Source organism: Mustela erminea, chromosome 2 (genome assembly GCF_009829155.1).
Source record: "Mustela erminea isolate mMusErm1 chromosome 2, mMusErm1.Pri, whole genome shotgun sequence".
In the NCBI taxonomy this organism is placed as follows: Eukaryota; Metazoa; Chordata; class Mammalia; order Carnivora; family Mustelidae; genus Mustela; species Mustela erminea.
This window is the reverse complement of record NC_045615.1, coordinates 40,482,710-40,554,798: the sequence shown is the minus strand read 5'-3', so window position 1 is coordinate 40,554,798 and position 72,089 is coordinate 40,482,710. Positions and strand designations below refer to the sequence as shown.

At 37.9% G+C, this 72,089-nt stretch overlaps 1 protein-coding gene and 1 long non-coding RNA gene across 3 annotated transcripts in view; both read left to right on the top strand.

Moving 5' to 3' along the window:
- Window positions 1-8,930, top strand: part of LOC116583132 — a 13,493-nt gene extending 4,563 nt beyond the window's left edge. The window contains exons 2-3 of the long non-coding RNA XR_004282627.1: window positions 2,785-2,787; window positions 8,919-8,930. This is a non-coding gene — a long non-coding RNA (uncharacterized LOC116583132). The remainder of the gene's footprint in view (window positions 1-2,784; window positions 2,788-8,918) is intronic.
- A 6,779-nt stretch (window positions 8,931-15,709) lies between these two features.
- On the top strand, window positions 15,710-63,229 carry GUCY1B1 (guanylate cyclase 1 soluble subunit beta 1). 2 transcript variants are annotated; one of them, XM_032332703.1, is made up of 14 exons: window positions 15,710-15,853; window positions 16,533-16,606; window positions 33,413-33,513; window positions 34,977-35,095; window positions 46,185-46,382; window positions 49,739-49,969; window positions 51,189-51,305; window positions 52,513-52,646; window positions 55,171-55,368; window positions 58,266-58,503; window positions 59,541-59,681; window positions 60,197-60,351; window positions 60,703-60,829; window positions 62,036-63,229. In XM_032332703.1, the coding sequence occupies exons 1-14, from the start codon at window positions 15,851-15,853 to the stop codon at window positions 62,057-62,059; spliced, it is 1,860 nt and encodes a 619-aa protein (XP_032188594.1). In that variant the 5' UTR covers window positions 15,710-15,850; the 3' UTR covers window positions 62,060-63,229. The 2 variants fall into 2 exon arrangements, with proteins under 2 accessions (XP_032188594.1, XP_032188595.1); XM_032332704.1 differs by lacking the exon at window positions 15,710-15,853 and adding an exon at window positions 25,094-25,242 and having other exon boundaries at window positions 16,535-16,606.
- The last annotated feature ends 8,860 nt before the right edge of the window (window positions 63,230-72,089 follow it).

The following is a 72,089-nucleotide window of genomic DNA, read 5'->3' as shown; positions in this document are numbered from 1 at the left end:
TGTAAGGCACCTACCAGCACAATGAGCAAAGATAATTTTTTAGTTCCCCAAGTCAAAAACTATTAAATAATGCTATCTATTTTATAAGAAGGAAACATCCCTATATATACATACTTATGTAATATATACAGTTGATTCAAATCAATATCTTTTGGATCACTTTTCATGCAGGAAATGAATAGAATTACATGTAATTGATGTTTTTCCCCACTATTTTTCCAGTCTTTGTGATTCTGTGAATTGCTCAGTATTCATGTTTCTTTTTGTGTTTATGTTAGCCACAGCTAGTTTCTGTTGCTTACAGTGTAGAACTTTGAGGAACAGATCAGCAATTTCTGTATCAGTTAATTCTGGGGAAGATAATTCTTTAGAAGAAGGCTGTGGCTAACCATGAAGGGAGGGGGTTGCACATGATACTCTATTATATATGAACTATATCTGTATGATCCTTTTCTCAGTGATACACAACATAGCCAACAGGTGAAGGAGAGACCAATATATATAGTAGTAGGATATACGTGGATAGAGAATGGGAGATTTGCTACTATTACTAATATCTCTGAAAGATTAGTATAGAAATATAATTTATAAAAATGGGGGGGAACAAGAGTCTCATAAGAGACTCTTAACAATAGAGAGCAACCTGAGGGTTGATGGAGGTGAGTGAGGGATGAGCTAGATGGGTGATGGGTATTAAGGAGGGGATTTGTTATGCTGAGCACTGGGTGTTATATGTAAGTGATGAATCACTTAATTCTACCACTGCAACCAATATTGCACTCTATGTTAACTACCTAGAATTTAAATAAAATTTTAAAAAATAAAAATAAAAGAAATACAACTTAAAATTCTATCTAAGTCAGCTTGGGCTGTTATAATAAAATACCATAGACTGGCGGCTTAAATATCAGACAGTAAGTTCTCACATTTATGGAGGCTAGGAAGTCTAAAATTAAGCTCCTGACAAATTAATTTCCTGAAAAGGGCCCTTTTTGTTTGTAAATGTTTTTTTGTTGTGTCTTCACATGGCTGGCCTTTTCCTCTTCTTATAAAGACACTAATTCCCTCTTAGGGACACCACCTGTATGACTTCATGTAAACCTAATCACCTACCAAGGGCTCTAATACCATCCCATTGGGAACTGAAAAAGTTTCAACATATGGATTGCAGGGGACATAAATATTCAGTCCTTAATAAGGTCTTCAAGAGATCTCAAAATTTGACCCAGAAGATACAGAGAAAATTGTATTAGTATCTTATTGCTGCTCTAACAAATTATCAAAAAGTTAGTGGCTTAAAACAAAAGGTTATTACATTATAATTTTGAAGATCAGAAGTCCTACAATCAAGGTGTCCACAGGGCTGCCTTCTAGTGGTTCTAGAGAAGAATAATTTTCTTGTCTATTCCAGTATCTAAAAGCCACATGCATTCCTAGGTTCATGGCTCCTTCCTTGAATCACTCCCACCTCTTCCTGTATCATCACATCTTCTCTGACTTTGATATTTTTGTCTCTCTCTTATAAGAACCTTTGTGATTATATTAAGCCCATTCAGGAAATCCAAGATACTCTCCACGTACCAGTATCCTCAACTTAATCATGTGTACAAAGTCCATTTTGCCATATAAGGCTCTGGGGATAAGGACATGAACATCTTAAGGTGAGGAAGAGGATGGGGAAGGGAGGGTGTGATTCTGCCCACCACAGCATATCAAATGTTGCATATGTGTGAAGAGCCACATCACAGCTCAGGACTCCCTATTCAGTTCACTGTACCACTTTTTTTTTTTTTTTTCATATGGGTTAACTTTTGGCTTCATTAACATCATCTATACCTAAGATACACTGGAGAAACCACAGATTTCCATAGCCGGTCAAGAAAGTTGGCCTGAGTGGTCTTGAAAATTATAGCCATTTACTTGTGGCCTTTTTTAATGGGTCTCTTGGCAGAGATGAAAGGAAAGGAAAGGGGAAGGGAGGGGAAAAGAAGTGGAGGGAGTAAGAAAGAAAGATCAGTGCAATAAAATGAATGCACATTATTTTTGCTGATAATAGCCATGGGTGGTTTGATTTCCCTTCCCTTAGGGTAATAGAATGTAGAGCAGCTTTATTCTGCTGACTTCAGCTCCTATTGGTTGGGCTGGAGTGATACAGGAAGGGATCAGGAAACCATGGCTTCTATTCTCTATTGTGTCATTTAAGATTCAAGTGTTACCTCCTGTTAAAATGGACTATTTATATTTTTATGAATACATTTCTTAAATGGATTGTAAACTCACATGTGATGAGTATTTACTGTGTGCCAGACACTGTAATGTGTCATTTACATACACTATCATATTTCTTCTTCACAATTGCCTTACTTTCACAGGTTTAGACAATTCAGCAGCTTGTCCTAGTAGGGCCAAAGGCCAGAAGTCTTATTGAGCCCATTCTCATATCTCCTTTGTGGTATTTTCTCACAAGAATGTTCACAATTCATGCAATTCAGACAGAAAACCATATAATAAAAATAGCAAATCCAATGTGCATTAAGTTGTACTGTACATAAAATGCATTATATGTATCTACTCATTTGGTCCTTACCAAAACTCTACAGAAGGTATAAAAGTTACTGCCTATAATGTCTTTGTTTTAAAGACAAGAAAGGTGAGGTTTATGTCAATTCTTCCCAACCTACATAGCTCATTGCAGATAACTTCTCCTTTGATTTCTTTTTATTCCATCATCTATTATAACAAACACCAACTGTTGATTTCTCTAGACACATAAAGGAGAAGAAGGATGTCATAAGGAAAGAGCTCTAGGTTTGGAATCTAACGATCTGCCTTGGGGTCAATGTCTAGAGCCGCGGGCCTTATCATTGTATGACTCTGGGCTTTGGGTCTCCAGATCTAAAATGAGAAAAACCATCTCCCTCATAGACAAGAGGATAATGTGTATGAAAGTATTTGGTAAACTGCAAAGGTTACTTAAGGCAAGATTTTTTTTAACTAAACAGCTTAAAATCATTTTAGTAGAACAAGTGTTGTTTCACACTTTAATTTTTCAATAAGGTTTTGATGCTTCTCAAGTGAAACCTCATTGCCAGCTTTTGAATCTGGTTAAAACACTTCAGGAATTTTTGTGTCTGCATTCCGGTTTGACATTCTTTGCTATATAGGGAGCTATCATACAGAAACACCAGAAATCATAAAGATTCTTCAAAATGCATTCTAAATGACATTTTATTAAACACTTCTGTTTTGTAAACATACTCATGATTACATTTAATGAAATTGTTTTGTTGCAAATGTCAATGGAAATGAATATTGTCATATTGGCATAGGCTAATTTTAACTTTTTATGTTGCTGATAAAGTTCTAATTCAGAAAAAAAAGCTCAAGCTCTATGAAAATGGATCAATGGACAATTTACTTCCTTTTCATTATTTTTACTCAGATTGCATTTGTTAGAAAATGCATAACATTGTTGTACTGATAGAGAAAAACTGTACTCTAAGATGGCTGACCAAACCAGCAAAGGAATTCCAGTCCCTGTCTCAAAGCCCTTCCGGGTTCTTCTTTTCTACCGTTTCCTGTGCGAGCCAAAAGTACCAAGTATGCAGAAATAGGAGGGTATAAATTCCCCTCCCTGCTTGTGCTCAGGGCTCAGACCTTTGGAGAACAACCTCTCCTGAGTCCACTGGTGTTAAATAAACCTCTGATCCTCCAAAGTCTCCCTAGTGCTGCTTGATTCTTCTGCCAGGATCCAGTCCACGTTCTATAACAGTACCATTTAGTTAGGTTTGGATTTCATCTTCAACAAAAAAGAAAACAATATGAATGTCAGAGGTAGATGCAGAGGTTGGGAAGAAAGAAATTTCCTATGCCCTCAATATCCCAGCTGGATCAAGAATCAAATCAACATGAGAGATCACATTAACAGGAAGAAACCAAGTTGAGTTTCTACACACAGGGAAGTCACATAGACATGAAATTCCAAAGACAGTGAGGCAACATGAGGTCTATATGAACTAAGGAGAGCGGTAAGACTCTGAGGATACAGAGGAAAAAGACCATTAAAAGGAAGGTGAAAGGGGCGCCTGGGTGGCTCAGTGGGTTAAGCTGGGACATTCAGCTCAGGTCATGATCTCAGGGTCTTGGGATAGAGCCCTACATCAGGCTCTCTGCTCAGCAGGGAGCCTGCTTCTCCCTTTCTCTCTGCCTGCCTCTCTGTCTACTTGTGATCTCTCTGTCAAATAATTAAATAAAAAATCTTTAAACAAAAAAAAAAAAAAAAAGAGGAAGGTGAAAGAAGATGTTTGGAAGACAAAACAAAGAGTTTGCCTACTATTATACAAATAAGTATCTTAAAGAGGAATCTCTGTTAATAGGTCTCCTCCTGGTACCTGCAGGCAGTTGAGTGGGAACTTAAAAAGCTTTTCCTGAATATGCTGGGTTTTGTTTTATTTTAACTCAAAACAATGTTTACACCGAAGTGGCCCATCTTGGGGCAGTCAGCCCTTGACCCCTATACAGCCAAGAGATTGTCTAATTGTCACTTGTCACTCAGTGCTTCTTATGTGAGTGTTTGATTTATTCAACTGCTAATTTCCTACACTCAGTAACAGGGTAGGGTAGCTCTTTAAGATTTATGAGAAGCCTTCAAACATGTCTTATTTGATTCTCCTACTACCTTACTTTAGGAAAGCGGGCCAAACAATGTTATCATCATTATAAAATGGGGAATTTGGGACTCAGGTTAACTTGCCAAGCAGTAACTGACAAAGCTGATCTAGATCTTCTAATTGCCATGTTTTGGTTCTTTTCACTATGTGTTCATTGCCAGTGGATGCCAGTTAACTTTAGGGCTGGCTAAGCCTACATTTCTGTAGGGGGGACCCAAGGGGTTTAGTCACATTAATCGTTGATTATAAAAACAGCAATAATAGAAAAAACATTAAAAATAATATTAGCTGATAGTTTCTCAGTGCCTATGGGTGCCACTCTTATTTTAAGCATCACATTTGTATTACCAATTTCTATTCACAATGAACCTGTGAGGTAGATACTATTTTTAATCTTCTCAAGACAGGAGTGTATTGACCTAGTATTTTTCCCATTATATAACTGATGAAACTGTAGTCAAGAACTCAAGTGACTTGTTCAATGTTTACACCACTACCAAATCATGGGGGGATGGGGAAAACCAGTCTGACTGAAGAATCTATGCAATTAATTACTTTATCATATTGTTCTCAGAGCTGACTTTGTTTGTTGTTGTTTTTTTTTCAATATAAAGAAGATAAAAAGAAGTATTCAAACAAATGAATTAGTGGCTCATTCTCTCCTATTTCCTTTTGTATCAGTAATAGCTGCATAGCAGGACATAGACTAGAAATATCTAGAAGCTTTTATGAATTGTGAACTGTTTTGGAATAGATACAGGTAGCTCAAATAATGGAGGTTCCATGGAGAAATGATAATTGGGCTTGGAACCATGCAGATTAAGAAGCATACAAATATAAATAAAATCAGAATTGTTGAAATTAAAGGACATGCTGCTCCATGAAATGATCCAAAACTAGAAGCCCTGATTCCATGGTAGGAAAAACTGGCAAAACAGCCAAACCTTGAAAAACGCAGACACAGACCTGAGAAAACCCTCCCAAAAATGCGTTCCTTTTTATTACCAACCTAAGGCTTATTATTTTCATATTTCAGGAAAAACCTTGAAAACAGTAGTTACAATACATTTAATATTTAACTTACTCAACTAACTTATGGTGAGTATTTTCAGGTGATATTTCTGAAGGTCACATACTGCCTTTTTATTTATTTATTTATTTATTTATTTATTTATTTTATTTTTGCTAACTTTAGGGCTGGCTAAGCAATTCCTTAAGCTCTTCCTATTCCTACATAACTAATTCTTCTCAGGGTACACAGAGAAGAGAGTATCGGGGAGTAAGAACTCCTTTCCCTTTCAAGGATCCTTCTAGCTGGACCAAGAGTCAAATTGACATGAGGTTAACAGGAGATAATCAATTTTAATAACTTACATACAGGGAATCCACACAGACATAAGAATTCCAATGACAGTCAGGAAAGTGAGGCATATTTGTCATCCTGAACTAAGGAGAGGGGGTCATTGGTCTAGAACTTGAAGAGAATGCAATTCACGGGGTAATAAGAAGAGTAGATGTTTCACAATTAGGTGTTTTTCCCTGCCATACAGATGGGTCACTCGGATAACATTTATGTCTGCTATTAACCCTTAATCTGGAAAAATCCCCAGCTTAGATTTCTCTATGTAGTTAAGGGAAGGGCAAAAATTTCTCAGGAAACTGCCCCCAGCTCCAATAGTCTGTCTGCATGCCAAGTGGCTCATGTGGGGGCAGCCTGCCTTTGGCCCCTACAGATCTCTCCTCTGAAACTTCCCAGAAGGTGAGCTGGTATACTGTTCCATGTCCTTGAACTGACCTATTACTGTTGACAATAGGTCAGTTCTGTTGGGTTCATTTCAGGAGGCAGTGATGCAGTAGTGTTCTCAAACTTGGGCCTATGGTTCCAGTAGTCAGGTATTAAATGAAAGGTATTTCTACGGAAATAAAAGAAAAACAACAGTTAATGATTGGATCATATTATAAACGGTTTCTGAGTTCTCAAAGGTAGCTGGTCAAGATTTCTAGATGTCAGGCTCCAAGCATCTTCAGAGAGAGAGAGAGATTGAGAGAGAGAGAGAGAGAGAGAGAGAGAGAGGGCAGGCAGTGGCAATCTGACCTATTGTCCTAGTGTGTAGTTGAAATGTCTGGGGATCTTTTTGAGTGGCCCACAGAACAATAGACACAAAGATTGTGGATACATCAACTACTATGGAAATTTCTCTGAAGTTTTACATCAAGTTGTTTATATTCAGTTTGCAGGGCTCTGGGGAAAAGGCTAGTGTTAACTCTCAAAGGATTCCAAGTCAAAAAGATGGGGGGAAAAATAAGATGTTAGTTTAAAGAATTGTAGGCAGGCATTGGAGGGCACTAGAATAAATCAAGATTTAGTCCAGTTTATAATGAAAAGTATTCAAATCGAATATCTACAAAAATGCTCTATTGAAACAAATTTTCTCTCTAAAATCGTTCTCGTTTCTACTAAAGATAGCCAAATTAACACTAACCAGCCAACTAAGTCTAGTTTCAAGAAACAAAAACAAAACTTGGCCTGATTATCTCCATAAGTTCTGCAAGAACTATGTAGACTCTTTAAAAATGGCTTTACTGGCAATTTTCATTAGGAATCTCTAGATTGAACCTTTAACAGCCTCTGAAGGCTAGAACCCAAGCCAAATACTTGTCATCAGACTATGCCTGCAGAACCTTTAGATCTGAGTGAATGCCTTTCTTCTCGAGGTCTTCAAAGTATTATTTCCTGTACCTGCCAGGAATGACCTTCTTTACTCACCTGGCAAGGCTCTGGCAATTCTGTAAGCAAGGTACCAGGCTTTTATTTCCAAGAGGCTTTATTGGCTCTATAAAGCCAACCTGAGTTCCTCAAAGCTCAATCTGAGTTTGAGGAAGTATGAGTTCCTCATACTCAATCTGAGTATGCATGTCTCTCTCAAATATGACATTCCAGTCAAAGCTTTGGTAATATAACCAATGTGTTTAGTTGTGTCCTATTATGAGCAATGCAGATTCTTATTGAACTTATGCAAATAAATAAATATTTTGCCGTAAAAATATAAGAATACTACCTGAGAGTTTTTGAGTTCTGGAGGGTTCAGGTAGGGAGCAAGATAAATGTTTCAATTTACTCACAAAGGTATATTTTATCAAATCACTATCAGTTTGCCTAAAAGAAAAATTTTTCTTAAATTGATAAAAACAAAGCATTTTTAAAAAGTCAGCAGTGTTACAAACAAAAAGTTATATAAAATTTATAATTATTTCCTTAGTTTATTCAAGTCCCATGATACTATTTCTTGTCCTGCTTGAATTCAGTTTTTCTAGTCAAACCAGAATTTTTTTACCTAGTTCAGTTTTATGATCTTAAGGCTATCAGGAACCTGTACTCAGAGTTCTTTCTATGAATCTCATTAAAGTTGAAACACATCTGCAGGAAGATTTTACAAGAGTGTCTAAGTAACAGTGTAACTCTCTATAAATGAGAAAAGACGTAAAAACGGCCATGCTTAAAGAGCTGATTCGATGGGGGCGCCTGGGTGGCTCAGTGGGTTAAGCCGCTGCCTTCGGCTCAGGTCATGATCTCAGGGTCCTGGGATCGAGTCCCGCATCCGGCTCTCTGCTCAGCGGGGAGCCTGCTTCCTCCTCTCTCTCTCTGCCTGCCTCTCTGCCTGCTTGTGATCTCTCTCTGTCAAATAAATAAATAAAAATAAAATCTTTAAAAAAAAAAAAAAAAAAGAGCTGATTCGTGTTCATTATAATGCAAATGGTAAGAAAATCTGGTTATTTTGAACACACAACTCTTCAAGATAATAACATACCTGGTTAGTATCATCAGCTTTCTAGTTTTGTACAATGTTTAGAAAACTTATTTTAATAACATATCTCTAGAAATAGAATCTTAGAGGGTTTACTATCACTTACTCTTTCCATGTAATTTGACATACAAAATTAGCCTAATTGGTTTAATTTCTCACAATGTTATTGTTTGGATAGGTTTCAGGGGCCCACTTGAAAATTTCAGTTAGACTGTGGTCCAAAGGCCTCATTTTAGAGTTTGATTTTAGGAAGTATCTCGATAAATATTAAAAGGTTTGAATATTTGATTAAATACAAACAGAAATCATTATGAAATGATATTGAATTATACATTTAATCAAAGTGACAATAAAAGGTATCAAAGGCAAATACAGAAGATTACACAGTTCTGAGCAAAACTGCCTTTGGCTCAGGTCATGAACCCCAGATCCTGGGATCAAGTGAGCCCCACATCAGGCTCTCTGCTCAACCAGGAGCCCAATTCTCCCTCTCTCTAAACCCTCCCCTCTGCTCTTGTGTTGTTTCTTTCTCAAACAAATAAATAAATAAATAAAATCTTTAAAACAAAAGAGAGAAATGTTACATCACAAAGGCACAAAGAGATTATTTGAGATTTTTCCAAGGTGGATATTTGGAACATACTTGCCTGTCAGAGGAGCTAGACTTTGTATTTTAAAAAAGCCTCTGTCTTGGGGCTCCTGGGCAGCTCAGTGGGTTAAGCCTCTGCCTTAGGCTTAGCTCATGTTCTCAGGTCCTGGGATAGAACCCATTCTTGGGCTCTCTGCTCAGCAGGGATCCTGCTTGCCCCTCTCTCTGCCTGCCTCTCTGTCTCCTTGTGATTTCTTCTGTCAAATAAGTAAATAAAATATTTAGAAAAAAATAAAAAGGCCTCTCCCCTCTTTTTTTTTTTTCTTTTTTCTTTCTTTCTTCAGTCTCAGGCAACTGTGAGCTGTGTTTACATTTCAAAGATATAATAATTATAATTTGAAGGGACAGAAAAAGAACATAATAAAAAAAATTCCCTAGAGTTTCAGGGTAACTGCTATTTAAAATTTACCTTTTTTTAAAGTACAAAAAGATTTGTACCAATATCCTGATCTTTTATAATATGCACAAGCATTTTGATAAAAATAGGTGAGCTTTATTTTATTTTATTTATTTGACAGAGAGAAACACAGAGAGGGAACACAAGCAGGGAGAGTGGCAGAGGGAGAAGCAGGCCTCCTGCTGAGCAGGGAGCCCTATGCAGGGCTCTCTTCCAGGATGCTCAAGGACTGAGCCGGCCTGGCGTCCCAGTAGGTGTACTTCAGTGATTGTTAAAGATAGATGGGTTTTTGACTTGCTTCTAGAGTTACATTTCTGTTTTGCAAAAATCTGTAAAACAAAAACAGTTATTTCTAATTCCACAAAGAACCGGATTACAGCCACTTCTTGTTATCAAAGGACAAGCTAGTCTTTTTAACTAAATTTGCTTCTTTATATCAGAGAGAATTTTTAAATAAAATAGGAAACAAAAGATCTAAGCCTTTGTAAAGTCTGTGCAATGCATTTTAACAAAAGCCTTTTTTTCTAGATCAACTCAACTCAATAATAATTTGAAGGGACAGAAAAAGAACGTAATACAATGCAATTCAGTTCAATTCAATTCAATTCAATTCGATTCGATTCAATATGCAATATCAGCTCCTGAATATTGGCCTTCCACTGTCCATTTGTAGGAGGACCTATCAAAAATTTTGGTCATCTTGTTTCCTCTTTGAAAGGATGGTTGTGAATATAGCCAAAAAATTATAATCTTTTGAAAGTAGAGGTAAAAGGCCTTTATAATTTGAAAGATCTGCTGCTGTCCTGGGAACACAAATTCTTTTGCAGTGGGGGTCTAAGATACCCCTAGAAAGGATATTGCATAGTAGTAAGGTCTGAAATTGGCAAAGCCTGATTACAAGAGCCCTGGAAAGTAGGCACAAAGCAAGCCCTATGGCCAGTCTGGGTGCTTTTGTTAAATTCATTACTGGCTTTCAGCATTTACATGAACAACCTGTATACTTTCCACCTAGAGATGAGACCAGAGTGGTCTCTATAAATCTTCTAGGGAAATGAGGCTGGATTTTAAGAAGGGGACTTTACATTGGATGAGGACATTTATCTTTGTCCTAAGTCTAATTTTTGCTCTTTTATCTTGTCAAGGGAATCCCTAAGGCTATCCATTATACTAATAAGACAACAAGAATGGTTTATCTCTGGTCTCCCGTGAAAACAGGAGACATCTCCAGTCCCAGGCCTGCTAATCTGGGACACCAGGTGGGTGCTAGTGAGATGAAACTTTCCAGCACCAACAAACAGGTAAGGTTGAGACGACAAAGGTTTTTATTGATGAAGTTTTGGATATAGGTGAGGTCCAGGCCGACAACCAAGAAAGTATTCTTCACATGTCTCTGGTGCAAAAAGGTGATCTTATTAAAGCACAGGGTCAGGACCCATGGGCAGGAAGAGTCGCTGCTCCAGGGTTGTGAGGAGTGGTCCATTATATACCTGCAAGTTGGGAGGGGGTCAGGAATAGCTTGTCAATAAGGAATTTTGGAGGCAAGGTTTCCAGGACCTTGAGGGGCTAGCTATTGTTGGGAAAAGGTCATTTATTACCGTCTAAAAAAACCTTAGTCATGAGACCCTTCAGATGTATATTGGTGGGCCATATGCTTGGGGACGATTGTCAAAACATATCTCGGGGGGATTCAGAGATAAAGGAAGTTTCCAAAGGAATTTTTATATGTTAAAGTAGACCCACAGGATCCTGGTTGGGGTGGGGGGAGCAGTCAGGTGAGGATTGCCTTTTGCCCTTTGCAAAGGATTGAGGTGGAGGTAGTTTAGTCCCTACAGGAATGTCACTCTGACTGTTACAAGGACTTTTCAGTGGGCTCTAGATAGTAAGGAAATTTAATAACTTTTCTTTTGCCTCTGTTTTCCACATCACTATGGGCTCATACCTCCATGAAAAACTCCCCTAAGAGCTGGCAGAGCAGGACAGAGAGACTCAAAACCCCAGTGTACTGGACCAGCCATCAAAGTGCACCCTAGTAAGTGGACTCCCAGAATGGTGGAAACCAAAGAGAATATTCTCACTGCTTTGAGGACACAGAACAAGATGAGAGAAAAACTCCTATGTGCAATATGTACCTTAACAGCTTTATCTAAGCATTGAGTCTCTTGGAGCCACACTCATACCTAGGAGGGATGTATCATGGGCTTGGGGACCACTTAATGTTTTATAGTGTACCTGGTTGCATGGAAGTTTTCTAGAAAGTGGTGAACATTCTAGTGTCAACCCATGTCTGACCAACTTATCCTATCACAGGAGTCTTTGAGTTTGGTGGCAAGCGCTCTAACAGCTAAAGGCTTGACTCCTGCTCACCAGGTTTGCAGCTTTGGCTTCCATGGTTGTCCATGGGAGACAGCCTTTACCTCATGCTCACACATTCCAAATCCCTTTGACGAACCACGTGAAAGACACAGACAAAAGAAAACAAAGACCATCTCTGGGAGGAAAGGGATCAGTAACCAAAGAGTAGCTAAGCCTGAGGAACTATTTTGTCCAGTTAATCTAAATTTAGGAAGAGAGAAAAATGACTCTCTCCACTCTTGCTCCACTGGACTCCCCAGATGGATTCCAGGGGGCTGACATGGTGTGCCTAGGGCACGCAGTGTTCGGCGAGTGAAAGGATACTGTCCACTATGCCAACAGTCCTGGAGCAAGAATTCCTGTTGTCATCAAGTGTTTTCCTACCTGGATTAATGGAGAGACTCACAGAGGATAATAAAATGTAATTGTGTATGAACTGGCAATCCACACAGCACGGGAATCATAAAGATGGTCAGGCAAAATGAAGTATCTATGTCATTCTGAACTAAGGAGAAGGGGGTAGGGGTCTGGGACTTCAGAAGAAAGTATTAAAAAACAAAGACTGGCCCCAAATTGTGTCACTTCATCAGAGTTCTCAAGTCAGTGCCCAATAACTAATCTTATAGCAATTCAATATTCCCCCAGAAATGTAGAAAATTTCCATCTGTGCTACTGAATCTGCCACCTGAGTCCTCTCCATCCCCCAAAGAAAGATGAGATAATCTGCATGAGGCATCTTGCTTTCTCCTCTAGAAACCACCCTCACCTGGCACAATCCTATTCTTTTGCTAATAAGCTTACCCCCCCCCATTCTTCTATAAAATCCTTCCATTTTGAACAACTCTTGGAGTGCCTGTCTACTTAATGGAGGGGGTGCTGCCTAATTCATGATTTCTTTAATAAAGACAGTTAGATCTTCACACTTACTTGGTTTAATTTTTTTTTAAATAATTTATTTATTTATTTGACAGACAGAGATCACAAGTAGGCAGCGAGGCAGGCAGAGAGAGAGGAGGAAGCAGGCTCCCCGCTGAGCAGAGAGCTTGACTCAGGGCTGGATCCCAGGACCCTGGGATCATAACCTGAGCTGAAGGCAGAGGCTTTAACCCACTGAGCCACCCAGGCCCCCCTTAATTTTGTTTTTTAACAGAAGAAAAGCAATTTACAGGGCAATAAGAGGAGCAGCCATTTCATAACTAGATGTTTGTCGTTCCATACAGATGTGTCACTCAGATAAAATTTGTCTCTACTGGTCACCTTTATTCTGGAAAAAACAAAAACAAAAAAACCCTCAATTTAAATCCTTCTAAGCAGTTAAGGGAGGGGTAAAATTTCTTTAGAGCTTACAGGATCTTAGACTGCTTTTGGTTCAAAATAGTCTCCTTACCAGGGGCACTCCGCTGGCTCAGTAAAGCATTTGACCGTTAATCTCAGAGTTGTGAGATCAAGCTCCACGTAAGGGTAGAGTTCACTTTAAAAATAAATAAAATTAAAATTGTTAAAAAAGAAACAGTCTTTAAAAAAAATAGTCTGTACACCGAAGTGGCCCATCTTGGAGTAGCTTGCCCTTGGTGCCTTCAAAGGTAGTACATTGTTTCTGAGAATACAACATAGACTATTTGTGACTGTATCCCTATGCTCCTTTGTCATGGGAGTGATGGTGGCAATAATCGGTAGGTGTTGTAGAAACAGAGTGACCTTCTTTAGGATCACCCACAGCTGATGGGCACCCCCATTTCATAGACCATCATACCCTTTGTAGTCTCATCTGAGCCAAACAAAAGCAGACAAAGATTTGGTGGACAGAATTTCTTTTGGATTCAGAGTGAATATGAGACAATTAGAAAACAAAACTGTAAAATATGTTTACAAATGCAAATAGGTGTTGGACAGAAGGGCAATCAGTACAAAAAGTTACCAGACAGAAGAGCAATGATAGAGAAATGTTTGAACTTCAGGGAGAGAGAACAAGAGTTGACAGGGACGCTCATTCTTCATTTCCTCTCATATCTCTCTCCAGATGGACTTTTCTTATTTTTTCATAACTAGAGAGCAGTTTCCTTTCTATCTTTTGCCTAGGAAAAGTCTAGAGAACACCAAAGCACACTCCAGACTGAGATGCAACAGGGGTCTACTGCTGGTTGAAAGAAGATAGGTCAAGATAAGATAAAAATTCTTTTCAACAAGATAAAAAACTATTACATCTTTATAGATAAATATCAAAAGGTACAGATGGTCATAATACAAAATGTAAAAGCCTTGGTCTGTCCAACCACTAGTTTGAATTAGAGACAATAGGCATATAGAAGTTTTCCTATGCATTTCCCAAGGTTATGCTCAAGACAATGTGTGTGTGTGTATGTGTGGTCTTACTACCCAAATAGCATTTTATCCTATATAACCATGAAAAAAAATCTAGGGTCATTACATTCATGTATCATTTGTTTATTTAATAGTATGTTTTTTTCTGTATTGTTATGTATCTATCTTTTTCATGGTTACAGAGAGTAATAGGCCATTTTAATGGTTAAAAATTAATAGTTAATAATAAATTATGGTTTAATATTTTATTTATTGTGTAAAGTATCCCATTGTATGACTCTAACTTATTTGATCATCATTGATAAAGTTAGTTTTTCTAATAAGTTATTTGTTGTTGTTTTATTTTTTATATATTATTTCTTTATCAGTCACACTTCAGTATAGGTCTCTGGGTACCAATGCCAGCACAGTTTTCTTGCTTTGACATTTTTTCTACCATATTGAAATTTTTCTCACAGTAAACTCTTCACATTACAGAATACTATCCTGGCTTCTCAGGTCCACTTGAGGCTGGCAACCTAGTAGCAATGCTTCTTTCTCTTCCTCACTTTGGACCTAATACTATTTAACCATATCCATGCACCTCAGGCAGAGTTTTAATCAACAGAAAACTCCTGTTCTCTCATCTTTTCCCTGTGGTGGGGCTCAGAGCGGTAAGGAACCTAAGTGCCTGGTAGAATGTAGACTGGGAGATAGATTAATGAAAAGATTATTGCTCACTTTGTTTTGTTTTGTTTTCCAGCTCATCTGTTAATCTCTGGGAAGGGGGAAAGAAAATCTGTTCTGGGCAGTTAAAAACTCCCATGGCTCTTCTCTATGGTACAGGGTCAGACGTCTCACCAGGAAAAAGCACAGATCACGGAATCTTATAGGGAAGGACAAAGTTAGGTTTGACAGGCTGCTCACCAAACTGTATTATTACACTTATCAAGCTGAATACTTAGCTGGCTCATTCAACTAGTCTCATTAAGTACAAGTAATATGTGTTAAGCTGAGTACTACTAGCTTTCAGTTTGCCAAAAGCTGTTGAGGAATCAAGCCACAAAGGAAATGTTTATCTGCAAGAGGACGATGAACATGAGGATGCTGACCATGAGGGCCTAGTCCTTTTTAGGGCTTGTCTGTTGCAATACACACAGACACAGACTCATCCTTGCAACACACACACACACACACACACACACACACACACACACACACACACTCATCCTTAGTTTTTGCTACCCATGAAGGCAGATCTTTGGGTAAGAATGCATTTGATGAGACACCAACAGCTGCATTCTTCCTCCCCCAGAATTCATGCAAGAAGCAAGACTGGGGCTTCTCCGTCGTCATGTAATGGCCTCAAATGAAAGCCTTGTCACTGGGGCGGGGGCTGGAAGGCACTGGAGCGCAGCAGCGCAGAGAGCATCCGAATTCCCTCCTCTGTTGCTGACTGGTTGAAAACTGGGAGGCAACGACCGGCCTCCAGCGGCTCGACTCCCCATTGGCTGCGAAGAGGTGGCAATCAGGGCGGGCCTAGGCGGCTGCGCGGCTTCCAGCTCTATGCTGCCGCCGCGGTCCTGTTGCGCTGTCGCTGCTGCAGCCGCCACCCGGGTCCCTTCGGCCGTGCGTCTGCGTGGGAGCTGCCTCCTCGGCTCGGGTCGCAGACACCATGGTGAGTGTCTCCAGTCGGGTTAGGCTGGGAACCTCACGCTGTGCCCGGCCTGGTTGCCCTAAGGAACCGGCCGAGCCGCCGGAGCTTGGCGCGGGGGCAGGAGGATCGCACCGCGGGTCGCGGGAGCAGTCTCGCGGTCTTGCCTATGTCCTGGGAAGGGATTTGGGATCGCTGGGGGTCGCGACGGGGGCGGTCATTGCCTTTGCTCCTCAGCGGAGGGTCCACCGCTCGGCACCGTGCCGCGACTTCCCAGGCTCGGGAAGGGGTCTTGCGGCTGAGGCGCGGGGCATTTTCGGCTCAGGCGGACCCCACCGGTGTGGGTGGCTGAGAGCCAATGGCGGGGGGAGCGCCGGGTTCGCGTCCCCTTTGCCACACTTGCCCGGATACCCCCTCCCACCCCCAACCCCGCACCCTCCCGCCTCGGAGCGGTGACAGGTGAGCGGAGGGGTAAGAAGGTGGCACGGCGATGGGGCGGACGGTGGCGGAGAGGATCTGCCTTTTATTGGGGTGGAGGTGTGGCGTCTCTGATGCCTCTCTTCGGCACCGAGCACCCCGAACAGAGCGGAGCCAGGGGACAAGGTTAAACCAGAGTTGTGGCGGCTGGTGCTGCTGCCTCGCCCCCGAGCCCCTTCCCACCTACCGCTGGTCCCTAACACTCAGGTCTCTCCTGTCCCTGCAGTACGGATTTGTGAATCACGCGCTGGAGCTGCTGGTGATCCGCAATTACGGGCCGGAGGTGTGGGAAGACATCAAGTAAGTGACGGGCCCCTCTAGCTTGGGCCCCGCTCTGGCGACGCGCGCTGCGTGTGCGTGCGTGTGTGTGTGCGCGCGTGTGCGCGCGCGAGGTGGGGTGGGGTGGGGGACATCCCGGGGCGGCCCCCGCGATGTCCCCAGCACCTCACTGCATCCTCCACTTCCTGCCTGGGTCTCAGGCGCGCATCCTTGGAGATGCCTCCGCCTGCCGCTCCCGGCTGCAGCTGCGCTCCCACGCTCCGGAGCCGGGACCTGGGGAGGAGGGGCGGCCGGGGCGGGGCCCTGAGGGCGAACCAGGGGAAGGAGCCCCTGGGGTCACCGCGGCCTCCGACCCGGCCTGAGCGTGGGAAAGCTCTGCCAGCGCCCGGGCGGCGGCTCCGAGCCTCTGCAAGCCGGGAGACTCCCACGCGGAAAGGGGCCCCGGGGACCACTAAGGCCTCCGCGACGTGCATAGAGCCCGAGGCCTTAGAAACAAACAGGAAACCTTGGGTCGTTTAGAATTTACACACCTCGCAGACACATAAAATAGTTAAGCCTTTTTAGTGCGCTAAACGTCGCTTCTCTTGAGATGATTTCTTGAGCTACTGAATCAAGTACATTTACTCACTTGAAATAAAGTAAAATTGGAATTTTTTTTCTTTCATTTTCTCAAAATCTACCCCTCCCCTTTTTTTTTTTGGCTTCTACAAGGCTTCTTTGCAGGAGAGCATCTTAGTTTTAGTCTAGCACTGGCAGGACTTTGGACGTGGACGGAAATACAACAGACATCTGAGACTTAAAGCCTGTTGGAATGATGATGGGTCCTCTCCGTGGGCAGGTTGAACATTTCGTTCTAAGGAAATTCTCTCTCTTTTTCTTCTCTTACTCTGGCGAAATTTGCATTGAACTTGTATAGCTAGCACAACCAACTAGTTATACCAAAACCATATATATGGGTTTTCATAGGGGAACGACAATCTGTCACATTGAAATGGAGGGAGAGGAAGTGATTACCTGGGTGGACTGAGGAGAGCACGTTGTTATTCTTTACTTTCATTTCCTGACCTCACTGATTTCATTTGTTTTATCAAGTAGGTGGTGTTTCAGGCAATTTTTTTTTTTTTTTTTTTTTTTTTTTTTTTTTTTGCTAAATACATTGCAATTGTTGGCAATCAATTCTAAAAAGTCTTATTATGCAGTTACATGACAGTGTTTTCTTTTAAATGTCTGTTTCCATGGAGATGGCCGGGATTAAATATTAAGCACTAGAATGCGACTTTCCCTTCCTTGGGTCTGTACGGTTGAGCCTGGTTTCATGTTCCATGAGCCATTTATCTTACCCACAGGACATATCTACATATAATAAAAAGAAGTGGGGATTTGGAAATTATGGATTGAATCAAATGAGCATTCAGGCACTAAAGCTTACTTTGGGATTTGAATCTGTTTGCTTTATTAATGCCTTCATAATTTTTATTTTGCTCCTTAGAGTTAAAGAGAAGGCAGATGTCAAAAGCAAGATTTTGGGCAGTGTAATTTAAGTATGGGATTATCTTTAAGCCACTTTGTGAATTTATGAAAACATTCTGTGTATCTCCCACATGTTATCTCATCTGTAATGTAGAAATCCCCAAATTTCTGGATGAATATGCTATGACAATATATCTGAAATTTTGAGAGCACAATAAAAGATAGTTATTATGGCTAAATAGTTATTATGTGCTTTAACCAAATTTAGAGTGTATGTGCCACCCATTATCAACTTAAATCATGGTTAAATACTAAGATGAAAAATTATACTTTATAGAGAAATGTATCAGAAATTTTCAAAAATTAAATTATCAAGTGGTTTGTTTGTATTGGCTAGATTTTCCCCAGAGAAGGTCAAAATACCAAAAAATACTCAAATTCCAGTGGTGTGAGAACTTAACTCTGTCAGAGTAGGCTAAGAATGTTTTACATTCTACTTTTTAAAAAGCATATTAATTTTTAATTAAACATCAATCTGGTTTAACTTATTAATTTATCTCTAAGTATTTTTGAATAGTAGTCTTAATCTGTTCAAGTCTTAATAACTTGAATCATTCAAAATCTTTTTTTCTGGTAAAATGAAACAAATCATATGAGTCTTTTTTATATGTAACCCTGCAACAATTATGTACCCCAGCAAGGGGAATACTATTATAGTTAAACCAGTGTTGGAATGCAGGTGTTAACTTTGATCCTTTTTTGCCTGAGTGTCCCTTCTGTTGGAGCCCTTATTTTCTTGGGTACCATGGACGATCTGGGATAGAGAACATTGCTCATTTTTCTGTGTTGAGAGGGATTAAAGCAGCTCATTGGTTCCCAACCCCTCAGTACCCCTGACGGGTTACTTTGCACTCTTTGGAAAAGCATTCCCTTAGCACAGCAAAGACATGTTCATTGCATAGGGGCAGGAGAGGAAAATTTGGAGGAGCTAATTTGAAAATGCTCCTTGGAAGATTCTGATGCCTCCTTTCAATTTCTTCCTCTGCTCCAGGAAGGAAGGATCATGCCCTTCATGACCAATGGTTCAATATGCAGTATACTTTCTGTTTTAATCTTTTATGAAAAACTAAATGTGTAATATTTTTCTTTTCTTTTTGGTCTCGGTAAGCACCAAATGTCTCTATCTTCCTTTTTTGGTCTGTGAGAAACTATGTAAATTGATATTTATAAAACTTAATATAACACTTTTTTTTTTTTTTTTTGGTTTAGTAGGAAATGGCCATCCATTCTTCATGAGAAAGGATGCCAAACATTTAATGACAAATAAAATCCTAAGTAACAGATTCCAGGCAACAAATGCTAAGTGGTAGGAGCCAAAAATGCTTCATTGTAAACTCTGTATCCACTTACACTCTTACCAATAATATAACCATTTCACAGAGGTTTTAAATTCCTCCTTTTAAGAAAAAAAAATGTCTAGACTAAGCATCAGCAAACATTCTCTTAAAAGTCCAGATAGTAAATAATCCAGGTGCTGCCGGTCAAAAGTCAATATGGAGGCTATTATGTAGGTATGGACATAACTGTTAAAATGTGACCATCTAAAATGTAAAAATGATTCTTTGCTCTCAGATCAGACAATCTGGGCAACGGACTGGATTTAATCCATGGGCTGTAGTTTACTACCTCTGATCAAACCACCAATACATATGAAAAAGAAAAAGAGACCTCTGAATCTACTTAAAATCTTGTTTTGTTGGTTTCTTTTCAGTTTTCAGATGGTCCTTTTAGAAGCCATGGTCGAAAGATGATGAAAAAAAATCAGTAATTTCAGAGAAGACATGAAGTCAGGTTATTGATATTAGAAAAACACCTAACTACTTGATTTAATCATATCTGTCATTCTTCCACCATCCCTGATGAAATTAATCATTGTATCAAATTAATGGATTCAATTTTAGATTGGTTTAGCTTCCCTGAAACATAAAAAGAGATTAAAAAAATCTAACATGAATAAAGTTTATAAAAAAAACCCACAATACCTTCCTAAAAACTAATTATTTTGCCTTGAGTTGAGCAGGCCAAGGAACAAATTAAAAATAGATTTGAAACTCCATAGTTCTGTACAATATGTAGCTTAGCCCTTCTTTGTCTTACTAAAAAGTACGAGATAAATATTTGGATCAAAATTTTAGTATGAGATTTGAAAGTGATATAATCACACTATTAGTTGTGTTTGGAGCACACAACTGTGTGTGCTCCAAACTCTGTGTGTTGGAGCAAATTCCTCTAGAATGTTGTCAATCATCCTTCTTGAATAAAGAATTCATATATGTTTAGTATGGTTTTATCTGATTTACCAACAACAGGCGGCGTACCTTTTCCTTCATTGATTTATTCCTTTTTTCATTCTCTAGTTAAGCTTACTTTTATTTTTTAAATTTTTTTCAAAAGATGTTATTTATTAATTTGTCAAAGAGATAGAGAGAGCACAAGCAGGCAGAGTGGCAGGCAGAGGCAGAGAGAAGCAGGTTCCCCACTGAGCAAGGAGCCCGATGCAGGACTAGATCCCAGGACCCTGGGATCATGACCTGAGCTGAAGGCAATAGCTTAACCAACTGAGCTACCCAGGCATCCCTCTAGTTAAGTTTACTTTTAATGAGCATAGTGTAGTTTTAAACACTGAGGGTAGAGAAGTAAGATATACTCCCTGCCTTTAAATAAAATCTTACCATATTACTAACTCTTTTAAGAGTTGTTAGGATATTTTTGTCTTATTTTTTCTTGTTTTGTTCTGCCTATAACACAGACGTGGAAAGATTACTGCTCATAACTCAAGCATAGAAACAAGCTGATCTTCAGTTTTGAAATTAATGTATCTGTTGAATATGCTAATCACAGATTGTTATGGTTCATATAGGCAAGTGCTTTGCTATAAGCTAGTAATGTGACTTTTCCAAATTACCTAAATTTTCTGAGCCTCTGGGAGTAAGGAAAACATAATTCCTGTTGTATAGAGTTGTTGTAAAATGTTGAAAAATGTCCAAAAATGCTTAACACGGTTTTTGAAAAGTAACTGCTTAATAAATGGTAGCTATTAATTTCACTCTAGAACCAAAATTTTTTGACTTTTTTCTTCCCCAGCTCCTTTGAAAGATTGGACATTCTCCTTTAAGCAATAGTAGCTCATGGAGGTGTAAGAGACTAAATGTTCCTTTATCACTCTAGGATAAGTAGTAACTTCCTGGTCATTTTCATTGATTTTTCTCTTTTGTCCATTCTGTACAACTGGTACCAGTTCTTTGAATTTGAAGTGCCCCTAGACTCTCCCCTTCTTTTATTCTGGCTCCTAGCACTTTCTTTTGTGCTTCTCCAACAGCCTCATGACTGGGTTTCTGGGTCTGACTGCCCCACCCACCCTCTCCATTCTGCAGATTATGGGAAAATTGTTACTTTCGTGATGCTGGTTCCACTTTGGGATCAATCTGACATTATATTTTTCTAGTCCCCCCTCCCCTAGTCCCTATTTATTGTTTGAAAATGTAGCAAATGCTCCTCCTATACATTTTACTAAAAAAATAAATTAAAACAAGCAAAATAAGGCACTGTGCTTTGCCTTATTTTATTTTATTTTTTAAAGAGTTTATTGTCTTGTTTTACAGGGAGAGAGAGATAGCGAGAGAGAGAGAGAGAGAGAGAGAGAGAGCAGACGCACGAGCAGGGAGAGCAGCAGGCAGAGGGAGAGCAGGCTCCTGCTGAGCAAGGAGCCTGATGGGGGCTAGATCCCAGGACTCTGAAAGACTTTTCCAGGTCAACTTTTTTCCTGCTTTATTGATATATAATTGACACACAACATTGTGTAGGTTTAAGGTGTAAGATGTGTTGATTAGATACATTTATTAAGTGTGAAGTGATTGCTACCATAGTATTAGCTACCACTTTCATCATGCAGTTACCATTTCCTTTTTGTGGTAAGAACATTCGAGATCTACTCTCTTGCAACATTTAAGTATATGATACAGTGTTATTAGTTATAATGAACTTGTTAATCTTATAACTGGGTATATTAGCCTTTGCACAACAGCTCCCCATTTCGCCTACCCCCACCCCCAGGTAGCTACCACTTCCGTTTCTCTGAGTTTGTCCTTTGTAGATTCCACATATAAGGGAGTGCAATATTGTTTCTTGTTTGTTTGTTTTTGATGATAAAGCTGAGTTTCCAAGAGGTTAAAGGACTGTCCTAGGGATTATATACAGGAAGCTAAAAGGTCAGGACTCCAACCCTGGTCTTCTGGTGCAAAGGTTAGAAATGCTTCTTTTAAGATAGACATAGGAGCTATTGTAATACACATACAAAAATGAAATCATATTAACGGTCATACCCAGAAACATCCTCAGTCCAAATTAAAGAAATAATATACAGATAAAAATAGGTAAATGCGATAATTGTTAGGATCAAGACCTATTTCTGTAGGAAGTCCTGCTAGTTAACCTGAAGGAGGTAGGCACAGTCTGCTGGTTGATAAGCTCACTAGCATTTGAAGTTATTCTTAGAGGAGGAAGTAGATGTCCATGTGTAAACCCCTTCACGTATCTGCCAGTGAGCTCTTCACATAGGACTCTCCCTAAACCTGGACCATGCCTGGTGAGCAACATGATACGTAGGTGATAGCATAGGTCATAGCCTGATCTCAGGGTTTTTCTTTGATGATTCGAAGTATCCCCCTGAAATCAAGCTAGGTCTTTGTTTTGAGAATTGAAAAAAAATCATAGAAACATTATTTAATTAGGTATTTGAGAGAAGGAGCTTTGCTCATTAACATCAGAGCCAGAGGAAAAATTAGAACATCTGTATTCTTCTCCCTTTTGATCTGTTTGGACATAGCTGTGGGTAATGTTAACGAGACATTGCTACTGTTCACAAAGAACAACATCCTTTCCACTCTCTTGCCTCTCTGCAGGATAAGGGACTTGAGCACATGTTTCTCCTCAGTGTGTTGGAAAGCAATAGTTATGAGTCGATAGCATGTAGACATTAACAGGAAAACATGCCTTAAGAAATCAGAACTGGCCCAATTCAGAGAATGACAACTCAGAAGACATGAGTACTTGCAGCTTTTCCATCTGCTTCTTTGCCTCATTGTTCATTAAAGAGGAAACTGTGGGAAAATGTTTTTTTTTTTTTGGTCCAGTAAAGTGGAGCACTTTTTTAAAAAATTTTCCTGTCAAAAAATACTGAGGTTAAAGAAGTCTCTATTCCAGGTAAAAGGCAAATATTTGGAAGTATTTTTTATACCTCTTTGTTATTGTGGTCTTAGATCCATTGTGTATTCTGATCTCCTTGCCATTTTTTGTCAAATCAAGAAATACTAAATTTTTGCTTAATCAGAATGCTTTGTGATCAATTTTCAGATCACTCAAACATGGAGACCTTTCATTTCAGTCCACGTACCCTGCTTTCTCTCAGCACACCAGCCTCGTGGGCCAGTTTTCAGTCCTGAAGACTTTGAATTTTATGTATCAGGAGAACACCTGTGCTTAGCAGATTTTCCTTCTCTTCACCCTCCCCATCCCCCACCCAGAAATGGAAATGTGTCTCAGCTTTGAGATGGCAAAACAAATGTGACTTCCTAAGGGAAAGTTTCTCTCACCTCCGAAACTGTAGTTTTTCTTCATAATACCTACCAGGGTTTATAATTACGTATTTCTATTATTCATTAATGTTTGTTTTGTCTTAGTAGATTCTAGCCTTTGTAACAGTTACCTAGAAAAGAGCCTGGTATATTGTTGCCTTTTTCTTCTTCTCATTCACTCTCTTTTTCCCCCATGTGTATGTGTGTATATGTTTATATATTATGTGTGTGTGTCTATATATAAAATATATTTTAATATATTTTATAAAATATTATACATATATAAAAAAATCCTTCATATTTTTAATTTCCAGGGAGTAGAACACATGCACATTCACAGATTTTTTTTTTCTGTAACCAGGATTTATTATGTCAGAGTGATGACATTTATAACCACTATTTAACACAATATAAACTCTGTTAAAATGGACTCTTTTTTTTTTTTTAATAGCAAAAGCAGGAGATAGAGCAGTATATAATGGGATCTCCTCTGGAAGAGTCAGAGTTCTTTTGTGTCATCTCCCTATGTGTATGGATATAATAAAATATTGGAAACACTATTGTTGGGGGCACCTGGGTGGCTCAGTTGGTTAAGCAACTGCCTTCAGCTCAGGTCATGATCCTGGAGTCTCAGGATCGAGTCCCATATCAGGCTTCCTGCTTGGTGGGCAGTCTGCTTCTCCTTCTGACTTCTCCCCTCTCATGCCTGCTTTCTCTCTCTCATTCTCTCTCTCTCTCTTTCTCTCTCTCAAATAAATAAATAAATAATCTTAAAAAAAAAGAAAGAAAGAAAGAAAGAAAGAAACACTACTATTGAATGACCAATTTCATATACCAGAAACCAGCTATTGAACTGGATTCAGGACAAGACTGAATCCTTTAGCAGGTGTCTAAAAGCTGGGTAGATAATGGTGCTGTTTGAAGTCAGTGTTATAAACTGTAGATAAGTGTTTGTAATATGTAATACTGAAATTAAATCTAAAAACCTGATGAGAATGATCATCATGTCATTCAGTTTTGAATGTAACAGCTCTTATAGACCACACACTTACCATGGAGTTCCTCAACCACAGTCCCCAGGATTGAAAAGTGCTTTATACTCATTGTCTCACTTAATCCTCACAAACACCAGAGAAAATAGAATTGTTTCATTGTCCTCATTTTGTAAGTAAGGGAACTGAAGCTTCATGACTTTAAAACCCTGTTTCAAATCACTCAGCTGTTAATCTAATGATCACAGCAGGAACCTGAACCAAGATAGGCTTGCAATGATCTTATTATGTGCTTTCCTCTAAAGAGAAGGACCTCTGACCCTTCCCAAGGCAGCCAGTTTACCATGGGCTTGGGCAATTACATGTGTATTAGCACTACTCATTTTTGTTTTTGTTTCTCTGGGCTTTTCAAGCACACAGACAGGTGATTTTGGCTGTGACATTTTTAGAGGTGGTTTTTATCCACCACCAACTAGCACATGTGCTAAAGAAAACCAGAGCCTCAGAAATTTTGAGCAACCTATTTATTTTTAGAAGAACTGTGACTCAGCGGGCACACAAGGTGAGTTCACGATGAAGTGCACACACACAGATCTAAGTGCATTCATTTGTCTGATGAAGCTACTGAAAATGGTTCGCAGGAGATGTTTATGGATGTGTCTTCAGAACTCAGGATGAGACCCTTGTGGCTGGCCACCTGTATCAAGAAAAAAAAATGCAATTATGTATCTAGAGTGATGTCACTTTGCTTCAGTCTGTGTCACTCTTGACAGCATTTATTGTTACTATTTACCGTACTTGGATGAGTAGACACATTGGCTTAAGGAGGGACCTTTATTAACTGAAAGAGACTCCAAGCAGGATGCTGGTGTCGCTGCATTTAAAGGGCCAGTCTCTCCCCCTTGCTTCTCCCCTCTACAGCTGCCTCAATCCAGTTTCTCCTTTGCAGATTCAGACTTAGTGGAAACCCATTACTGAAAATTGAGGGGTCATTAATACTTCACAAGCACTCAGGAAAAAAAAATGTGAATTTTTAACTTTTTAGGTATTATATATAGTTATCTCTGTTTTATAAGCAGGGGCTTTTAATTTTAGTACTGGTTGGAAACAACTCAGCATTTATGATGTCCTTCCAGTACACTGAAATAGACCATCTTGGGGTTTATTGTCAAGATGACATCTACGTTCTGTCTTTGAATTAAACTTGTTCTGAGATAATGGTTTTTAAAGCCAATTGGTCAGGTTGATTGTTTGATGTGTGCTGACCTTTTCCTCCTGAGATCAGACCCTGTTTTGGGACTTTATTTTTAAGATGGCTATATTCAGGGTCTACTAACACAGAACACCTGCTTTCATACTTCTATGGGAAACCTATTTACTGAAAAGTCAGAACCTTCTAGTATACTGAACTTTTCTGAAAAGTATATAACAGCAGGAATTCAGTGTCAGAATATGAATTCTGTTTTTTGTACATTCACATTTCACAATTAAGCATTATCTCAATTATGGAGTTATGAGAAATGCTAAATGGATATTTATGACGAATCGTGTACCTAGTCTTTAAAAATTAAATAGTGGGTGCCTGGGTGGCTCAGTCTGTTAAGCCTTGGCCTTTGGTTCAGGTCATGATCCCAGCGTCCTGGGACTGAGCCCCGCGTCGGGCTCCCTGTTCAGTGGAGATTGCTTCTCCTTCTCCCTCTGCTTGCTGCTCCCTCTGTTTGTGATCACTCTCTGTGTCAAATAAATAAGATCTTTAAAATAAATAAAAAATAAAAATTAAATAGTAGTTTGAAAACAAACTGCTCACTTTTGCCAGTCATGTTTGATTGTTTGATTTTTAGTAGGCGGTTTAGAAACATATGAGGGAAAATGCATTCACGCCTTTTAAAACATTGGTACATTAATTGAGCACGTGTTCTATTCCAGCACTTGGGCTTGGCATCAGTGATTAAGAAAGCAAAATTCAAAAGCCAAAACCACAGAACATCACCGTAAAAATACCTATTGCTCTTCTGGGGAGTGGTAATTAGTGTAAATAAATGATGAGTTTAAATCCCAACAAATAGCCATCATTAAAAGTAAGTAGGAAATTGCTACTAGGAAAATTGTTCATGCACTCCTACCTAATTTTTAAACACTTATTGTGGCCACAAATACACGGAGTATGATGGTTTCTTATTCCATCTTCAGGTGAAATCTTGGTCTTGGTCTTTATTTTTTAAAAGTGCTTAGGGAAGGGCACCTGGGTGGTTCAGTTGGTTAAACGGCTGCCTTCAGCTCAGGTCATGATCCCAGAGTCCCAGGATTGAGTCTGGCATTGGGCTCCCTGCTTGGCGGGGAGTCTGCTTCTCCCTCTGACCTTCCCTCTCAGTCTCTCTCTCTGTCTCTCTCTCTCTCTTAAATAAATAAATAAAATCTTAAAAAAATAAAAGTTCTTAGGGGAGACAGGATTTGTTTGTTCTTGGCTCCTTGAATGAAGAGAATTTACCATCAAATGAACAAATTAAGTGCACCTTTAGTTTGACTCTTTTGATGCTGAATACAAATTCCCAATATCTGATTGTCATTTCTTTCCTTCTCTTCCTCCTCTTGCCCCTCCTCCTTCCTCTTCTTCAACAACTAGACTATTGCAGGTTGGCTGTATTGGGCATTTAGTGGGTGGGAAAACTATTCTAAGCCCGTTAGGTAGACTAAATCTGCCAACCAACAGGACTCCAGGTAAGTACTGCTGTTCCTCTATTTCACAGATGAAGAAACGGAAATATTGAGAGGTGAACTGGCCCAGGCTTAGCGCAACCGCGTATGGAAATAGCTCAGCTGCTGCTTTTGCGTGCTTTGTGAGAAAACACTATGACTTATGGTGCAGATGAAACCAGATGGGTTTCTCTCCATCTAGGTTTACTTGTTAACCCAAGAAAGTGCCTTTTTCTTTTTCCCACTTCATCCAACCTCATTTAAGCCACTTTAAAAATAAATCTCTCAATATGTCTTCCCTTCTGCTGACTTCTTTTATCGAATAATGCACCAAGTGTAAGATGTAATGCTTAGCCCAAATACAGTTCTTGAGTATATAGGTAAAGGTAACACAAACTACTGCAAGCGATACTATTTGGAAAGAAGGAAAAGCTGTATTCTTTTGGGTAATCTAAGAGATACTTAACATAGTAAGAAGCAGCAGGATATAATAACACAAACTCGGATATAAGATGATAATAGTTCTCTTGGTTGCCATTTGATACATGAGCACTATTGAATATATTCCAATCCAGTTTACTTCTGGTTTCATATGATATTTGCTGTCATCTGAAAGTTACTGGGAAAAAAAAAAAGCATGTCCCAAATTTTTCATTCTTGAGAAAATTTAAGATTGTTTCTCAGAGCAACCTGTGGGGGTTTTTTTCACATGTAAACTAAGTATAATTTAAATAACAGGGAATTACATACTTGCTTTGTGTATGCAACAATTTAAACAAAGTTAGTTCTCAGAAGATGTATTCTGAAAATTTAGAAAATTTGGTTAATGTACTTGGCTGAATTCGGGTAATTTAAGCACAAAAGAAACTGTCAAGAAGATAAACCTTAAATATTGTTAGAAATGTTCTATCTATATATGTGACACATCCTTTACTTTTGCTTTTAAGAAAAAAAGCTAGAAACTTATGGAGAATGAGGTGAGCTAATGTTACTTGAATTATAGAAATTGTTTATGTAATCTGAATATTAGCTTACTTCCCAGCTTTCCTTTGCTGGTCACCCTCTGTGGTTTTAAGTAGCTAGTGAAAAACAAAACAAAACAAAACAAATACCTCCAAGAGGAGTGAAGGAAGAGCGTAATGTCAGAAGGGTGCCTGTTGAAGCTTCCCTCGAAAAATATCTATTTTCAAGATGGATCTGAGAGATGGTTATTACCATAATCTCCGCACCTCTCAGAGGCTAAACCATTTGATAGCATAAAGCCTGAGCAAATATAAATTTGCCCAGAAGCTAGAAGAACAGTAATATTGAGAATTGAGACACACTGAGAAAGCCTTTCTAGTAGCTTCATTGACCATATTGCCTGAAATTAAGTCTTTTGCATGCTACTCCTTTGCACTGTAAATCCTCCTTTCCCCGGAAGATGGAAAAAGATGAATGATTTACAGAAGAAACGAAAATGGGTCCAGGAAGATTAGGTCATGGAGATCAGTTTACCTCCTAAAATCTTGCTGGGAAATTAACTTCTCAAGGAAGCCTCTCATCATCCCTATCTTTAATACTGCATCCTTCCTCTTCTTCCTACATCCCTACTCTCACCCCTTTATCCTCATCGACTTTGTTTTATAGCACTCATCACCTAATGGTAGGTTATAAAATTTGAGTAGATATTCATTGCTCATTGTTTCTACCAGTTAAAATGTAAGCTCTTTGAAGGCTGGGATCTTTATTTCCTTCACTGATATATTAAAAGTACTTAGTTAAGTGCCTGGGGCATAATAGGTGCTCAAATATTTGTGGCAAATACCCTTTTTTCTGGGGTGATAGGGAGAGAGTAATTAAAGAGCCACCTAAAATTTTGAAAGATTTCTAAGATAAATGTAAATAAGGAATCCTAAGTATTTTAAATATTCATTAGAATTTAGTGTGACATTTTTCAAAGAAGACAGTTATTTCTTTCCATGTACTGCTGTTTAATTTATATTTCAGCCTTCCACAAGGGAGCATGTTGGGCTGATCATTTCAGGAAGTAAAGCTTAAAAGATAAGGGAGCTTATTTTACTAAAACAAGAGAGAGGAAAGAAGGAATGCATTGACTCATGGTTAGGGGATTTCTAGGGAAACAGTCATTCTTCTATTTTATGCAGAGGGATGGCGTATTCTATTTGTACCTCATTTATTTACCTATTGTTATGGATTGGTGAGTGTTTCTGAGCAGTTGAGTTTATTATAGAAATTTATGTTATCTGATTTATCCCAATTGGAAGAGAGAGAATACCACAAAGTGAGAATATAAATTAATTTATATATACTTTATTATATATTTAATTAAAATGTATCTATATTTTATTAGAATGCCCTAAATTAGAGGCTTCAAAATGCTGATCTGTTGACCAATGCTATTTTGTAATAAAATGTTAGTGGCAAAATGAGAAGAATTAGGCTATCCATATCCCTCAAATCATCAATCCCTAAGAATTAATTACATAATTATATAGAAATGCAATTATTAACTACAAAGTTACTCATCACATTGTTTATACTTGCAAAAAAAAAAAGCAATCTAAATAGCTACTGAAACTTCAATGTCTATAAAATGCAATTTTATGCAAAGTACAGAAATGTATTTAATAAAATAAGATATCCATCAAGTACTAAGTCAAAAAAGGAGATTTTAAGGCAGTATAATTGTGTGTGTCATACGTACAAGTATATTCAAGTATGAACAACTCAAATATAATAGTGGTATCGGGATAGTGGAGGGTTCTTTAAAAGGTTTCCCTGCCTGTATTTTATATTTTATATTCATATTTTTATACAATTAGAAACTAGAATGTACAAGATACATAATAGCATTTATCAAAAGGTAAGTCAGTGTTTGTACTGTACCTTCATAATTTGGGAGTATTTCACTGAAATCTGGTGTTAAAAAAACTTGAAGTTTGGAAGATGTGTTCTCTTCAATTTAATAGCTATTTATGTTCAGCAAATCAAAGACTTCCACATCTTATATACAACTCTTTAATTTTTTGAATACCTGCACATGGGAAGCACTATGATCATTAGTACTAAACACACACACACACACATATTCACTCCTCAACAGCTTAGAACATACTTTTGCACACTGTATCTCTTACAGCAATGAAGCTGGGTTATATTATGGCTCTTGTTTTTTTTTTTTTTTTTTTATTTGATAGAGAGAGATCACAAGTAAGCAGAGAGGCAGGCAGAGAGAGAGAGAGGAGGAAGCAGGCTCCCTGCTGAGCAGAGAGCCCGATGTGGGACTCGATCCCAGGACCCTGAGATCATGACCTGAGCCGAAGGCAGCGGCTTAACCCACTGAGCCACCCAGGCACCCCTATGGCTCTTGTTTTTAAAAAGTTCTATTTAAACGTTTTTATGTTTAATATAAATTAAACTATAATTATAAATCCACAACTTATAAATTATAAATACAAATACTAATTAATAGATAATCAATAAATATAATAATAAATACATAATTGGTAAATATAAATAATTTATAGCAATTGATACATATATAATAAATATATAAGTATATAATCAATATATAAATAAACATAAAATTCAAAAATGATTAAAATAAAATATTACCAATTTAATTTGATTATAATAAAATGCAATTAATAATTATATTATTAAATATTAATAATGATTTATAAATTAATAAACATATCAATTTATATTTATAAATATAAATTAAATTATAATTAATTTATATTTAAAGGTTATATTATGGCTCTTGTTTTTAAAAAGTGGGGGTTTAAAGCTCATGTGCTTTGTGTGAGTTGTCCAAGTTCATTCAGCTGGTAAATTCTGACCTCTGAAATTCAGATCTCTGTGCCTACCAAAATCAGGCTTTTTTTAAAATTTTTTTTACATGCAATGATATGCACAACTGCAAGCAACTAAATGGTATGCTCTTAAGAACACAGGGTACTTTTTAAGAATATCTCCATCCCCCCTGGACCTAATATATGCCATCATTTGGAATTTTCTCCTTGAGCAGATGCCGGTATTCCAGCTACAGACGGTAGCTGTGAAACACAGCTTCTGCTACAGAGAGAGAGAGAGAAAGAAAGGGATTGTGGCCTGCAGCATTTCATCAGTAGCTGTTCAAGCTGCTACTATGTTGCAAGTTCACCTGATGATAGTGGCTGATTTGTCTTTCATTCTCCTGGCAGCCCACAGGGATTTAGATGAATTGGATTGAGAGTCAGATTGATTTCCAAGCTGCACCTGTTTTTGTGAATTTAACATTGGAAAAGACATCTGCCAACTTGTCAGTTCTCTTCTACGGCTGGCAATATTTTGAATAATAGATTTTTCCTTTGGACATTTGTTTGAGAAAAATAATCCGAATCTTATCAAAATAAAAATATTTCTATGATCATGACCGCTATTAAAAATGCTAAGTATAATTTCCTTCCATGAATACTGTATATATTTTAAGCTACTGTGTTTAATAAGCTAAGGATATGTTAAGAGATGTTATCAGTCTATTTGGCACCTCAAACCTGATATGTTTATAACTTTTTTTTTTTTTTTTTAAACTAGGCTCCATGCTGGTGTGGAGCCCAATGTGGGGTTTGAACTTAGACCCTGAGATCAAGACCTGAGCTGAAATCATGAGTTGGATGCTTACCCAATTGAGTCATCCAGGCACCCCTAAACCATAAGCCTTGATCTAACCCACCCCTGCTCCAGTCCACTTCTAACAGCCTCTCCCAGTTCAGTCTTTGGTGACAATATCCTTCCAGTTGTTCAGGCTAAAACCTCAGTGTCATCGTGTGTCCTAGCCTCTTCTCACAACCTGTATCCAATCCATCGACAAATCTTGTTGAATTCGCCTTCAGAACATACTCAGCTTGGACTACTTTTCCCTCCTTGGGTTGCTTCCACTCTGAATCGAGAGTTACCGACCTGTCTCACCTGAGCATTGGTGGTTGCCTCCTCACTGGTCTCCTTGCTCTGTCCTAACCCCTTCTGGGGCAGTCTCAGTGCAACAGCAGGATTGATGCCTTTAACCAGTGAGAGGTCAATTCCTCTCACTCTCTTGTCGCAAAGGCCCAAACCATCCATCACTTTCAAGTAAATTCCATAGTCATTCTCATGTCCTCCCAGGCCCCTTGTTACCACTCTGACCCCTTCCCTTACACCTACTCTGGCCCCAGCCCTGTCCAGCCATGCTGGCCTCTGCTGCTCCTCCAGTGCCCTGGGCCGCTCCTGCCTAGCCCTTTTCCCCACATGACTCATGGCTCACTTCTAGAGCTTCCTTCAAGGCTCTACTCAATTGCCAGTATCCCAGTGAGACTTATTGGCTTTTGTACTCAAGCTCTCTACCCGAATACCTGTCTTTATTTTTCTTCAAACTACTTACCATTATATGTTACTTATTAGTTTTATGCCCGGTTTGTCTCCCCTCCTAGGAAGTGTATGTTGCAAGAGGTCAGGTATTTTTGTTTATTTTGCTAAAGGCTGGATCCCTAATGCCTGGAACTGTGCCTGGCACATAAAGGAACTCAACAAATATTTGCTGACTATTTGTTTAACTAAAAGTTATTTCTTGGTTATAATACCAGGCATTGTATTGAGCATTAGAGTACTATATAAATGTTAGTTATATACCAGGCATTGTATTGAGCATTAGAGTACTATATACCAGGCATTGTATTGAGCATTAGAGTACTATATAAATGTTAGTCTTGCTAAACTATGCTTAAATATATCATTTTAATTAGGGAAGTTTTAATTGGGAATGAGAAATGATTTCTTCTTAATCATTAGACTTTTAGGCACATGGCATTGATTTAAACAAATTTGCCAGAAATGTCCCATTTTAGGCAAAAAACCACTGTTTATACACAATTTATACAGTAGTTTTATCTACAATAGCTATTCTTTTATTTCAGCATATAAATTAAATTTATTATTTATAAACATATAAGTATATAAATAAGTTTATTATTTATTTCAGCATATAAATTAAGCTGTCTCTTGTTTTTGTTTTCCAGAAAAGAGGCACAGTTAGATGAAGAAGGACAGTTTCTTGTCAGAATAATATATGATGATTCTAAAACTTATGATTTGGTTGCTGCTGCAAGCAAAGTTCTCAGTAAGTTGAATGTGTCTTTCCTTCTTTGGCTAAGTTACACAGAGAAGCCCAAAGGAGTACATGAACCGAGATCCCATTATATTGTTAGGTAGGTTGTACACTGCACAATGGTGGAGGGAAGGCTCAGGCTTTCCCGAGTCCTAGTTTTCCTTCATAAGCTCTTTAAAGAGTGGAGAAGCTCTCTGTAGCCCCTCACAGAAAACCATGTGTTGGGGTGGAAAAAAAATTATTGACACTTCATGTAATAATAACTTCAGTTATGGTATCAACAACACAGTAATTACAAAAGTGTATTTGCAGAAAATACTGTCCCTGAATCTCTCTTGTAATCTTGCATTCCATTAACTATTGGTAAAAGAAGTAAGAAACTGAGATCTACATGAAAATTCCTGCAAAGTAGGCAAAGTGTAAACACAGCTTCATGGAAAAAAAAAAAAGTTTTCCTCAGAGTTATTCTCACATGCTTAATTTACAATTAGGCTCCTATTTGTGTAGAATAGAAAGAAGTTTTTAGCTTTGCCACTAATAACTAGAAGAGCAAATATCTATTACAGGACACAAGAATTACAAAGAAAGAATGGAAAATTGTTAATAATAAAAATATCCTGTATCATTAGTAATCAAAACTGAAACAAATATGAAATTTTATTCACAGAGTTGGTTATTTTAAAAATTAAGCATCTAGTGTATTCAACAGTAGAGTCAAAGAGGAAGTCATACACATTGTTAATCTGATGGTAAATTAAGACAACATTGTAGAGAATAATTTTGCATCATTAGTCAGGTCTCTTTAAAAAATGTGCAAACCCTTTAGGAATTTTTCCTCAAATAATTGTTAGATCTATTTGCATTAAGATTGATGTATGTTTTCATTTTGAGATAACTTACATTATCAAAAACTAGGAAAGTCTATATTTTTGATACAAGTGGATTGTTAAATTAATTGTTGTGTTAATGACATGGAAATTAAAATAGATGTTACAGAAAAAATATAAAGATTTTGGGAAATATTAATGATTGAACATTAAGAAACAAAGCAGGATATTGGGGTACATGTTATATGTAACCAACTTACTAAATATGCATATTTATGTGAAGAAAAGTGTTTTTCACCAAAATACTGTTATGTGCATTCTTGATGATTTTTTTCTGTGTTTTTCAGAAAAAATAAGTTAATACACTAAACATAAGTTTTTTAAAAGTTCAGAATTTGTTGTGATAGCCAAGAAACTGATTGTTTTGCATGTAGGTACACATCTGTGCTCTTGACATGTAAATATTTTCTCTTCGCAGATTTCATTGTATTGTTCAGGCCAGAAGTTTTTCTTATGATCAATGACTACTTGCACAAAAATTGAAGATAGTTTAATTTTTTAATTTCGCACCTGTTTTCATTTTTCCCATTAACAATATTCTAGCTGTAATATATTTTATTGTTGTTGTTCTCCCAAACCTATAAACAGATCTCAATGCTGGGGAAATCCTCCAGATGTTCGGGAAGATGTTTTTTGTCTTTTGTCAAGAGTCTGGTTATGATACAATCTTGCGTGTCCTGGGATCTAATGTCAGAGAATTTCTACAGGTAAGCAATTTGAAATCCCACAGTTAAAAGCTCTGAGTTAGTGATTCTCAAACAGAGGCTCTAGAATACTTTTTGCTCTGCCAGCTGGATGACGGTGTCTTGCTGCTGAAATGGAATCACAGTGAATCCCATCAAGTAATTGGGTGGTCTTGAAAGCATTTTAGCATTTTTGTTTCATATTTTTTTCTTGAACTTATAGTTGCTGACCTTGAATATTCAGGTTGTAAATTAACGTTCTTTGAAAATCTCAACATGGCCTATTGTGATCTGTTTAACTGCCCCCTTTTGCATGGTTTATATGTGCTAGTGGTTGTGGTTTTATGTTTTAGATATATAATCTGGTCTTATTTTCTCTTTCAAGGTATTCTTAGTTTGTATAGTGTAATTAAATACTATGGCAGTGTCCATGATGTTCTCTGTTGGGCTCATGTCTTTCAGGTGCTTGACCACCAAAACAAGTTTGAGAAGGATTGCTTCTAGTTACATACTAATTAAGCTACTGTAGCAAGTAGAATAGGAGAGCACTCTCTAAGTCAGTTTCAGGTGAAGTGAAAGAAATAATGTATCCAACTGCCTTTGTCTTCTGTGCTTATTTAAGTTACCTTAAAAGTTGGTACTAGTAAATTACCCATTAGATGAGAGACTATTTTTGGATTGCCTGCCCTATTTTAAGCACAGGCATTTATAAGCCCCTCTTCTTGAAATCTGCTAAGGTTGAAAATTATGTGGTTGTTTGTAAAGGATTATTTCTAAACCAGCCGCTGAAAGCGGCCAGATCTTGCTGGAAAATGATGTCAGTGCAATACTAGCTGAACTCAAGCCCAGTTTTGAGGGAATGTAAACTACTTTCAGTCCAGCTGCATTATTGATTTAACAGCCAAAATAAGAACTGTAGTGTTTAATCAAAATATCTGTTGTTTACATAGTGACATTTTTCTTATAAACTTAAGACAGCATTAAATCAAGATGGAAACTGGTTTGCAATGCCCTGCCATGGATTTATAGAACTACTGGTGTCAAAAGAAAAAAAAAAAAAAAAAAAAGTTGCCAATTCCAAGAGAAGTTGCTGCCAGGAGATTTTTAAATTAAGCTTTAACAGGCTGTATTTAAATGAGTTATTTTAAATGGATCAAAGTTTGATATTTAAAGTTTATTGGGATTTCGGATTTTTGAATACATATTCTGTCTTTTAATACTTTGGTTGGCTGCTGTCACTTTATTGGGAAAGTTGCAATTTGCAGTTCCTCTGTCTTAACTTTGACGTTTGTTCTCAGTGGCCACATCTCCATAGCAGAACAGCTATCCAAAGGAGTTTACAAGATTTGTTTTAACCTCTACTCACTGTGATCATCCAGCTCAATTTGTAAGGGCACAATAGGAGACTAAGCAGCCTCTTGGTGGGTTTCCCTAGGTTCTAAAACTGCATTGTCCTGTAGGATAGCTATTAGTCACTAAGTATATGGTTACTAAGTATTTGAAAGGTGATGGACTGTGGGTAAAATACAGAACAGACTTGAAGGAAGTATAAAAAGGATACAAAATTGCTGATAAATATTTTATATAAATTCCGTTTTGAGATGATAATATTTTGGATGTGCTGAGTTTTATAAAAATATATCATGAACATTAATTTTACCTATTTCTTTTTTCTTTTTTAACGGTGGCCACTAGAAACTTGAACATTACTTATGTGGCTAATATCTATCTGTGCTTTGCTGTGGTGACTTTTATCACCTTCTGTTTCCACTGGATGGTGTTACTCTAAGTAGCCCTAAGTCCTTTTTCCTCCAAGTCAATATGCAACTTTAGTTAATATATCTTTAAATTGCATATGATTTTGGGTTTCTTTCACTGTGAGTGTGAATGATCAAGAAACTAGAAAGTTTGAATACTGTGAAGGTTTTGCCAATAGTGGATATTTTTTTATTTCTTTTTTCCCCTGTTTTTCAAATTGCCTATCTTACCGACAAATTGAATGAATTAAAATACTTAGGTATTTATCTTATGATTAGGCTATTTACATAGAAATTAAATGAATATTTTTTCTGTATAAGTGATGACAGAATAAAGCAACTGATTTTCATAAATTGTCTTAAGATCCTCATTTCCATATACAAATTTACATTTTGCATTATATAAACTAATAAAATATTCTTTTTCATAGACTTTAATCCTTCACTAAAGAGTAAGATAAACTGGGTCTCATTTTAAAGAGTTTAAAAACCTTTCTTTTTTCTGGGTGGCTCAGTGGGTTAAGCCACTGCCTTCAGCTCAGGTCATGATCTCAGGGTCCTGGGATCGAGTCCCGCATCAGGCCTTCTGCTCAGCAGGGAGCCTGCTTCCCCCTCTCTCTCTCTGCCTGCCTCTCTGTCTACTTGTGATCTCTCTCTGTGAAATAAATAAATAAAATCTTTAAAAAAAAAAAAAAACCTTTCTTTTTCACCCCCTGATTTTAATAAATCATCAAAGCCTTAAAATCTATTTCCTAAATACTGTATTTTGAGAATTCTATCACTTTTTTTTGTTTCTTCTACACTTTTGCGTGAACTATTATTCTCGAGAGAGTGGATGGTTTCCCAGCCTCTCTTCGAGCCTCTTCTAATCTCTTCTCCATTCTATAACTCTACTGTTTTTCCTGAAATGCAAATCTGTTTCATTATATCATTTTCTTGCTTAAATCCTTCAGTGATTCCCAATTATTCACTAGAAAAGGTAGAAAGTAATTAAAATGATTGAAACTACTTACATCCCCTATCCATCCTTCCTCTTCCTCTCCTGCAGCCTGGCCAATCAGAACTTCCTTTAGAATCTTTGTTTTTATTTTGTTCTTCCCTTTGTCTGGAACACTGATACTTTCACCTAAGTAAATCCTGTTTATCCCATTGGTCAAATGACTTCTTCCAGGACGCCACTCCTCTCCAATCACTGCCCTTTCTGAGTCAGGATAATTAGCACTTCCCGTATTTTCACAGTACACATATTTCCCCAGCCCTCGTATTTCTCACACTCTATTATCATTTCCTGTTTCTTGGGCTGGAATGTAAACTTCATGGAGCCAGAGACCATGTATAATCTCCTAATGATGGTATCTCCACAGATACAGTCTGTATCTGGGAATGAATAAATATCATTTTTGAAGATTGAGGAATGAAGATTTGTGGTTTGTATAAAAAGAGGAAGAAAATACATCAACAGCTCAAGATTAATTCTTTTATTAGAGATGACAACTTATTTTTATTATTATTATTCTGTTAATGAGACTGTATAGCTTTTTAAGAAATGAATTATAGTTTGAAATGTATAATAATAGACACACAGTAGACCAATTTCCACCTCGTGTGGACGTGGCAAACTGCTATTTATTAATTAATTTATAAGTTACATTATTTTATCTAGAAACTTTTAAAATCATCATTCTAATATCTCCGCTTGCAGTTCCCAGGGAACAATAAAATAGTTACTGGAATTACAACGTGGAGAACCATTTGACTATGCTTTACGCTGGACAGCTGTGACCACTCATCATGATTCCAAGGAGGAATTCCTTGGAAGTTGTCTTTCCTCAGCCTCTCAGTTGGATACGTTATTAAGAATGGTTCTTAGGCCATGCGGATGGCTCAGTAGGTTAAGTAGGACTCTTGATTTTGGCTCAGGTCATGATCTCACTGTCCTGAGATCAAGCCCTGTGTCAGCTCTGCCCTGGATGTAGGGACTGCTTAAGATTCTCTCTTTCCCTCTCCCTCTGTCCCTTCCCACTCCCCTCTCTCTTGCTCTCTTAAAAAAAAAAAAAAGGTAGATAAACCTTCAAATTTATTATCATCCTTTAGTTGATTTAGCAAATGGAAATATGATTTATCAAAGAGATAAAGAAAAACAGGACATTCTGATTTTTAAATTTTGTACATTTTACTTGGATATATTGTCTTACAGATAAGACCATGTTTCAGCAAGAATTTTTCTCCTATTCTGCCATTTTATTAATTGTAAATAGGAAGAAAATGTCCAGTTTCATGCTGCTATTTTTTTTTTTTTTTTAGATTTTATTTATTTATTTGACAGCGATCACAGGCAGAAAGGTAGGGAGAGAGAGAGGAAGAAGCAGACTCCCTGCTGAGCAGAGAGCCTGATGTGGGGCTCCACCCCAGTACCCTGGGCTCATGACCTGAGCTGAAGGCAGAGGCTTAACCCACTGAGCCACCCAGGCGCCCCTCATGCTGCTATTATAGTAGATTTCTATTTGAAGGTTCTAGCATATTGAATAAAATAGTGCAAAAACTATGTAGGGTTTGAAACCTTCATTTAAAAAAAGAAAAGGGCACTCGTGTGGCTCAGTGGGTTAAACTTCTGCCTCTGGCTCGGGTCATGATCTCAGAGTCCTGGGATGGAGCCCTACATCAGTCTGTCTGCTCAGTGGGGAGCCTACTTCCCCTTCTCCTGCCTCTGCCTACTTGTGCTTTCTCTCTCTGTCAAATAAATAAATAAAATCTTTAAAAAAAAATAAGAAAGAAAAAAAAAAGAGAGAAAGGAATGTCCGATTTGACAGTATTTCTACCTTAATCCACACTCATCTTACTTCCACTGTCATATTTGCATTATTGCTGATTGAGTTTTCCAAAAATCACTGCATTAATATGTCCCATTTCACATGCTCCCCTGATATATGATTTTGCCCCTCCCATCACAAAGCAGAATTTGCCTTCCCTTGAATCTTGGTTGACTTTAGTGATTATTTGACCAATAGAACATGGCAGAAGTAACATTTTGATACTACCTAGGCTTGTTTATAAGAAGTCTTAAAGTTTCCACCTGAGTATCTTGGAATAGTTACTCTTGGGATGCTCACTCCAGGAACCCAGTGTCTCAAAGTGAGAAGCTCAAGACACGTGCAGAGGTCACATGTGGGTTCTCAGACAGCGGTGCTTGCTGAACTCCCAGCAAAGGGCTGACAACTACCACCGGCCCTTTGGGTTACCTGTCCTAGGAAAACAGCCTGGTAGAACATTATGATGACACCATCCCCAGCTTCATGAACAGCAACCCAAGAATTTCCTGAGTCCAGAAAGCTCACAGAATCACTAGGGATAATGATTCTTACTGTTTTAAGCCAATTAAGTTTGGGGTGCTTTGACACACAATAATGCATAATTGGAACAGCAGCCTGAGTATTGTTCTCTTCTTCATTTTTTATGTCTGTGTTAGTGTGAACTTGTACACTTATACACACATGTACAGATGAGTCAAGAGTTTTGAGCCACCATGTCTGCTCAGATTAGAATGATATACAGAGTCAGGGAATGAAACCCAAGTCAATCCACGCAGGACCACCCATTCATTCTCATGGGTGTTATATTACTGTTACATTGGATATTCTTTATATCCCAATACTTATACAGAGCTAAAATGAAATTCGAATGAGCATGGAAAGCTGCCAGGTTGCCTAATGAAAACTAGATGAGCACTGAGCAATCTTAGGGATTAGTAAGGATTTAAATTATGAGTCTGCTTATATACGCATCGGAATCTCAGTTGAATAGCAAGCAAATATTCTGTTACCATTTGTTGGAAACGCTGGTTCCTTGTACTAATTTTGGTGTGGCAGCAGCTTCACTCATTCAGTCATGATGTTCCTCTACTAGCACCTCTGTGCAGCCTGCAGTGAAATTTCCTTCAAATTTAGGCTGACTCAAGGTTATGGCTTTTAATACATGGCAGTGATTTAGCCAGCCCATCAGGAGAGTCTGGGATTGATGATGGATCTAAAATTCTTAAATGTTTGTGTGAAGTGTTATTTTGGGAAATACGAGGATTTTCCTGAACAGCTGTGAAATTCTAATACTTCCCTAAATTATTTATAATATTTCTTGGGCAAAAATGCACTATTCATTTTATTTTTAACTTTTGAATTTCAAAAGGACCTGTTTCTCTCAACATCCAAAATGGTAGTTTCTATAACCTGCAGTTTTAAAATGGACAAGTACGGACTTACGAGGGAAGATGAGTATTTTAAAATTGTAAGACTGTTTTTTCTCTTGAAATAACTGACATATGTTTTCACAGTTTTATAATATATTGCCGATTGCAGTATGTCAATGGGATATTTTTTTAAACATGAATTTAAAAGCAATATAATAAGTAAAATATTTTAAACAGGTAATTCTATAACTATTTGCCTTTTTTTCTTTAATTAATGTATTTTTCTTGAGAGGATGGTAATGATAATTATATGTAGTTTTAGCAGTATTACCAGTGAAATAATTTTAGTGATTCTGATACAGTTTCTTTTTAAATAGAGCCTTGCATTATTTCTTCTTAAAAAGATTCTCTGTATCTTTTCAGTTGGAAGGCTATTTCCCATGGTAGTTCCAAGAGGAAAAGGCAGAAGGAGTGTCACGAAAGCTTCCTTCATGTTCTGATCTTCCACTACTTACTTCTAACTTCTTACTTGTTCTGATCTCATGCTATTCATACCTCAGCCTTGGTGCTTCCTGTTACATGGGCTGGGTTTTCCATCTTTATTTAAGTTCTGTTTGTTTCATTCTTGATGTTCAAATTCTAAAATGACTTATTTCTTATGAAACTTGACAAAGTATGTTTCGAATATCATGCTGTTTATACACAGATATTGGTGTTCGTCATGTTTTTCCACAAGTATAAGAAGTGAAAAGATAAGAAATGCTTCAGCTCATCTTCCCTCCTTAAAAAAGAGAGGTTGGAGGGGCTCCTGGTTGGCTCAGTGGGTTAAGGCCTCTGCCTTCAGCTCAGGTCATGATCCCAGGGTCCTGGGATCCAGCCCCACATCTGGCTCTCTGCTCTGCAGGGAGCCTGCTTCCCCCTCACTCTCTCTGCTTGCCTCTCTGCCTACTTGTGATCTCTGTCAAATAAATAAATAAAATCTTAAAAAAAAAAAAAAAGAGACGTCGGAAATGACTGGTTTTTAAGGATTTCTTCCCATTTGAAATCTCCGTTATGTTCTCCAGTAACACAGGCAACTCCCTTCTTATTCACTAGGATAAGGCTACTTGGCAACTGAAAAAAATCTCTCTTAAAACGTTCAAGATGAGGACTTACTCCACCCACTTAACATGTGGATCATTTAGAGATTTTTCATTAGATGCCGAGGAAGCAGGGAAATGGGGTAGTTAATTCCTGGAAACTCTGCCTCTGTAATTTATGTATGAACTTATTTTTACTGTGCATATTACGGCGACAACTTTGATTTATTTCGAACCATTCCAAGATCTTTGAAAATATGGAACTTCAAAGTATTTCTCAAAGGAATAATAAATTCTCGTTTGTTTCCTAAATCTGTGGATTGCGCTAAATCCAGAACCCCAGCACAATTTCCCAGGATGCCAGCACTCCTTTTTCTTCTGTAACTAATAAATGCTAGGTCACAAGATGAATTGGACTTATGGATTAGCAGAATTCCCGAGGAGAAAAGTATATTTGTTTTGCTTATAGAAAATGCCGTAAAATGATACCAGAACACAAGAGGCGACATGAAAATCTGACTACCCTTTTTGGCATCTTGAGAGAAAATAGATAAATGGAACTGCTCTCTTATCCCTTTCTTGTTCTCTGACTTCTAAAGCTCAGAAGAATGAAGTCAGAGCAGACTTAAGCTTTGCTTTATTGTTTGCTGGGAATCTGCTGTGCTGAAATACATGTGTTTACTTTTTTTTATGTTTCTTTTATGTACATATACTTCTTTGTAACTGGTCATTCAGGTCTTTTTTTGTATACCTATTCCCATGGTATATTTAGAAATAAGATAGAATAGTAATTTTAAAATGAAATTCTTGTTCCCCAGAATACATTGTTACCATCATGTAGATGAAGAATTAACTGTATAGAGATCATATTATAAGAGGTAGACAGTGTTGTCCCTTGGCTTTTTTGAGAATCTTTTTTGCGGTCTTTCTGGTTGCTGCAAACGCGTGAAACACGTGCAACCTAACTATGAAGAAGGCTCATTTTTAGCAACAGAAATGTACTCAAATGAAGTCAACTTAATTTTTAATCATGAAGTCCATTTTTAATAGTAGACAAGCTGTGGTCATCACTTGAATTTTGAAAGAATAAAACCAAGTAAGGAAAGCTGTAACTAAAGAAATCCCGAGAGAATTTTGTATGTTAGATACTATCTAAAGAAAATCAATCTTAGATTAAGTGGTGTTAAATCTTTTAGGCTCCAGGAAAGCACTTTACTTGTCCATTTAATTAATAGCAAATTCAATAAAGAGGTTTACGTAAAGCTCTGGAGAGTTGGTTACTGCAAAAACTTTAAAGATGTGCCTTGTGACCTGGTACGTTTTGTATTCCATTGCTTTAAAGTGATAAATATAAGCAATATTTAATTATCAATTTTAATGCCTTAGTATTATCAGTATTTTTATTTAAATTAAAATGGGTCCACATTTAAGGGGCAGTGTTTACCTTTGTGTGACTTGTGTGACTCGTGGAAAGTGGTCTTGGGAGATCCTGGCCAATCTCTGGCCTTCATGGGCATCAGTGGTGCTGCTAATGTAAATGGTGCCAGCTGTTACTGTCTCATGCCATCTGTGTAGTTGCATATAGAAATGTGCTAATGATACAATATGACATGAGAGGAAAATATGTGAGTACAGAAGTGAGGTTGGCATATTGATTTATGATATATTTGAACATTTTGCAGAGGAAAAATGTAAAGAAATTAAGATACATATGTCAAGTTCTCATTAGACTCCTTTTTTCTTTGAAATCAGTCACAGCATAGTTCTTGGGCCTGACTACATTAGGACGTTTCCTAAATGCAGCAATAAGCTCAGTTTTTACTTTGTGAGAAATGGAAATAAGTATCACACTTTGTTGGTGATATTTCTTCTCACCAGATTTTCTCTCACATTTTCCTGCAATACTGGTTGTGGTAGAAGGGATCTGGAAGAGTTAGAAAGGAACAGTCTTCACTTCTTCCCTTTCCAGGGAAGAATTTTCATGAGGAAAACTTACAGGAAGAACTAACTTCCTATGACTCAACCACGTAAAATAGTTTTAGGCCTTACAGTGGTTTGCAGTTTCTAGGAACTGGCTAATACTTAGTGTCCGCCATATTGGATTGTTTTTATATGGTAATAGCAACCTCTAGAGGCAATCAAGATGAACTAAAAATTTTAAGAGCAGACCTGATTTAATTGTAACAGGTGTAATTTTCAGGAAGAAAACAAAAATCTCTAGGCATGAAGGCAATTGAAGAAGAAACCAGACTGTTGAAACATTTTTCTGAATCAGAATGTCAGCCTTTCATGACCTAGCTCAGGCCTTCTCTTCACGTTGAAGTCTTTGGACCCCATTCTTTCAATCTGAGCTATTGGCTCTGATATTTATGCCTCAAAAGCCACTCTGCACTTTGGTTTGTGATATGAACTATGAGGGGCTTAACATCAAGGTCCATGTCATGCAGGTTTGTATCTGACCCTCTACCCTGCCCCTAGCTTGCCCCTCATACGGTTCATAATACATAATGCATATGGAATAGCTATAGAATGACTGAATCTTTGAATGGAAGGGACAGAAAACTATAAACCACAGTGCCATTGCTGCCCTGGTGGAGTATTTCTCAGATTTGAGCACCCATGGAGCCATCTTATACTCACACCCTAATATCTTACTGGATTCTTCTGTTTCCCTAAATTGGCTTCTTTGAGGCATTTGGAACCTGAACCATAGTTCAATTTTGGCCTATCTCCAGCACCTCCTTTTTTATGCATTCTTTTATGCTCATGGGATTCGGAAGCTAATTTATTTTACCCATTTGTTTTTAGTGATAATGACCAGTTATTGAAAGATTACTATTTGCTTGGTGTATTAGTTTTTATTGCTGCCATGCCAAATTACCACAAATGTAAGTGCCCTAGACAAAACAAATGTATTCTATTTTCTAAATTTATTAATTATTTTTATTAACATGTAATGTATTATTTGCCCCAGGGGTACAGGTCTGTGAATTGTCAGGCATATTGCATTTTTTTAAGGTCAGAGTCCATTCAGGTCTCACTAGACTATAATGAAGGTGACAGCAGGACCATGTTCCTTTATGTAGTCTCTAGGGCATAATTGTTTCCTTGTTCATTCAGATGTTGGCAATTCAATTCCCTGCTGTTATTGGGCTGAGGACAATGTCATGTTTTCAATCAAAGTCTCCTTAATTCTAAAGCTACCTCACTCTTAATTCTTATAACCTGCTGTGCTGTGCATATCCTACTACATATATGTAACACACACACGCTAACACATTATGAGTTGTTTATTTGAAAAACCATGTTGGACCAAACGAAACATACAGTTTGCACCATTTCTCCTGGTGATCTTTATATAAATAACTTTTGTGTATTGGTGAGTAATACAGGATGCTGGGGAATTTGTTAGGTTTTATGCTGATGGCAAAGCTGTAAGTACAGAAAATATCTATTGGTAAATGTATTGTTTTCCAAGATTCTGTTCCAAAAGATAATTATTTCGCAGGTCAGCTGTGACCCTCTATCTTGATTGGAGGCTACTGATGAATATGAAACAATCCTGCTATTTTAATTTATAAAATGCTTTTAATTCTAAAATATTACTTCACAAAATAATATGCTTGTTTCATATGCTTATCACTGATACAGGTTTTTGCATTAATACTTTTTAGGATTGTGGTGTAAACAGAGGGTAATATGTGATCACTTTGGGCATCCATATTGTTTATTATAAATGCATATACAACTTTCCCAAGCTCCTATAAATCTGTATATCTTTGTTTTAGCCCATAATTATGTTTTTCTTGCTTTGGGCATTCTGTTTACATACAACTTATTTGTCCTTCTTTCAAGTGTATTAACTGTTAATAGCCATAGATGTTTGTCTTAATCATACCACTTTAGTTTTAAGTTCTCTGTGGCTCTTACTTTACAGTTGTTTCGTTGCACAGGGGAAGGTTGTGCTATGTGAATGTTCAAACAGTCATTCCGCCAACCAACCTCAGACTCAAGCCCTGTTTCCTTATCTTGTTTTCTCAATGTCAGCTGCCGTTGTGGAGGCATCATTTATTCATTGTATTTTCTCTTTATTGCAGAACCTTGATGCTCTGCATGACCACCTCGCTACTATCTACCCAGGTATGCGTGCCCCTTCCTTTAGGTGCACCGATGCAGAAAAGGGCAAAGGACTCATTCTGCACTACTACTCAGAGAGAGAAGGTCTTCAGGATATTGTCATCGGAATCATCAAAACAGTAGCTCAGCAGATACATGGCACCGAAATAGACATGAAGGTAATGGTCAGTGAGGGAGACTCTTCTGAACACATCTGACATGGGATAGTGAACATGATAGTCCATGAATTTACCTTTAGTTATCACTGCTGATGGAACTCATCAGGGTATATTTTAGCCCTACCAGTGCCGTACCAGCAATATAGAAATATTTGGTCTTAGAAGTCATTCTACAGGGTATTTTTTTTTTCTTGTGGTGGCGGATAGCTCTTCCCAATTATACATTGCTTAAGGCAAAATGAAACCTAGTTTGCATCTCCTGTGAGCACGTACCAGCTGGGCAGCAGAAGGCTATGTGACTGGCTAAGCTGTAGTCTTTAGCATACAAAAAAAAAAAAAAGACACACATAATGTGGACAGTCAGATTCTAAAAGAATATAAAATTAGATAGTGTTTTGCTGTTTAATATTTCTTTGTAGATTTTTTTTTTTTTTTTTGGTCTGTTCCCCAAATAGAGTTGGAATCTCTCATTTGATCTAAAAAATTTGCTTTTTTTTTTTTTAATTAGATTACAGGGTGAAAGAAGCCAGGTCTTCTACTTTGAAAATTGTGTTGCTATGGATAATATATGCTCTTAGCTCCGTACAATAGAGAACCATTGTTTGACTCTTTGTAACCCACAGTCTCTCCTAGTCTTTTTTTTTTTGTGTGCTTTTTGTGTGCTCGGCACCTTCAGCCTTGAAAGCCATCTTTCAGTTGCCCAAGTTTGAGAAAATTCGGGAGGGGGATATCCTATTTCTGCTCTTTTTCTTTATGGATATTTCCTAGATGCCAGAGTTATGTTCTAGCACAGATGTGAAGCTCAAACTTTAAGTAGCATATTAGGCCAAATAAAAATTGTAGCATTTAAATTGATGATTTTGGAAAGGCATCCCAGGCCATTCATCTAGTGATGTCATGGTAGGCTTTGTGCTTTTCTTTCTTTAGGAGTTGGTATCGATGGGGCACTTGTTGGTGATTTCGAGGTCCAGTCTTAGTTTTTCTATAACTAGAGACTGGGACTCTATATAACATGACATTATCAAATCCAGAGACATTTAAAAGTGAAATTAAAACCTTGGGCAAAGAATCAAAATTTATCCATGATTAGGAGTCTCACTGGAATTTAGTCAAAATACTAGAATATGCCTTTCATTTCTAATCCTGGCACCAAGCTAACATTGCATCTGTACTAAGTGAGCCTTCATCAGGGGAATAAAGCCCCTTTATTCCCACTGTGTCTAACTACCCTTGTTTTGTTTTGTTTTGTTTTGTTTTGTTTTGTTTAGGCAAGTTGAGCAAGAGACAAACACATAGAAACTTCAGGAAAGAAACACAAAACATACTTGGATACTGCCGTTGCTATGGTTAGCATATCTGTTATGGAAGGTGGACAGCCATTAGCATACTCTATATAAAATTCAAGTTTTTACTTAGTTACATGGTTTAATTACATAGCTTTATACGTTATTTAGGTTGCCTTATGGCCTTTATTGATTCAAGTACTCCACCACAGAATTCTGAAATGTTTTCATTTTTAGTTATGTTTTGTATATTTAATTTTTGTCAAAGGCACTGTTTTAATTTCCTGAAGTATTCTTATGTCAAATCTGTAAGCTTAACAGGTCTGGAGCTACCAGACAATTTAACTACTTAAGGAATATTATACCATGTCAAGAAGTAATATACCAAGGACACGTTAAAAACATGATCGAAGAGCAACTCATTTTGACAATTTAATCAAAGCAAAAGAGCAGAAATGAGGAATTAATTAGTAAATTTAGGTTGTATATAATTCAGTTTCTGTATCTAAAATGGAATCAGAGCAGAACACCAAAGTTAGGCTTGAATTTTTAGATTGACTCTTACTTCATTTATGGAACTTTAGAGAAATCAACCTTAGAGGGGCAGAATGTTGAAATCATAAATAAGACTAATATTTAGCCAGTGTAGTTGATTAGTATGACACTGAGAGTAGGAATGTTCTGATTCCAGCAGGAAACTGCATTTGAGAGAATATATACAATGGAGTCCATGTTAACTGTGATTCGTTCTGTAGTCTCAGAGTGTGCTGCGTGTTGAACTCCTGAACAAAAAGTGAAAAGGAGCAACATTCTGCTTTCATTTAGCTATAAATGAAAAACTGTTGCCCCAGCTACTTCCCATTTGGATCTGGCCACAGTTGAGATATAGTATTTCCCCTTCTAAGGGGATGCATTTTTTGTAGTTTCTTAAGCTCAAAACAAAAACAAAACACAAAAACCCTCTATACCTTAATAATGTATTTGCCTATGAATAATATCTTTATTTATTTATTTATTTATTTGTTTTAAGATTTTACTTATCCATTTGTCAGAGAGGGAGAGAAGGAGAGGGCGCACAAGCGGGGGAGCAGCAGAAGGAGAAGCTGAGCAGGGAGCCCAATATGGGATCATGACCTGTGCTGAAGGCAGATATTTAACCGACTGAGCCACCCAGAGATCCCAAATATTTTAGAAACGTAGTTATTTTTTTAAACTATAGAACTTTACTCATTCTTATGGTTACTTCCTTAGAATGACTTCCTAGGTTTGAAATTAAATCAGAGAATGTATAATTTTGGGGGGATTACTTATATATTATCAATCTACCCTTCAGAAAGTTTAATCAAGATCCCCTCCCACTAGTGGTATTTGAGATGATTCTTTTTCTGGTCTTACCCAATTTGGTATTTTGTATAATTGCCAACTGATGGATGAAAATGACATTGCATGCAATTTTTAAAAGATTTTATTGTTTATTTATTTAGTGGGCGCAGGGGGAGGGGCAGAGGGAGACGGAATCTCAAGCAGACTCCTCGCTGAGTTCAGAGCCCAACATGGGGCTTGATTTCATGATCCAGAGATCATGACCTGAGCCAAAAGCAAGTCAGGTACTTAACCAGCTGAACCACCCAGGCGCCCTGATATTGCATATATTTTAAAATATGTATCTCCATTGTTTCATTTCCCTCTGTGAATATAATTTTTTATCATATTAAATAGAGCCACTTTGTATGGTTGGTAGTTCATTTACTGAACCAAGTGTACCTGGCTGAGTGGGCTGAGCCTGTAAGACAAAGGTGGTACTTTTCTCCTCATTCTATCCAGGAGGCTGTCTGGGTTACTTAAAGGACCTATACCAGATTTTCAGTTTTATTACAAATAATCATTCAGTCTTTAATTCACATTGAACAAGACAATGTCCAGAAATAGTGTCCTATTTAAGACATACATAGCATTTCCGTATATTCATATTTTCTAATTAACCATTCTTATAGCCAGTGTCTTAAGTGTTCAGATATTTTCACCAAACTGAAATGCAGATAATCAACACCATCTCTCCCCTTTGGAATCCAGGTTATTCAGCAAAGAAATGAAGAATGTGATCATACTCAGTTTTTAATTGAAGAAAAAGAGTCAAAAGAAGAAGACTTCTATGAAGATCTTGATAGATTTGAAGAAAATGGTACCCAGGAATCACGCATCAGCCCCTATACCTTCTGCAAAGCTTTTCCTTTTCACATAATATTTGACCGGGACCTAGTGGTTACTCAGTGCGGCAATGCCATCTACAGAGTGCTTCCCCAGGTAAAAGGACCTCACACTGCCTTAAGGCCTGAGACAAAAGGCTATGAAGGCGCCATTGTTCCACACGGCCATTTATTCATTCAACGCACTGAGTGTGTTGCATGTAATGTGTAGGACATCATACATCATAAATTTGTCACATGTGAGCTAAGTATATTTCAGCATATGAAACTTTCCCTAGGAGACCTACTTACTTATTTTTCTGTTTCAGTCACTTACAGGGACAGTGGGAAAATTATATGGGAATGCTTTTTTTTTTTTTTTAAATGAGAAAATGGGTGATTTTCCGGTAACAAGCATCTTTCACTTATTTATTCATTGAATGACTATATGCTGACTGAAAATACCTTTCAAAGTCAGTCTTTGACATTTGCAGGGAAGAGAGAGGAATTGTACAAACACTAAAGAGGGAAGTGATAGATTCTCCTGGGGTTGAGCAGAGCCTCGAAGGAAAACAGTTGGGGTGCATTTAACTTGGGTTATTCAGACCATTTGAAATATCCTTTCTATTTTTCCCTCTCACGTAACTAACTTTGAAGTTGTATCCAACACACTGGAGATACTTTCCACTTGTAGTTAAAGAGCCTTACTAATGGCGGATTAGCCCAGACTGGCTCTGTTGGAGACTTAACCCATCCAGAAGCAGGGTAGTACGCAGCATGGGCTCCTGTGCTGGGCCTGCCTCCCTTTCACTGTATGAATGTGAGCCCGTTACCTCGCCTTTCTCTGCCTATTTCCCCTTCATTATGGTGTGAGGAGACAGAGTGCATAAAGAACTTTTGGTCCAGTGTCTAAGCAATTATTAACTGTTACCCATTACTATTATTAGCCGTCTCTTAATAAAGGATGAGTGTTTTCTGGTGGTTTTTCTACTTAAATTTCATCGTAACTCACAGGCATTTGATACCTCACACTACCTTTTAAAAAGTCACATTTCTATTATTTCTTATTCCAAAATGCTTCTCTTACTTATAGAAGCCTATATTGGGATATGAGTACTCTGAAGCCATATTCGGTTTTGTATTCACGCAACGATATGATGCCCGTTTGATTGCTGAGTGACATAGGTCAAGACAGGAGCCCATGGTTGAGGCAATTCCCATACCATATGATTATGGTTTTCTATTTTTAAGTCTTATTGAGCTGGCTTAATCTAATCTCAAATCGTAATAATTATTTCAGCTAATCCCGTGTTCTTTCCCTTTCATCTACATCTTAGCTCCAGCCTGGGAACTGCAGCCTGTTGTCTGTCTTCTCTCTCGTTCGTCCTCATATTGACATTAGTTTCCATGGGATCCTTTCACACATCAATACGGTTTTCGTCCTGAGAAGTAAGGTAATCAAGATACTTCTTTCAGTGTGAGTGAGTAAGGGATGTTTCAAATTAGAAGTGGCCCCGAGGGAAAGTTAGCTACTTTACCTTTCTGTGATACGGAGGAACTATAGACAGATCCCCCAAAAACGTCAGAGGGAGTACTATTTCCTTTTTGTTTGTTTGTTTTGTTTTGTTTTGGTTTTTAAGATTTTATTTATTTATTTGACAGACAGAGATCACAAGTAGGCAGAGAGGCAGGCAGAGAGAGAGAGGAGGAAGCAGGCTCCCCGCAGAGCAGAGAGCCTGATGTGGGGCTCCATCCCAGGACCCTGGGATCATGACCTGAGCCGAAGGCAGAGGCTTTAACCCACTGAGCCACCCAGGTGCCCCCAGAGGGAGTACTATTTCAAAGGCAGCGTTTACTGATTCTTGGTTTGCCTGAGGGGCAGTGGGACTCTTATCAACAGATCAGAATTAACAAAAATAAGTTTTGAGACTGTCTCATTGGGACAACTCAGTTTCATGTAATAAACCAAATATCTTTTACTTCCTTAAACTACCATGTGCTATTTTAGAAATCAAAACTGATAAAGAATGTTCTTTTAAACTTCAACCAAAGTCCTGATTTAATTCTTCCTTAAATTGTCCGTTATTCTTCATGCCATTTTTGTGGGAAAATAAAAGTGGTAACATATTCATCCAGTTGATTATTTAGGTAGCACCCAGATCTCATAGTTTCTGTTCTTCAGACTGGTGCAGCCAAAGTGTCTTGGAGTAAACATCCTGTCCTTCCTGTGGCCCTCGCAAAGGCCTTACCCACACATGTTTGACATATTTGGAACTATTCCCTGTTACTCTGTGAATGAAGGCATAGGGAATGGAGGCTCTTGGGTTGTTCTTTGCTGGAACTTAGTATTATATGTTGTAGCCATCCTGGAGAATCAGAAGTATGACTCATGGAAGCTTTCAACAAGTATGCCAACAGTAGTACAGCTGTTGTCTTTTTGGGTTCAAAGGAGCCAGTCAACTCGCTTTTCTGCCCTGTTTGCCAGGTAGCCAACTTTGCTTAATACCTGGTGCCATTTTGGAGAAATGTCCTTCCTCATCTACATGGTGCATTTATTCTCCTTTATGGTTTGGTAGGAAGTGAAGCATGCCTGTCCTTCTTTTTTTACTGAACTGTAAAGAAAAAAGGTACTAGTTAATGGTTATGTCTTGCCTTTTCAAGGAAGGATTGTTGGATGTCGAGAAATTAGAATGTGAGGATGAGCTGACTGGGACTGAGATCAGCTGCTTACGTCTTAAGGGTCAAATGATCTACTTACCTGAAGCAGATAGCATACTTTTTCTGTGTTCACCAAGGTAATCATTTTTTTTTTTGATTAATTATAATGGCTATAAATACCTATCTTTAGCTAACAGAAATTCGGTAACATTTTATTTAATCATGTCCATGTGATCGAAGTGTAATTAGATTTTACAACCCTTGTTTATATACCTCTCTATAACAAGGATAATTTCATTTAACACTTGTAATAAGCTCGGAAGAAATCATGTATTCTTTTTTATTTGCCCTGTCTTAATCAGCTTGCTGAGCGTTTATGCCATTGGATCATGGAAAAATCCAATCTGCAGGTAGCTAATTCTATAGCTTTATACCTTCCAAAGGAGTGTCACATAGAAAAACAATTCTGTAGAGCATCTGATATGATGGTGTGAATACATGGATATATTTGGCACCGAGAAATTTCTTTTTAAAAACATTTCTGAATTTGAACAATTTTATGTAAAAAATACATAGCAACTTTAATCAGGATTCACTATTCAAAATATATTACACTGAAACTTATGTAAATTATGTTATTTATAATAACCATCAGAGGAAAGTAAAACTGTAGGATGCTGTGTTTCCAGTTTGACAAAATATTTTACTAAAAGATGCATGGGAACTCACAATAAGAAAACTATATCTACATTTACTTAGAAAAATAGAAAAAGGTAACAGACTTGTTAGGTGATATTTTATGTATTTGTAGCTCTGCATAACTGAAAGCTATGCACGTTATTTAGTTAATACATTCAGTTAAGTATGTTTTGGTGAGCTATTGGCTAAAAATTTAAAGTTCACCATGGTCACTTTTCATTTAAATATACTGCCTTAAAATCTCTGAAAAACATAAGGAACTTTGTAGAACTTCAATAAGCTATTAAAGACTATGTAAGACTAAGGACTTTTTTCCTGAGAATATGCATCATGAAAATAAAAGAGGCAAAAATTAGAGAACATAAATTCTTTATATTTTTTAGTCACCCACATTGATCTACTATATTTCATTGGCTGTCCCTAAGTTTGTTTCTTCTGCCTCTTTTCCAGTTGAACTTTAGTAGAATGACAACTTTTCAGTAGGGACAGTTTCTATTCATGGAGATAAAGTTCTCTTGGGGAACAGAAGCAGACAATTTAGAGTCTTTTTGTTAATTGCCATATGCAGAAATACGCATAGTGACACATTCATGGTTTGTCATGTGGTACCTGTCCATGTGTATAGAAAGGTTTGTTTTCACATTAAGTGAGATCACCTAAAAGCAGTTTTACTTGTAAAGTAAATAATTTCAAGACAATTAGTTTAACTTTAGAAAAAATATGTTAATAGTTCATTAAAATAATAAGTAAATTTATAGAAAAGTGAGACATAATTTGATTGTTTTCTAACTCAATATGTACATTTTCAGCCATTTTCATTTTAAGCTTATAATTTTTTTATTTTCTCTGCTCATGGTCTTGTCTACCATTTGTCAGATGATCTGGCCTCTTTTCAGATGGGTCTATTCTGAAAGTGAGCTTTAACATACATATGCATTTTAACACAATCTAAAGAGACCATGTGCTTCATTAGTAAACTTTTCGATCATTTTATTTCTCTATATTGACATGCTAATTTTTGCTTTCATTTGTGGACATTTCTGCTGAGAATATGTAAGAAGAAGACATTTTATCAGTCCAAAATTCTTCAGTAAAGTCATAACTTGTTATATCATTTTAGAGAAATTCTTATTGGGAATGCCCAGAAGTAATTACTTTATATTTAAATAATTCAAACCAATAATGTATCCTTAATACATTTTAACCAAAAAATAAGGTTTTAAAAAGCAGTCGCTTACCAGATCATAGCTGAATCAGTAAATATTAGTATGCTATTCTAAAAATAACTTAGGTTAAAAAAATAAATTAGGTTAGAGAGATGCATAAAATCTAGCAGGATTAAATAATGTTTCAAAAAAAACAAGAGAAGTAGAAGAAATTAGAACCAAAAGGGAGAGTAGCACATAAAATACATGTCAAAGAGTTATAAATACATAAAATATATGTGGAAGATAGGTCATAAATTTGATTGTAAACTTTTAATCATTGCACCTAAGAGGGAAAAGTAACTAGTTACATAAGGCCAAAATGAACTGTTTTCTCAAGAGAGGCACTATTATCCCTGCTCCAGAGTGTAAAAGGACATTTTTCTTCATCTCTTTATAATGAGGGGGAAATGCGATAGCAGTGAATAACAGTCTCGTGTTAAATACCCGATCAGGCTGCACAGGACAGGTTTCTACCTTATCTTGCCGTTTATGCCGATGGCACCAAAAGTGTGATTTGGCAAAATGTATATCAAGTTCATCACTTCTTTTTGATAGATTTTTAATATATAAAAGAATGAAGTCATAACCTTCATGTGACTCTCCCAATTTTCTTGTCTGTAGCCTCACCTGTTGAATGGGTAGGAGGAACTGAATGGTAGAAGGTGACAGGATTATACTCCTTGACAGTTACCAGGCTCGGGATTATCATGGAAACAAGGTGGCGCTGATTTTGCCTCATTTCCCTGTATAACAGTGTGATGAATCTGGACGATCTGACACGGAGAGGTCTGTATCTGAGTGACATCCCTCTGCACGACGCCACACGCGACCTCGTTCTTTTGGGAGAACAGTTCAGGGAGGAATACAAACTGACCCAGGAACTGGAAATCCTCACAGACCGGCTGCAGCTCACATTAAGAGCCTTGGAAGATGAAAAGAAAAAGACAGACACGTAAGAATGGAGCCTCGTGGTAAAGGAAGGGCTTTATATAGTGTGACTCCACTACAGTTAAGTCTGATCAGCACACCAGAGAGGCATGGAACACGTGGTAGCTCCCGAATAGTAAATAAAACCTTCTGTGTCACTTAAAAAGAAATTATGCACACAGAAATAAGTCAGTCTTAATGGTAGTGGGAATATGTCTTCAGTTTTTATGTTGAAAGAACAGATGCCAAAATATCTCTCTTGGAAAATCCGTACAATAATTCAAACACGTCTTTAAATTGGAACTCTCCATTCATTCATTCCTTCACTTGAGAACTATGTACTGAGCAACCTCTGTGTGCCAGGGGCTGGGTGGGTTCTGAGGGTTATGAGAAACACTGTCCTTAGAATAGGCCTTTGTCTTTTAAAGGACTCTCAGAGTCTAGGTTATTTTAGGGCTTGGCAGATAGGAATTTGACAGATTATGATGTCATCTGTAATCACAACAATTATATCTGTAATGAGATATGTTAACAAAAATAACAAAATCTGGGGTGCCTGGATGGTTCAGTCAGTTTAGCGTCAGACTCTTGGTTTTGGCTCAGGCCATGATCTCAGGGTTGTGAGATTGAGTCCCATTTCAGGCTCTGTGGTTAGTGGGGAGTCTGCTTGTAAGATTCTCTTTCTTTTTGCTCCTCACCCGCCACATGTTCTCTCGCTCTCTCAAATAAATAAATCTTTAAAAAAAAAAAGACAAAATCGAAAACTCCTATTTTTCTGTGAATGGTGTATTAAATTGTGAAATACTGGACAAATAGCATTAAAGGTAATACTTCCTTAAGTATCAATAACTTCAAAAATATATGATATAATTAAAACTTAAGGAATATAATTGTGCCTTTTGGCTGTGCTTCTGAATAAGATCAATAGAATTTTAATAAATTAAAATGCTATATTGGGGTGCCTGGGTGGCTCAGTGGGTTAAAGCCTCTGCCTTAGGCTCAGGTCATGATCCCAAGGTCCTGGGATCAAGCCCCACATCGGGCTCTCTGCTCCGCGGGGAGCCTGCTTCCTCCTCTCTCTCTGCCTACTTGTGATCTCTGTCAAATAAATAAATAAGATCTTTAAAAGAAATAAAAATAAAATAAAATGCTATATTGGCATCTTTATAGGAACTTTTAGACTCAAAATGGATATATAAAAACCCACGAATTTTGTGATCTGATCATTTCATGCCAATAGTTTTCTATGTCATGGGAGAAAAGAAAAACCTTAAAAAAAAAAAAAGGTAATACTTCATTTTCAAGAAATTCATTTGAATATGCAGTGTGCATACTACTTGGTCTCATTTGCTTATTTTAGTTAAAGGCACTAAATCACTGGAGTTTCATAAGAGATTTTACCCAGGGTCTTGTGTGTTCATTTTTAATGCGATATAATTGGCAACTGTCTTGGAAAGTTGGACTGATCTGTCTTACTTCCTATAAGAGCTATTTCATTCTCGAGCACCCATATATATAGATATCAGCATCAGTTTCTGTACTTTTCTTTCCATTAATACATGTGTAGCTGCCCTTGGATGAATGCTGTGCCCACATATAAACACACCAGTTAACTATTTATTGATAGCATGGATGACATAGAGAATGCCATTCAAAGTCCATCTTTATCCTTAGTTGCTTAATTCACTTGTCTTGACCCTTGTTTGAGGAAACTGAAAGCTATGTGTAGTTTCTTTGAGACCTCTTCACTTCCCTTGTGACCCTAAGTGAACTCCTTAGTCTACCAGGTATTTTGCAAATTTCAGGAAGTCCCTAGGGCAGGCAGCTCAGTTTCCTCCTGCTGCTTGAAAACCAATTCAAACTGTATCCTTTACTGGTGAGTGGTACAACTTCATCCCTGAAAATAACATATTTTATGAAGCCTGTACGATTAAACTTAGCATGGTATGCCCTCTGGCTCTAGGGAAGAAAAAGGCAGAGAAGCCTCATTTGTTCTGCTGGGTCCTCATGCCAAGAGACATCGATCGCCCTAGTTTCTGCTTCTCTCCTGTCATCCCTCGGCCCTCATCCCCTTCCTGTGTGTTTACCACACTTGCCTCTCAGCGTAATCCCTGAAGTCATCAAAGTAATCTCCATATTGCCTGTAGAAATACAATCCCTTTCTTGCCTAGTTCAGTCTTCATCTGTTTTATCAGTGTCTTATGGAAGAGTGAGTCATGAATGAGACTGGGGAGAAATCTACTGTTTATTTATTTTTAAGATTTTTATTTATTTATTTGACACAGAGAGAGAGTAAGGGAGACAGAGAGAGAGAGAGAGCACAAGCAGGGGTAGGGGCAGAGGGAGAGGGAGAAGCAGACTCCCCACTGAGCAGGGATCCCAATGTGAGACTTGATCCCAGGACCCTGGGATCATGACCTGAGTGGAAGGCAGGTGCTTAACAGACTGAGCCACTGAGGTGCCCAGAAATCTATTTCTTTTAATATTATTTACACAAATTCAGGTAGATTTCTTATTCCTAAGAGATAAATGTGCCTCTGGTATTTTGCTACTCAGACAGTGTTTTAAGTGCTAGTGATAACAGCTTTCAAACTGTGAACCATAATGGCGGGTCAGAATTCAGTACCACAGATGAAAACTTTGTCCTATTACCAGTCTTCCACTTTGCCTGTTTATTTGTTTGATTTATTTTCATTTGGCATGAACTGGTTTGGATTTGCAGATATTATATGTGATGAAAACAAATTATGGTATCTTCGATACCTCCCTTACATATATGGCCAGTAATGGGTGTCCTATTACCACTCCAGAATTTTACTGTACACACGACATCAAAGCTCTAGGAGGTGGACAGTAGAAGTGCTAAGGCTCTTCCCATCATTTCTTACTGTGGCTTTTTCCCCACACCGCTGAACTGAACAGGTTGCTATATTCTGTCCTCCCTCCGTCTGTTGCCAATGAGCTGAGACACAAGCGTCCGGTGCCTGCCAAAAGATACGACAACGTGACCATCCTCTTCAGCGGCATCGTGGGCTTCAATGCTTTCTGTAGCAAGCACGCATCTGGAGAAGGGGCCATGAAGATTGTTAACCTCCTTAATGACCTCTACACCAGATTTGACACATTGACTGACTCTCGGAAAAATCCATTTGTTTATAAGGCAAGTCCAGGTCATATCCTAATGTGGGACTCTTTGGAGCCTGAATTCCAAGGCCCTACACTCAGAGACATCACAAGCACCTTCTCTGATTCTAGCTGTATAGCCATGCAGCAGCCAGCCTCCGTGTATTTACTGTTTACCATTTTCTTAAATAATTACCTCTTGTTATAAAACTTTTTCTTCCTAGTAAACAAAAGGAAGAGTGCTGATGGTCCCCTAGTGAAAATGAAATGTTCAGCAGCTCATTGGCACTCACGTTAATGAATCTGTGCAGGTTGTTTATGACACATAACATAAATTTAACATTTGTTGTATGCTCTGCAGGAGACATTTTTACTGAAATATATAAATGCTTAGCATGGGAAAGAAGTTGGAGACCAGGAGAAGGGTACTGGGGACTCAGATCTGCTTTTAGATAACACGGACTTGAAGATAAACATTTATAAGATATTTCTGCTCTTTGTTTCAATTGAAAACAAATATAATTTTGAAAAAATGAAGTCAGGACATTATTGCTTCATAAAAGTAAGAATGTTAGCCAAACCATCTCCAGGCATCTGGAGTAATAGGAGTGCCACAAAGACTATTGATTTTATAGTGGTTTTCTGAGGTACAATGTAACACTTTGTGAGCACATTAAACATAAATGGTTAATGAACATGATAAATCACTGGGCTTTGGGTAGTGGCCCTTGTGCCATAAACCATCATTATTTTAGGGAGTTAATGGCAATTAATTGTCCATTGAATTGTAAGGGTATCTGGGGTGAGAAACCCGGAATTACTAGGGAGAGAATAATGCTGTGTCTGGACCTGCCTGTAATCAAAGACCTCAAGTGCCATGTGTGTAAATCTGAAATAATTATAAGGTTTCATCTTGTTGGAGTCGAATGCATTAGAATTTTAAAAGAATACAGAGAAGGAGAGTTTAAAGTTAGCAGTAGCCTTGAAAAAACTTTGTTTATATATAAGGGTAGCAAATGAAATGGTAATGTTTATTCTAACCAAGGAACATGTGAATTATATGTGCTGTGCTAGGTGGAAACAGTTGGTGACAAGTATATGACCGTGAGTGGTTTACCAGAGCCATGCATCCACCATGCACGGTCCATCTGCCACCTGGCCTTGGACATGATGGAAATTGCTGGTCAGGTTCAAGTGGATGGTGAATCTGTTCAGGTTAGTGAATAAAACACATATAATAGTAGGAGGAGAGCTTTGTGGACAACTGACCTATTCTTTACCAGGCAGTCACTAATGATACATAGATTATAATCTTTTCTTATATCCCATTTTTTCATAAAGATGGGAAATCTGTCCACCTATTTGAAATTACCTAGTCTATTACATGTAGTAAAATCATGAGGGTGAGATAAAACTTCCTGTCCTTTCTGGCTTATTTTTAAATACCTCTTTCCTGTGTCTCATCTGAGTTGCCAGAATCATATCTTTGAAATCTTCAGACTTTAGAAAATGAATATTCCTCCTGGAAGACAGATATCTGTGAAGGTTTTTTGTTTTTATAAATACACTTGGAGTTCTTTTATTTTATAAATATGCTATAATACACGTGGGGTTCTTCTAGAGAATTCTTAAGATTTTTATATGATGGTTCTACATTCTGTAATGTAAAGAAATAAAAAGTTAGTGTTTTGGTGATTGAACTTATGGAAACAAAGTTTGGATTTCTGCAGATAACAATAGGGATACACACTGGAGAGGTCGTTACCGGTGTGATAGGACAGAGGATGCCGCGGTACTGCCTTTTTGGAAACACCGTTAACCTCACAAGCAGAACAGAAACCACTGGCGAAAAAGGAAAAATAAATGTGTCTGAATATACCTATAGGTAAGAAAACATGTCTTAGTTTTGACTGACTTGCAAGAAAAAAGTCTCTTAACGTGTGGCTTAACTCTCAGTGGTTTTATTCTTTTTAAACAGTCATCGTTTGTGCTCTTAGGACTGTTTATTTCTTATTTGAGAAAATTGGGTCATTACTCCCACTTCTAATGGTTCCACACCACCTTAGGAATTCCCTGTATGATCGTTGTCACTAAGACCTTGTGTTACCTTTAAATATACAACTGTAGTGTGGGTCACTACACTACACTACACTACACTTTTAATTTCGGTTCATACCACTTTCTCTATACAACCATACTCCATACGACTCTCTCTTCCCTGTCCTCTGTCCTTTAGATGTCTTATGACACCAGAAAACTCAGATCCACAGTTCCATTTGGAGCACCGAGGCCCCGTGTCCATGAAGGGCAAAAAAGAGCCAATGCAAGTTTGGTTTCTTTCCAGAAAAAATACAGGAACAGAGGTATGACTAATCAGCATGCAATTCCTTTTTTAAAGACAGAATATAAATACAGAGTGCTAAAAATAAGTGAATAAGTAAATAAATAAAATAGAGAAAGAGCTAGATTATAATCACTGGGAATAGGTCTCATTTGAAAAGAACTCTTGCTTACAAAAATGAACTCTCCAGTGAAGCAGCGGAAATACCGAAACATTAATGAGCCAGTTAGAACAATAAAAACTTCCCTAAGTTTACTTTACTTTATACTTTATGCAACGTTGCCAGCGTTTGTCTTCTAATGAAATGAAAACCAAAAGCACCAGAAGGGGAAGACCTGTTTTTGTTTGTTTATTTTTATTCTTCTGCCATAATCTGATTTAAACACGGCTGAGATGAGAGGGCTGTGGGGGGGTCCCCGTCCTCTTCCCATAGCTCCCTGTACCATTCTGAGATCACCGTCCGGGCAGAGTCAGGACCCCAATGTGTAGGTGGTTCCTACATCACGAAGCTTCGGATCCTTCTGAGGGCCAACCTGTCTCCCCGTGGAATGTCTGGCGATCTTTAGACGTTCTAGTCCCATGGCGTTTTTCCTAGAAAGAAGAGCGATTTGTAACCTTCTCGAACCTGAATGACTGCGTAGGGCAGCCTCAGGTTGGTGCTCATGCTAGGGTCGCATTCCAGCTGGAAGGCCCGCTAAGCCGTCCTCAGACAATGACCCTCCGCCCCGACTGCCACCGGGCCTGCGCACACCAAGATCGTGCCCACTCTGTTGCCAAGCAGAGCGCTGCGTCAGAAGCGAGTTGGATACTTTGTTTCCCTGTTGATGTACTGGTTCTTTAGAGGGGGAGGGGGAGACTCACTGAGTATATTTCTTTTTTGCGTAGGCATGCATCCCCCTAAAAATGCTGATGGAGTGTAAGTCCTAAAAGGAATGGAATGCCAAATTTAAAAATATTTATCTTCATCTTCTTTCTGGTCTTTTTACCTTAAATAGTTTACTTGTGGTGTTGGCATGTTTACGGATATTCTTCTGATAAATTAAATTCTACCTCAAGTGTTGTTCATTTGAGGTGGGTGGCCCTGTTTCCCCCAGAATGAGGGTGGGAGGCAGCAAAACAGATCTGAATGCAGATCACATTTTCATATGACGAAAAAAAAATATTTGGGGGGATACTACCTGCTTTATTATCACCAAAAATGAATCCCTGTTTATTCCACTCTTGAAAGGAAACAACTCGGGATGACGACTGAATGTTGGACCATGGGATGAAGAGGACCGCAGAAGGGCTCCCGTGGTCCCCAGTCACATGCCTCACCTAGGAGCCATTATTCCTGTGGATACATATTTCGCTTTGTCCTTCGCAGTTATCCCAAGCCTTTCTCCTTGGTATAGCTTTCATGATTCACTACTCAACCTTAGCTCTGCTTTTGATTATTTTCAAGGTTTAGTATATTACCTGAAGTTTGGCTTTAGATGTGAATGATGTGAGCTTCCTGTCTTAAGATCTACCACTGAACATGGTAATTTGCAAGTGGTAGGCACCCAATAAATATTTGTTGAATTTAATTAAATGACACTGAACAGTATTTGGTCATGTGTATATATCATATCATGGGTTACCAAATCTGTTTAGTGTTCCATGTATATGTCTCTGTATGTTTTAATGACTATAATAACATAAAACAAAGTTTATATTGTGCCAGTGTACATCATTATAGAAATCATTTTCTAAAGGAGTGAGTTCTAAGTTTTAGGAAAAAAAAATGCCATTTATTTTCAGATTCCCAAAATAAGAATTAATATACCACACTAAGAAAATAGTGACTATTTTGAATTGCACTCATTTTCCTTCAAAAATAGAGGGCACACATTCCTGTTCCGAAATATTTGGTTGCTTACTCAAATCATATATAATGTGGCATTGTAATTCCTCTAAAACTCTATGTTTGTAGTATATCCCTTATATTAAATCTTGTTAACCACTTGCAGCTGTTACAAAAAGCTGTACTATTTCACACTGAACAATTACCTTAACTTGGGATAAATGTTAGGCTCTCTAACCACATCCAAGAATAAAATTGGAGACACCGCTGGGATACTCCTGAAAGAGCCATTTCTGGCCTTTTATTTCCAGAAATGAGCTTCCTTTTCTTAGCTTGGAAGAATGTGATTATATCCAAGCCATCATGTTCAGAAATTTTGGCATCAAATGCATTCCTGTTGGAATAATTGGCCTATTGTTCTTAAGTATCTCTGATAATTTATTAATATCTACCTTTATAAAATATAGTGCAACTACTTTTGTGTAAAAATGTTTGTCTTGAAATTTAGCATTTCATATCAGCACATCTATATATGTATAAATGTTCCATGTTCATGTGTAAGAGAATCTGCAATAAATTATTTTTTCCACTTGTCTCTAGACAGTTTGTATTTCAACAAAACTGTTATTGATGTTATCGTTGGCCATATTATTACTGCCATTTTTATAAGTACATTTATAATTTTCCCAATTCTGCATTTTATTATTTTTTACAAAGATTTTATTTATTTATTTGACAGAGAGAGAGAGACCACAAGTAGGCAGAGAGGCAGGCAGAGAGAGAAGGGAAAGCAGGCTCCCCGCTGAGCAGAGAGCCTGATGCAGGGCTCCACCCCAGGACCCTGGAATCATGACCTGAGCTGAAGGCAGAGGATTAACCCAATGAGCCACCCCAGTGCCCCGATTCTGCACTTTAAATTAATTTTGATTCACTGTGGTTATACAGTTGAATGGCTCCTCTTAGCTTTATCCTCAAACACTGCTTATCTTTAGTACCAACAAAGTGGGAGAAGCAAGACTAAACCTGGAGGGGCAGATCCACAGATCAATAGGAAATGACAGCAGCCCTTGAGTATCTCAGTTTTTTAGGAGTGAAAAACACATATACAAATAATTAAAATATGTGACATTTGCAGTGATAGAACACAGTTAAGAACTAGCAAGGCTCTAGACCAAGTCCAGCAGCCTACCTCAGGATCTCCAGCCTCTCCCCTGCCAGTCTTCACTGGCAGCATGAATTCTGTGCACTGAGTTGGCTTTGCAAGTTCTCTTCCTAATTTCTAAATTCCTTGAAGTCTCCTTGTTGCACTGACCCTGATGACCATTTTGTATTTATTTGCTTTCACTTTTTAAAAAAATTATTGTTTCTGGTCAATTACTTCACACACATTTTTTGGTAAGAATTTTAAACATAAAGAAAAGGTCAAAGGACTTGTACAGGGTACCACCATTCACTTGCCACCTGGATTCTAGAGTTATTAAAAATTTCCTAAATTTTTGTCAATTCCCTTTAATCCATTTTCTAGATCTTTTATTTATTTTGTGGAGCTATAAACCACATACTATAAAACTCACTTTTTAGAAGTGTACAATTTAGTGGTTTTGGTATATTCACCCAGTTGTATAACCATCTAATTCCAGAATACTTTCATTATGCCCAAAAGACGAACTGTAACCATTAGCAGTCCATACCAAATTGATCTCTTCCCCCAAAACCCTGGCAAGACTAATCTATTTTCTGTCTCTAAGGATTGGCTCACTTTGGGCATTTCATATAAGCAGAATCATACAGATGTGGCCTTTGTATCTGGCTTCTTTCACTGAGTATGTTTTTAAGGTTTGTCTATGTTGAACCATAAATCAGTATGTCTTTACTTGTTATGTTTGAATAATATTCTGTTGTATAGACATACCATGTTTTGTTTACCCATTCGTAAACCGGTGGGCATTTGAGTTGTTTCCACTTTTGGTTAATATGAATAATGATCTTGTGATCATCTGTGTACAAGCTTTTGTGTGCCTATGTGTTTTCAGTTCTCTTATGTATATACCTAAGAGTTTAATTTCTGGGTCATACAGAACTCTAGGTTTAACTTTGTGAGGAACTGCTCAACAGTTTTCCAAGGTGGCTGCACCAATTTTCTTACCCACCAGCAGTGTAGGAAGCCTGTAACTTCTCTACATCTTCCACAACACTTGCCATATTGTCCATCTTTTTTATCTAAGCCATTCTGGTGGGTGTGAAGGGCCATCCATTGTGGTTTTGATTGGTATCTTCCTAATAACTGATCATGTTGAACATCTTTTCATGTGCCATTGGGTGGTGGGTGGTCCTGCCAGGCCACCCATGGGGTCCGCAATGACCACCTGACCTTCGCTCTCTCCTTGAAGATCCAGAGCTAGAGGGGGAGCATCCAGCTGTCTGCTGGAATGCCCAGGATCCACACCCCCAACTCCATCCATCTCCAGGCTCCACCACTACTAAGCTCTTCTCTGATGCTGGTTCCCACCGTGGACCTCCCATAGCTCCAAAGGGACCCAGCAGCTCTCGTGGTGCCTGGGACTGGAGACTGATGCATGAGGGGTCCAGAGAGGTGCAAGAGCGATGGTGATGGTGTGGGAAGTAGAGCTGAAGTGCACTGTGCTTTGGTGAGGTGTGATAGTTTATCACGACTATGGTCAGGGGGGAAAGCATGGATGATTACTATGATACCACATGGGTGAGAAACTTGGCAGTGGTTGAAGTCAGAAGACCTGTGAACCTCTTTGAACCACGGTACCATCATCTGTAATACAGGAATGATCTCCCCATGAATTTTTTCAGAGGAAATGAATGGGTGAGAGGGTGTTGGCATTTTGTTTTCTCTCACCACTTTATGGACATTTTTCCTCTTCTCGTGTCTATTCTGCAAAATATAAGCTAAATAACATTACCAATGAAAGATATTTGGCTGTTGAAAAAAAAACAAATCATTTGCCCCTTTATAAATTGGGTTCTTTGTTTTTTAATTGTGGAGTTGTAGTTTTTATATTGTGTACACTAAACTTAATCAGATCACAATTTACAAATATTTTCACCAATATGTGGGTTTTTTCACTTTCTTGGTAGTATACTTTGAAGTTCAAATTTTTAAATTTTGATGTAGTTAAATTTCTCTGTTTTTCTTTGGTTGCTTATTTTTTAGATGTCTCTAAGAAACCATTGTCTGATTCAAGATCACAGAAGTTTACAGCTGTGCTTTCTACCAAGAGCTTTATAGTTTAACTCTTACATTTAGGTATTTGGTACCTCCTGAGTCAGTTTTTGTATGTAGTGGCTAGAGGGGGTCCAATGTCCTTTTCTGCTGTTGGGTTTACTTACCCCAGCATCATTTGTTGAAAAGACCATTCTTCCCTCATTGAGTTGTCTTGGCACCCTTCTTGAAAAGAAAATTGTCCATAGTAAGGATTTATTTTCTGAATCTCAATTCTCTCCCATTGACTTAGATCTATCCTTATGCTAGTACCACACAGTTTTGTTCACTGAAGCTTTGTAGTGAGTTTTGAGACTGGAAAATACAAATGTTCTAACTGTTCTCTAGCAGCCAGTTAAGCATTGACTTTCCTTGATTTTTTCCTCATGTCCTTTAATAATCTCACTTGTTCAATCTTTGATGAGTAATGATCATGACTAACAGTAGTGACACCTTTACTTTGTGCAAGGTTTTATTCTTGCCCCTTTATATGGCTTATTTTGTCAACATCCTCACAACCTAAATAAGTATGTTTTATTTTTTAATGTGCCGCTGTATTTTGTTTGCTACCATTTCACTTTGATTGTTACATCCATTTTTATAGAGAAGAATTGTCTGTAGTTGTACATGTTTTGATGCCTGTCTTTGTCAGGTTGGGAGACCTGATCATACACTTGATCTTAGCCAAAAGGCCGAGAAGCGATGGGAGAATTGATTATATATTTCCTCTTATAAGAAATTTTAAAGTTTTTTTTTTTTCTGGGATAGTTTAACTAATATTTTCATAACCTGATCCTTTAAAAGTTGGAAACAATTTCCCAGGAAGATCTCCAGATTCAGCGCCTTTGTTTTATCTTTGTTTGGGAAAACTCTCTATTGCTTACTCTGTCACTTCTCTGGGAACTGATCTCTTAACTTTGTAACTTATTAGACTTAATATTAGATTTTATTAAAAAAAAAAAAAACCTACCCATTCAGATTTTTAAAAGTATTTTAACAGGCATACAAAGTAAGCTTTTATGATATTTAAATTTTTTCTCACTTTCGAGGATTATTTTGCCTCAAATAGTGTTTTTTTTCTTCATTTGTCCCTTAGTCCTGTTAATTAGTGACTTTTTTTCTGTTTTCATAGAACTGGGTTTTAGATTGCTTCGTTTTACTATTTTCCTATTTTCCAACTTTAAAATTTTTCTTTTAATCATTAATTTCTTCTTTCTGTTGTATTTAATTCAGGGGTATTTTTTGAGTTTCACTTTTTTGAGTTATATGTTTGTCTTAAAAATTGAATGCTATAGGAGCACCTGGATGGCTCAGTTGGTTAAGCGTCTGCCTTTGGCTCAGGTCCTGATCCTGGGATCCTGGGATCGATTCCCCCATCAGGCTCCCTGCTCAGTGAGGAGTCTGCTTCTCTGTCTTCCCTCGCCCCTCCTTCCTGCTTGTGCTCTCTTTCCCACATGCACACTCTCTTTGTCTCTCTCAAATAAGTAAATAAAATCTTAAACAAAATTGAATGCTATAAAATGTCCTCTGATGAAAACATTTGGACCAAGTATTCTGATATGCCATGTTTTAGCTACCGTGATTTTTTTTCACTATTATTGTGTTTTAATTTTCCAGTTTTATTTGGTATTTTCCTTTTGTTCCAGGACTTCTATAATCATGTGTTTTTAATTTTCACTTTTTTTCTGTATTTTCTCTTTTCTTTGCCCCAACTCTTCTGTCCTGATCAGTATGGATCCTATTCCTAGCACCTTCTTTTCTGCAGAGGTCGTTGTCCCGGGAAAGAGAACGTGTAGGTCATTCTCCGTTACGGTCCATCCCATCGCATCCCAGCCTCATCAGACCTTGCCCTTGTCTCCTCACACTCACTCAATAACTGGTTTCTATCGACTGCTGTTCCAGTTTTGGTTGCTGTTGTCTCAGATTGGTCAACTGAGGGGCGCCTGGGTGGCTCAGTGGGTTAAAGCCTCTGCCTTCAGATTGGTCAACTGAGCTTTCTAGTACGTATGAATTTGTGATATCAGATCCTCAGATTTGGAGCACCAGGTCCTTCCTCCTATTTCGTCCCTCAGAGATAATAACCCTGTCTGATGATTTTAGCTACCAGTGGCTCCCAATCCATAGGTTTGAGGTACATTTGGGTGGCAATTAAGTAATTTTGTACTGGTTTAGGCATCTGTGGGTTTTGGACTTCGCAATTTGAATTGTTATGCCTGTTTTTAAGGGACATTCAGGAAGAGTCCAAAAACTGCTGTGAACTGCCATCTTCCCAGAATCCAACATATATTTATTGAGTGTTTACTTGGGGCAAACACTGCTGTAGGTGTTGGGGATGTATCCATGAACAAACATCCCAGCGTTCGAAGCACTTAAATTCCAGTTTTGGCATCTTGAATATTTTTAAAAATCTGCTTTATTCCCCCTACACTCCTTACTTCAAGTATTTATCATCGCTAAGCTAAACAATTACAAGATCTTTCTAAGTTTTCCTACTTCCTGTCTCTTCCCTCTCCATTCCCCACTGTGCTGTGAGAGTGGTCTTTCTCAAATCAAAACTGTCCTTTGCCTAAGATCACTTAATTGCTATCCATTTGTCCAGACCCCCTCGGAGGGCATACACAATTGTCACCTTTACCAGCCTTATCTGTTAGTCGCTGCTTTTGTAATTTTCCAGTTTGCTCTTTCTGGAACGCTCTGTACCCATACTCTACTGGCAAATTTCCAATTCTCTTTGGCACTCAGTTCAGTGTTCTCTCATTGGAGATTTCCTGGGCAAATTTAGTTCTTCCTTACCTTCTTATTTCAGTGAAACAAACCTAGTGAAAACCACCAAAAAAAAAAAAAATTAGAGCCAAATGCTATGAAAATGTTATGACAGTTTGAACTGAAGATATAAGTACATGTTTTAGTGTGGAGATTCCTTAAGAAATTATACAATAAAGTTTCCTTATGACCCTGCAATTGCACTACTGGGTATTTACCCCAAAGATGCAGATGTAGTGAAAAGAAGGGCCATCTGCACCCCAATGTTCATAGCAGCAATGACCATGGTCGCCAACCTGTGGGTGCCCTTTAACCGATAAGTGGATAAAGAAGATGTGGTCCGTATATACAATGGAATATTATGCCTCCATCAGAAAGGATGAATATCCAACTTTTGTATCAACATGGGCGGGACTGGAGATTATGCTGAGTGAAATAAGTCAAGCTGAGAGAGCCAATTATATGTTCACTTACTTGTGGAGCATAAGGAATAATAGAACATGGGGAGATGGAGAGGAGAAGTGAGTTGAGGGAGATTGGAGGGGGAGATGAACCATGAGAGACTGTGGACTCTGAAAAACAAACTGAGGGTTTTGGAGGGGAGGAGTGGGGGGGGGTTGGGTGAGCCTGGTAGTGGGTATTGTGGAGGGCACGTATCGCATGGAGCACTGGGTATGGTGCATAAACAATGAATTCTGGAAGACTGAAAAGAAATTTTAAAAAAAGAAGTTATAAGTACATGTTTTAAAATGTTCACAGTAGAATGCCAGTTTATATATACACACAAATGTATCTTTCAGAACTAATTCATCGTTTTATTTGGGTTGAATACAAAATGATTCACCAAATGACATGTTCTGTTTTCTTTGTCATTGAAGTGTGTGATATCGTAATTGATGATAAGAATATATATCTCTCATCTCTGAATTTCCTAAGTGATCAGAGTGATGCAGTTGTCTTTTTTACATTGAAGAGCTGACTTTGAGGTCACACCTACAGATGGAGGCTGGTTGCCAGTGGAACCAACCACTGATTAAAGGGCTTCCATTTCAGTACCACATGTGAGCTCCAAACTCCAGGGAGTACAGAAGGGCTGGAGGTTGAATTGAATTGCCAAATGGCTAATGATTTAATCAGTCATACCTATGTAATGAAGCCGCCATAAAAACCCAAGAGGACTGGGTACAGAGAGCTCCTGGGTTGGTGAAAACATGGAGATAAAGGGTGAGTGGAGTCCTGGGAGAGGGCAGGGAAGCTGCTCCCCCTGCCCCACCTTGTCCTATTCATCTCCCATTTGACTGTTCCTGAGTTACAGCTTTTTATTATAAACTGCTAATCTAGTAAGTAAATGTTTCTTTGAGTTTGCATGCCACTCTAGTAAATTGATAAACCCAAATAGGGGATTGTGAGAATCTTATATCAGAAACACAAGTGACAACCTAGATTTGCAATTGTCCTCTGATGTGGGGACAATCTTGTAGGACTGAGCTCCTCCTATGGATTCTGGCGAGGTCTCTGAGTAGGTCCTATCAGAGTGGAGTTGAAATGTAAGACACCCAGTTGACTTCCTGAGACTTGCTTGGTGGCATGGGAAAATATAAAAACAAAACCCAAAACCTACATTGTAAGTGGGTGCAGAATTTTGGGGGGGTGGGTGGTGGTGCAGAATTCTTAAAGGGGAAAAGTCACTTATTTATCTGCTTACCAGTAAGGAGGTTTCTCTTTTTGCTGTCTTCACTGATGACTCTTAGAAACTCTAGAGGGCAGCAGAGAATGCTCTTTAGAATGTGAGTCTGGAAAACCTGGGAGGGACACAGTATCTCTCAGAAGGGGAATTCACCACATGGGCTCCACACCGAAGGTCACTTCCTGCATGCAGCTTTGAGTAGATCCCTTCCACCCATCCCCCCTCCCCTAGGTTTGAAGGAATGTCATGAAAATAATTATTTCTATCTTATTTTAACCATTTGTGTAGCATGAAACCTATTCACACTTATCTTGTTCCAAGATTTCACCCAAATACCTCACCCAAATTCTGTAGGAAGCTGTCCAAATCTATTAAAATAGGCAATTGTGACAGAAGCTATAATTTTGTACAGAATTATTATAGATAAACTGAGTTATATTTGTCTCATGTTAAAAGCTGTCAAATAGAAATAAGAGAGTACTATTTATTTATAGGAAGAATATTAGAAAAATTCTTTTGCATTAATTAAAAGCATATTTAGAAGGTTCTTCCTTGCTACTTTTACCATATGGAGAGAGGAAACAGCATAGGGTAGATTTAAACAAAACAAAACAAAAAACCACCAAAAAAAAAAAAAAAAATTAGAGCCAAAAGGACAGAAAGTTGAGATTATGCTGAGTTAAATAAGTCAAGCACAAAGAGTTAATTATCATATGGTTTCACTTACTTGTGGAGCATAAGGAATAACATGAAGGACACTGGGAAATGGAGAGGAAAAGTGAGTTGGAGTAAATCGGAGGTAAGTCAAACCATGAGAGACTATGGGCTCTGAGAAACAAACTGAGGATGTCGGAGGGGTGAGTGGTTGGGAGATCCTAGTGGTGGGTATGGAGGGCATGTATTGCATGGAGCACTGGGTGTGATGCATAAACAATGAACCTTGGAACATGAAAAAAATAAAATAAAATTAAGATGTTAAAAAAAAAAAATGTCAGGAATCTGAGTCCAGTTCTCACAAGCCCTGTGATCTTGATAAATCATTTAACTTCTCAAGATTCACTTGACTAATCTCTAAAAAAGGAGTTGGACAAGGTGTATCTAAAGTTAATTCTTTCTTTAAAATTCCACTGTTTCTTCAGTAAAAATTCCAGTGTAGTGATGCTATATGATTTTGGCCTGGTCCTTTCGGAAATACTTATATAATCTGTACTTAACTGTACTCACTTTAATGGTATAAGAACATTGAGTAGATCAATTGAGGGATTTTAAATGTAACTTCTAAGAAATAAACAGATCCAAGGCAAAAACCTGGTGTGGGCTTTTGGCTGCAAGCTAAAATCAGGATGACTAGATCCCAATTAGTTTATGAAAGTCTTAATGTGTTTCTGTTAACATTTGGCCTTTTACTATTTACTTAATTATGTTACATAAGTTCAAATTCTTTAATAAAGAGTTGTGTTTTTGATTCTCTAAAAATGTACCTCGATTTCAAGCTGTCATCCTTTGAATAGAAAATTACCTCTTAAAGACAGGAAACATCTATGTTATATGTAAGATTTTTAAGATTGTTACTAGTGAAATTTATTGCCCATTTTGTATTAACTTATGAAATATTTCCCTTTAAAAAAGCTCTATAACTGAAATACGGAAATAATCTATGTCCATCAATGGATGAATGGATAAAGAAAATGTGATAGATACATATAAAATGGAATATTATTCAGCCTTTAAAAAGGAGAAATCCTACCATTTGTGACAATAGAGATAGACTCTGA

What these genes read in the sequence shown, in the direction of transcription:
- GUCY1B1 (XM_032332703.1), top strand. An exon ending in TCTACAGAGTGCTTCCCCAG is followed by an intron (nt 49,970 to 51,188) that starts GTAAAAGGACCT and finishes TCTACATCTTAG; the next exon opens with CTCCAGCCTGGGAACTGCAG. An exon ending in GAAAAGAAAAAGACAGACAC is followed by an intron (nt 55,369 to 58,265) that starts GTAAGAATGGAG and finishes TGAACTGAACAG; the next exon opens with GTTGCTATATTCTGTCCTCC.